The following is a 69,016-nucleotide window of genomic DNA, read 5'->3' on the forward strand; positions in this document are numbered from 1 at the left end:
AAGGCTCTTCCCCACTTTCCCTTCTATTAGTTTCAGTGTATCTGGTTTTATGTGGATGTCCTTGATCCACTTGGGCTTGAGCTTTGTACAAGAAGATAAGAATGGATCAATTTGCATTCTTCTTCATGCTGACCGCCAGTTGAACGAGAACCATTTGTTGAAAACATTTTTTTCCACTGCATGTTTTTAGCTCCTTTGTCAAAGATCAAATGACCATAGGTGTATGCGTTCATTTCTGGGTCTTCAATTCTGTTCCATTGATCTACCTGCCTGTCTCTGTACCAATACCATGCAGTTTTTATCACTATTGCTCTGTAATATAGCTTGAGATCAGGGATGGTGATTCTTTCAGAAGTTCTTTTATTGTTGAAAATAGGTTTTGCTATCCTGGATTTTTTGTTATTCTAAATGAATTTGCAAATTACTCTTTCTAACTATGAAGAATTGAGTTGGAATTTTGATGGGGATTGCATTGTAACAGTTAATTACTTTGATCATTGCTAAAAGGACATTTTGTGTAGGGTCAAGGTATTTTTATATGAGTTAATGTGACATTGTAAGTGGGAATCTGTAACAATGGCATCTGCATAAATCTGTGACCATCTAGAGCCCTGTGATGTGTCAGGACACTCTTCCTCACACTGTTGTCACTCATGCACTATTCAGATTTGTTAGAGTAGATGTGAGTTTAGGACTACTGAATTTGTCCAGTACAGTAGTTTTTATCACTAAAAAGTTGGACTTGTAGTCCTATAGTAATTTGATCATTAGATAAAATTTTTACACCATACATCTGTGCATTAATCTTTAGGGGACTAAATGTTTAAGAAATCTGAGTGCATAGTTACTAAGTTTTTATGAACTGTTGTGTCCTGCTAGTGAATATTGCCCTGTGACCCCAGTATATCTCTCCTGTACTGACCAAACCTAAATAAAAACACTTATTATGAGAAGAAAAGAAATGATCAGTCCTTAGTCATCAAGGAAATGCAAATCAAAATGATCCTGAGATTCCATCTTACACCTGTCAGAATGGCTAAGATCAAAAACTCAAGCAACAGCATATGCTAGCAAGGATATGGAGCAAAAGGAACACTCCTCCATTGCTGGTGTGAGTGCAAACTTATACAACCACAGTAAAAATCAATTTGACAGAAAACTGGAAATAGTTCTAACCCAAGACCCAGCTATACCACTCCTGGGCACAGACCAAACTGATGCTCCACTGTACCACAGGGACCTTTGTTCACCTATATTTATAGCAGCCTCATTTATGATAGTCAAAAACTGGAAATATATCACTCAATGAAAAAAAATAGATAAAGAAAATATTTTATCTGCACAATAGAGTATTACTCAGCTATTAAGAACAATGACATCATGAAATTTACAGGCAAACAGATGAAACTAGAAATTCTCATCCTGAGTGAGGTAACCCAGACCCAGAAATACCACATGGTGTGTACTCACTTATAAGTAAACACTTTACTTTTGATTAAAAAGCCAGAACTACACACTGGAAAAAAGACAGCGTCACCTAGAAACAGTGATGGTCAAACTGGGTAGCAGTATGTAGAGGATTCTTAATACAGCCATATTTATCACCATGCACAAAACTCAACTGCAAGTGGATTAAAGATGTCAATGTAATATAAGATGCCCTGAATCTGATACAAGAAAATGTATAGAATAGTCTTGAATTCACGGGCACAGGAAAAGACTTTCTGTTTAGGACACCAATGCTACAAACATTAAAACCAATAGTTAATAAATGGGACCTCGTGAAAGGGAAATCCTTCTGTGTGGCAAAAAAAACACCACCATTCAAAGTGGCAGCATACAGAATGTGAAAATGAAATACTCATGATAGAGAGGGTTAATACCTAAAAGATACAAAGAACTAAAGAGTGAACACAAGAAAACAAATGACCCAATTTATAATATGGTATAGAACTAAAGAGAGTTCTCAAACAATGAAACACAAATAGCTGAAAAACACTTACAGAACTGTTTGGAATCTGATGTCATTAAGGAAATGCAAACCGAAACTATTTTGACATTTTATCTTATGCCAAGCAGAATAGACAAAATCAATAAAACAAATGATAGTTCATGGCAGTGATGACATGTGTAAAGAGGCACATTTACTTTTGGTGGAAGTGCAAGACTGTACAGCCACTATGGAAACTAATGTCAGTTCCTTGGGAATCTGGGACTAAATCTACCTCAATATCCAAGGGGTACTTCACCCTTATACAAAATACTTGCTCAAACATATTCATATAATAGCCATAAACTGGAAATAGTCTAGATGTCTGTCAACAAATAGATAATAAATATGTGGTACATTTACAAAATTTGAATAAGATATGGTTAAAAAAACAAAATCATGAAATTCACAGGTAAATTTATGGAGCTAGAAAAAAAATCATCCTGAGTGAGGTGACCCAGACCCAAAAAAGACAGTCTATAAACTTTCTTATATGTAGATGTTAACTTTTAAGCCTTTGATAAACATAATATATAATTCATATAACCAAAAAGGTTAGGTATAAAGTAAAATAGTAAGAAGAAGGAATTTCTAAAGAAAAAATAGAATATATAATTATGGAGAGATTGGGGAGAAACTGGAACAAGAGGATTAAATGAGAAAGGGGAAGGTAGAGTTAAGTGGGGAATCTTAAAGGGACAACGTTCACCAAGTACCCTTTTAGGCGTCATATGAAAATCTAATACTATAGACACCTTTGAAATATATACATATATGAATAAATATAATTATATACATATGTGAAAAATCTAAATGGAGTTATCAAATAATGGGGGAGATAATGCCCTAACTAGATATCTACCTACACCAAGTGAAATACCCAGTGCCAAGAATAGGTTATATCTAATTGAGTCATTAGCTAAAGGAGCTTCAAGAAAGCACCCAAACATCTCAGATTTTTGGATATTTTCTACAAACTGATGGTAAGACCTTATTGCTGAAGACAACACCATATATCTTAACGAAAACAATTAAGTAGAGTTTGTGCCTAACTAGAACCGTCACCCCTACTGAATAGTATTCATGATACTAGGGGGTACTCTGCACATTACCAAAGAAGAAAAAGGAAACACCCAACACAGCTTCAATATATAAAGATAAGCTGCCTGCATGATATGCTGATAGACTGATGGCACAAGTGTTGGGAGAATAAACCAACCATTCTCTGACTGGATTTAAGAACTACTTCATGAGATACAATCCATGCCTGACATTGTTCTTGCGGCTAAGAAACTTAAAATAACATAGGACATGGGCATAAGGTAAACCAAATATTATTGTTCTGCTAATGGAACATAGCAATCAAATGACTCCTGAAGACATTCTTTTATACTCATTGATCAGTGGCTTGCTCAACCATCATCAAAAAGTTTCCTATTGCAGTCGATGGAACTTAGAGATTCCCAACTGGACAATATGCAAACAATGGAAGACTTTGGAACACTTAGTTTTAAATGGGATGTTTTTAATCAAACCCCATACCTCAGGGCTCAGAGAGCTATACTGAAGAGGAGTTGAAAAGATTGTAAGAGCCAGAGGGGATAATTGCCACCAAAGAATTAGTATCTTCTATAGAAAACAAGAATGACATTCTTAAGAACTCACCGAGACTTTGGCAACAGTCACAGGTCTGTACAGGTTAAAGCCAAATGGGGCCCCATTGCTAAAGAGGGAAGTGGACACATGTTCCCAACACTAACAAAAAATCTATCTCTGATTGACATCTGCTTACAAGTGAAAATTTACTTTTCTCCAATGGAGTATCACTTGTTATATTAATCATCCTTAAGGCAGGCCCCATATCCTAAAACAGATGACCAACAGAAAATAAAATTGATATTTTTGTTGATCTTTATGTCTCATATTTCTTTGCTTATCATTTTTAGTGGACTTTTGCATGTATATTTTGGTTTCTAATTTTGGGTTTTATGTTCTGGGGTGTGTGTGTGTGTGTGTGTGTGTGTGTGTATGTGTTTCTTTTTTCCATTTTTGTCATGCTTGTATGCTTGGCTCTTTGTTTGCATGGTTGCTTCTTTTCTAAAAACAGAAAAAAAAACATGGATCTTGGCTGGTGAGAGGTTGGATGAAGCTGAAGGAGTTGGGCAAGGTGAAACCATAATCAGAATATATTGAATGAATAAAAATGTCCTATAAGACATAAAATAAGTTTATAAATGAAAGTATATTATTAATTTAGAATCTAAGACTTCCTTGACTGAGGAGAAAAAGCAAGTATGAATTAATAGTAAATGGTCTTGAGCTCTTACATGCATAAGGGAAATATTCTGAAACTGATTGATGATAATGGTTATACAATTTTGTAAGTTTACTAAAAATACCAGTGACTATATTCTTGAAATGGTTTACATGTTTTCTTTGTAACCAATAAATTAAAAAATATTTCAATAAAATTATTAGAAGATAAGAGAAACTTTGGCACTTACAAAAACAAACTTAATTACAATCTAGCCTTTCTCAGAACATCTGCCAATATCAGTTTTATTTAATGAAAAATAATATATAAACAAGCCCACAACATATGGAAGAGTATGAAATCAAGGTATGTGACTTATAGCAAATAAATGATCAAAAATCTTAAAAGCCTTTGCCTGTTTCTGTTCACTTACTAGGCCAAGATTACCAAAAAACCTGGGGGAAATTAATGTGGATTCAACAAGTAATAAATAAACCATTGTGTATGACCTCAAGAAAAGTTAATAGTAGACTACAGATGAACAGAGAACTGTGGGAACAGGATTCTTTAACTGAGGAAAACAGAAGAAAAAGGAATAAGTAACACTAAGGAAGTTTGTCAAAACTAGAAAGAATCATATTACTTTGTTTTCTAATATTACTATATATATATATATATATATATGATATATGATATATATATACCCTAAAATCATATATAAATGAGAAATAATACACAGACTCAGCAGATTATATGTACATATTTATTCATTTGTATGTGTGTAACAATAATATAAAAATAAAGACCATAAATTTGAGAGGATGGACATGTGAAGGGTTGGGCTTTTTATTTAAAAATAAAAATTTTAAATAAATAAAATAATTAATTAAAATATGAATATTTTTATATTTTTCAGCAGTTTATCTTTACTACCAAATTGTCTACCCATCCTATTTTTAAAATTAATAAATATCTTCACATTAAAAGAAGAATCACACTGATCACAGAACAGTTTGAAACTGGTACAATTATTATTAGAACCAAAATCATCTTTGTTATAAACACATGTAAAAGTAATTATTGGCACAGTTATGTAAGGATTAAAAAGTTAATAAAATGCTTGATTCTTATTTATTATATAGAAATACCTTCTTTTTCTTCATGGAAAATATTACTCATTATTTTGTAGAGACAAAATAGATTCACCTAACAGGAGGTGACTACCTGAATGTACTCAAAGGATCTCTAACACAAAACCTTTAACGGGGATTGGCTGTTATAAACTTCCAGTACTGACTTGGAAATTTTATATCTCAACCAAACCATCTACATTGATTTTCTAAAAGCTAAGCGCTGACAAAATACTTTCCTGATGGCGGTCTTCATATCTCTGTTCCTCAATGTATAGATAACTGGATTTAGGAAGGGAGTCAAAACTGCATCAAATATAGCTAGAAATTTATCTACATGTGTTGAAGGAGCAGGCCACACATAGAAAAAAATCAATGGGCCAAAAAACAAAACTACAACTATAATGTGAGCCAACAGAGTAGAAAGGGCCTTGGATGAACATCCTGAGGACTGCTTCTGGACAGTGGTGAGGAGAAAGACATAGGAGATGATGAGTAAACAGAATGCAATCAAGGAAATGAACCCACTGTTGGCAGTAATCATGAATTCCAGTTTATAAGTATCTGTGCATGCAAGCCTGATGAGTCGTGGTATGTCACAATAAAAGCTGTCTAGTACGTTAGGGCCACAGAATGGCAAGTTTATAACAAAAGCCAACTGGGCTGATGAATGGATGAGGCCAATCATCCAAGCAGCAACTAATATTTGCAGGCACATTCGTGGGCTCATGATGGTCAGATAGCGTAAAGGTTTGCATATGGCCACATACCTGTCAAAGGCCATGGCTATGAGCAACACCATCTCAGTGCCTCCAACTGCATGACTAAAGAAGATCTGACTAATACAGCCTCCAAAAGAGATGACTTTCTGCTTTCTGAAAAGATCGCAAATCATTTTGGGTGCGGCAATGGAACAAAATATAAGATCAACAACAGAGAGATTGGCCAGTAGAAAGTACATGGGTGAATGCAAGTAGGAGTCAGAGGTAACTGTAACAACTATGATAAAGTTTCCTGTCAAACTGGACAAATAGAACAGACAAGAAAAGAAAAAAAGAAAGACCTGGATCTCCCAGGAATTTGAGAGCCCCAACAGCACAAATTCAGACACTGCAGAATGGTTTGCTCTAATCATTGGCCCAAATAAGCCGTTTGCTTTAATGTTACCTAAAGGAAAAAACGAGAATATTCACATTAATAGCGTATTCATACTCACTATGAAAAGGTAAATTGACTGTAGAAGGCAAATATTACCTGAGCATTTTACAAAATTTGAATGGTATTCTGTTGGCCACAAGTATTTTTGTTACAAATGACAAAGCATTGCTGGAAGGAAGAGTTGCTGCAGATCTTTAACACAAGTAATTGTAAGAAATCCAGTCAACTGGCATACATATTACACCTGGTCAAACACAGAAGCAAGAGCACTTGATGCTGATGTGCCAACTTAGTGCATTTGATGTGAACCACCCTTTCACAAAAGTCAGAACAACAGGTTTTATGAACCACATATGCAGGATAGATAATGGCTATTTCACAGAAGATGCTCTGACTTTGTTGCCCAAGCAAGAAATTATCTTTCTCTGTATTGTAATTTCAAAAATATCATTTATTCTTTCATATTTGAATCAAATAGCACTTGACCTGTTACATCCTCCTCATGACCCCCACATACATTCCCCCATTTTGTATCTGGTACACTTTCATGCTGGTTGATTTAAAAAGAAAGATTTTTTTTTAATGATTTAGTTGAAATGAGTTAGTTGAAAGATTTCATATCTATGACTTTATTCCATTCATTGTGTACGAAGAAACATTTTTACATGCTACTAAGTAGAGACAAAACGCCAAATATATTTTTAAAGTATTTAATCTCCTAGATATATATTTTCACAGATATAAATATATAATTAAAAGTAGACGTTTAAAAGACCAGATTTCAAATGCTGGTTTTATTCTGTAGGAAATTTAAGCAAAAAGCAACAGAGCAGTATTGGGAATGTGATTCTAAAATGGGACACATGAGACAATTCTTGCTCATCATTCAAGTGAAAAGGAACATGAGAAAACAAATGAATGGTGAAAAAAATCACTAAGTTATTTGGGGAGATATTAGATGGAGACACAACCGCAAGAGCAAGAACTCTAAGGTATGAACTTATTTGCAATGTCCAAAGAACCTTAAAGAGGTTAAAGAGGGTAAGTGTGCAGGAAATGAGGGTCTTATAGATGAGGTCTAAGAGGCAACAGAAACAAAAATCATTTAAGCCCTCTATAGGCTATTATAAAGGCACTCTATCAGAATACTGCAAAATCCCATGGCTAAACAGGACCACACAGGCTTTTCTATAACAAAGGACAAATTTATCAACCAAAAAAAAAAAATGAAAACTGTAAAACAAAAGCGAAATAACAGAAAAATAAGGTTGTCTTTCTAAGCATAAAAAGTCTCACATAAAAATAACTTTTTATCCATCCAAAACAATATAGTAATGGCTCCAAGGTTCAGACAGCAAAAAAACAAGTGTGTCTCTTATGGATATGTATAAATTCTCTTTTCTGGATACTTTCTGGAAATAGCAGCAGCTGATTGGGCAACTGAATTTTTCATGTTAGAAAAAAATATGGGAGCTTAAGATATCCATATTATGAATATAGATAGAATAAAACTAAAAAGAGAATTAAAGAACTCTCCTCCCATGCCCCCCAAAAATGGTGTTTACAATTAAGACAGCTAATCTAAAATGGAAGGAAGTGAGGGGAAAAAAATTTAACTGAGGTTATGGAGTGCTCACAGAAAAAGAGTCCAATCGTGACTGCCCTCCAAAAGACCCAACAAGCAGCTGAAAGAGTCGGATGCAGATATTTGCACCCAACCAATGGACAGAAGCTGCTGACTCCTGTGGTTGAATTAGGGAAAAGCTGGAAGAAGCTGAGGAGGAGGACAACCCTATAGGCAGACCAGCAGTCTCAATTAACCTGGATCCCCGAGATCTCTCAGAAATCAGACCACCAACCAGGCAGCACACACCAGCTGATATGAGTTCCCCAACACATATACAGCAGAGGACTGCCAGGTCTGGGTTCGGTCAGAGAAGATGCACCTCTCATGAGACTGGAGGAGGCCCCAGGAAGTTTAGAGGTCTGGTGGAGTGGGATGGTGGTGTGTGGACATCCCCGTGGAGACAGGGGGTGAAGAGGAGGTATGGGATGTGGAACAGTCTGAGGGTGGACTGGGAGGGGAATAAAATCTGGAGTTTAAAAAAAAAAAAGGAAATAAGTAAGTAAGTAAGTAAGTAAGTAACCAAAAGCCATTGAGATGCACAGAGCTTGTGCCTTCTGAGGCTTGAAGACAAGGGTTGCTCCCTGGAGGTCTCAGAAACTCTTTTGTTCTGCAAAACTTGAGCTTATTCTAAAAGAACCTTTGAATTATTTTTGCCCTACAGGACATCCATCAACTATAATCTTGCCTTCTCTTCTTTATTTTCTTACTTAAAGGCCATAAAAATTAGAAACCACATCTCTCTAAAATTCTATTTCTGAAAATCATTCTATATTGTAAATTTACAAGAACTTTGTCTCCTAAAACAGATCCTTTCCCATTTAAAGTTCATAGTTAAAGAAAAAGAGTTATTAGTTGCCTCAGTTATAAAATTAGAGAAGTCAAATTTCTGGTCCTGTGCACACCAAGAAAATACTTAACTTTTTATAAAAAAAAAAATACCCTATGTAAGATGAAATATTAATCTTTTAAGGCCATTTGTGTGCCCCATCGTTTCAATAATGCATATTTCTCTGCTCTTAGATGAACTTATCATGTCAAATGTTTACCCTGTGTACATGTCCATTTTTCCACAAACAAAAACACACAAACAATATCAGAAATTCTGCTACTCAGTTCTTTATCATTATTTTTTTCATTTTTAGGTTATCTGTACCAAGAGGTAAGCATTCCAGTTGTTACCCATTCACTCACATTTTTCATAATGTCAATTCCTATCCTCCTGGAATCTGGTTTTTTTCCCTAGATATTATTTAAATGCATTTATGTGTAATAACCCAAGTTAGGAAGAAAGCCAAAAATAACTAAAAACTCAATAAATATAATTCATAGAAAATGCTTGATTTTCCCATTTAATAATATTTTATCCATTTTGTATGTGTTTAAATTATAGGTTCTGAAATTAGACATGCAGAAAATGTTTCAAAACAATCTGTGGTTATTCTAACTCTCTCTTTTTATAGTTATTCTCTCTATTTTTGTGTCTATCATTATGGGTTTTATTTTCAAAACAAAAAGGCCACAGGGAACATTAATATATTAACTATTTCTAGGTAACTTGTCTGTGAGCATAGAAACAAATCAAAACAAATAGTCCTGACTTCCAACTTCTATAGGTTATTTACCTACTTTGATTCTCAAAATAGTTAATGACAAAACCCTTTACTACATCATGTTGAAGCTTCAAAAATCCTCATCTATGCTTCAGACTTCAGATTCTCCTTAAACTAATGGTGCAGGGTTTTGTTTTGTTTTTTTAAAACAAGGTAAAATCAATGTCTGCTGCCATCTGCTTTTCTCCACAATTACATTGTGCTATTTTCTTCTGACTGTGATCTCTTCCATCTTCTCCATATTATAATCCAGCGAATGTTTTTAAAAAGAAAGAAGAACTTACTTTATATCTACAGAGGAGATTCTGCCACTAGGATGCTTTTCTGGAAATGAATTGAGAGAGTTGTCCAGTGTGTTCTATTGTCATGTTCCTTCCATCTTTCACATACCTATTTCCAAACGGTAGCATTTTCCAGTCAGAGAATTCCCCAATAACTGAGTTTAGGCATACACAATTGCTATTATAGAAAAAACTGATCAAATAAACGAGGACATTGATTAGTGTGGAGATTAATGACCAGGTGCTTCTAGGAAGTCTAGATTTGCCAACTTTGTTCATATGACCCAGGGAATTAATTGCCACTGAAATCCAATTGGATTGGTGAAAGTAACCAATGACAATCTCCTAATTAGTCATTAGGGAGGAAGTAAAACTTAAATAGCAAGTTTTTAGATCAACACCATTTTTGATAGTATCTATCAATTTGAACTTGATCTCTGGTGATGTAAAATGAAGCAGAGTATCAGAGGAAGGTAAAAACAGTCAAAATCATGTAAATCTCACTACATAGAACAGATAATGTGAATCTCACTATATAGACCAGATAATCCAGAACAGTCCAATTTTTTAAATTTCTTTTACACTACAAAGTGGTCAACTATTCTATAATCTCAAAAATCACACCAGAATTTACTTTCCTAATGTCCACTAGATTGTAAGTTCTTTGAAAGTAAATACCTGCACATGGCGCTTATTGACCCTTCTTGTTCTCTGAGTCTAAGGACCTTCAAGCCCCACAGCACATACATGTAAGCACAGCATTTTAATATGTTCCAGATAACAGTGTTCCTAAAGGCGTGAACAATGTGTAAGAGAGGAACAGAGAAGAAGGACTGTGTAGGTCTGCTGATGAAGTGCTAGGCAGACTTCCTGGAGGAACCAATACTTTAATAAAGACTCAAAACTGAGCCAGGGATGGAGGGGAGTGAGGATAAATTCTATGAAGAACTAACAGCACACTTCATGGACAAAGGATGTTGTGTTCAGCATTGTATGTGTGTATGTTGATGTGTGTTTAGTTTTTATTATTGTATTTTTAAATTATTCATACAAGTATACATATATTCATATGTTCCACATATTCACCTCTCTACTCCCACTCTCTTATCCTTACTCTTCTTCCTCTCAGGTTATTTCCCTTTGTTCCCCCTAGACAGTTTGGTATTATACACACATGCATGATTTGCAGAATTCATATAAAATCTAGGAAACACAAATGTTAGAAATTGGGAATTTGTCTTAATGGATTGATTCACTTAATATGATTATTTCCAGTTACATTCATTTTCCTGCCAGTGACATAACTTTGTTCCTTTTATATGGCTGAAATTTTCTCATTGTGTGCATATACCACCTTTTCCTTATCCATTTCTCTTTTGTCTGATACCTAGGTTTGTTTTATGACCTAGCTATTGTGAACAGTGCTGCAAAAAACACCGATGTGGAAGTATCTCTGTGATGTATTATCTCCAAGTCTTCCAGGGGAATGCACAAGAGCGAGTCTGTTTGTCTCAGTCTTAAAGGATATTTGTATTTTTTTTTTTCAAAAAAAGAAAAAAAAAAAAACTTCTATAGGGTCTGGGCTAGTTTGTGTCTTCCACCAGCAGTGCATAAATGTACAGGATCGGGAATTAATACTTATTTTCTTTTTTCTAATTTTTATTAGTTTTTTTGAGAACTGTGTAAAGTGTATTCTAATTATACTCATTCCCTCCCCTGCTCCTCCCAGATCCACCTCCAGCTTCCTACCTAGCTAACCTTGTGTACTCGTATCTTTTTGTAATTTATCAAGTATAATTGATGCTGCCCGTACAGCTGCATGTACCGCCTTCCACTGCAATGTCGTCAATCCTCCAAGGTCACACTCTTAAAAATAAAAACCTAGCTCTGCCCCTTCCAGCAGTGATCAATTGGCAACAGCTCTTAATTAGAGGTATGACTTCATGCCCACCTCCCCGTCTCCATGCTGGACTTTTCTCTGCCTTTAGATTGCTTGTTTGCTTGCTTCTTTTCTTTCTTTTCTTTTCTTTTTTTTTTTACACTCCAGATTTTATTCCCCACCCCCATCCACCCTCCAAATGGTCCCCATCCCATACCTCCTCCCCACCCCGTCTCCACGAAGATGTCCCCATACTCCACCCCCAACTTTCCACCCCTGACCCCACCTGACCTCTAAACTCCCTGGGGACTCCAGTCTCTTAAGGGTTAGGTGCATCATCTCTGATTGAACACAAACCCACCAGTCCTCTGCTGTATGTGTGTTGGGGGGCTTCATATCAGCTGGTGTATGCTGCCTTTTTGGTGGCCCAGTGTTTGAGAGATCTTGGGGATCCAGATTAATTGAGACTGCTGATCCTCCTACAGGGTATCCCTCCTCCTCAGCTTCTTTCAGCCTTTCCCTAATTTAACCACAGGAGTCAGCAGCTTCTGTCCATTGGTTGGGTGCAAATATCTGCATCTGACTCTTTTAGCTGCTTGTTGGGTCTTCTAGAGGGCAGCCATGATAGGTCCCTTTTTTGAGAGCTCTCCATATTCTCAGTAATAGTGTCAGGCCTTGGGACCTCCCCTTGAGCTGGATCCTACTTTGGTCCTGTCATTGTACCTTCTTTTCTTCAGGCTCCTCTCCATTTTCATCCCTGTAGTTCCTTCAAACAGGAACAATTATGGGTCAGAGTTTTGACTGTGAGATGGCAACCCCCTTTCTCACTTGATGCCCTGTCTTCCTGCTGGAGGTGGACACTATAAATTCTCTCTTCCTGCTGTCCAGCATTTTATCTAAGTTCCCTCCCTCTGAGTCCTGAGAGTCTCTCACCTCCCAGGTCTATGGTGCATTCTGGAGGGTCCCCCCAATGTCCTACCTCAAGAGATTGCTGGTTTCCATTCTTTCTGCTGCCCTCAGGGCTTCATTCTTTTTCCCTCACCCAATACCAGATCAGGTTCCCCTTCCCCCCACCCCCAACATTCTGCCCACTTTTTCTCCTAGGTCCCTCCCTCCCTCCCCACTTGTGATTGCTTTCTTCTCCCTCCCAAGAGGAACTGAGGAGTCCTCACTTGGGCCCTTCAGCTTGCTGACCTTTTTTAGTTCCGTGGACTGTATCTTGAGTATTTTGTACTTTTCTTTCTTTATTTTTTATTTTTGGCTAGTATCTACCTATTAGTGAGTACATATCATGCATGTCCTTTTGGGTCTGAGTTACCTCACTCAGGATGATATTTTCTACTTCCATCCATTTGCCTGCAAAACTCAGGATGTCTTTGTTCTTAATAGCCGAGCAGTATTCCATTGTGTAACTGAACCACATTTTCTGTATCCATTCTTCTGTCATGGGACATCTGGGTTGTTTCCAACTTCTGGCTATCACTATATGTGATGGCTGCTATGAACATTGTGGAACACGTGCTCCTATGGTATGGTGGGGCATTTTGGGGGGTATATTCCCAAGAGTGGTATTGCTGGGTCTTCAGGTAGATCTACTTCTAATTTCCTCCAGATTGATCTCCAGAATGGTTTTACCAGTTTGCAATCCCACCAGCAATGGAGGAGTGTTATCACCTGAGGTTTTGATCTTAGCTATTCTGATTGGTGTAAGGTGAAATCTCAGAGTCCTTTTGATTTGCATTTCTCTGATCACTAAGGACTTTGAACATTTCTTTAAGTGCTTCTCAGCCATTTGAGATTCTTCTGTTGTGAATTCTCTGTTTAGTTCTATGCCCCATTTTTATTGTTTTATTGCGGGGATGTGGTTACCTTGTTGAGTTCTTTATTTTGGATATTAGCCCTCTATCTGATGTGGGGTTAGTGAATTTTTTTTTAATCTGTAGGTTGTCAATTTGTCTTATTGACTATGTCCTTTGCCTTACAGATGTTTTCCAGTTTTATGAGGTCCCGTTAGCCCCCCTTGGCCTCCATTCCAATCTCCCCTTCTCCTTTGTGAAGGGGGATTGCCCTTAGCCCCACCTCCAACCCACCCCTGCACACCAAGTCAATTCAAGACTAGGCAGACTAGGCACATTCTCTCCCACTGAGGCCAGACAAAGCAGACCATTTCAGGGATTTGCAGGCAGGCAGGCAGGCAGGCAGGCAGGCAGGCAGGCAGGCAGGCAACAGACACAGGGACAGCCCCTGCTCCAGCTGTTGGGAGACCTGCATGAAGATTTAGCTGCTCACATGGTACATGTACTACATATATGCAGGGGCCCTAGGTGCAGCCCGAGCTCATTTTTGATTTTGTAGTTCAATCTCTAGGAGCTCCCAAGGGTCCAAGCTAGGTGACTCTGTTGGTCTTTCTGTGGAGACCCTGTCCTCTTTGGGTCCCTCAATCTTTCCTTCAACTCTTCTGTAAGACTCCCGAACTCTATCTAATGTTTAGCTGTAGGTCTCTGAATCTCTTTCCATTGGCTGCTGGGTGGAGCCTCTCAGAGGACAGCCTCCTGTCTGCAAGTACAATAGAGTATCATTAATAGTGTCAGGGATAGACTCAAGCCAGACACAGTGAGCAGCGAGCAGCGAGCAGTGAGCACGTGTTCCCCGCCACCCGACGCCATAGGACAGGATTCCTCAGCCCCAACCCAGATCTCTGGAAACATGGCTACAGAACATGTGAATGGAAATGCTACCGAAGAGCCCATGGATACTACTTCAGCCGTTATCCATTCAGAAAATTTTCAGACATTGCTTAATGCTGGTTTGCCACAGAAATTTGCTGAAAAACTAGATGAAATTTACTTTGCAGGGCTAAGTTGCACATAGTGATTTAGATAAAAGAGCTATCGAATCTTTAAAAGAGTTCAATGAAGACGGCAGTGTCAGTGCTTCAACAGTGTAAAGACCATGATCTCTCTCATGTTCAGGACAAAAGTGCCATTTTGTGTGGAGTCATAAAGACTCACAGGCAGAGAGAGAAACAAGGGACCAAAGTTGCTACTTTACTTTAGTAAAAGACCAGATGAGGCAAAGATTAAAGCACTTTTGGAAAGAACAGGCTACACACTTGATGTGTCTGCAGGTCAGAGGAAGTATGCAGGACCACCTCCAGATTCTGTTTATTCACGTCAGCAGTCTTCTGTTGGCACTGAGATGTTTGTGGGGAAGATCCCCAGAGATCTGTTTGAGGATGAGCTTGTTCCATTATTTGAGAAAGCTGGACCTATATAGAATCTTCATTTAATGATGGATCCGCTTACTGGTCTCAACAGAGGTAATGCGTTTGTCACTTTATGTTATGTATAATAATCATGTTATGTATAATAATCATGAAATTCATTCCGAGAAGCACATTGGTGTCTGCATCTCAGTTGCCAACAATAGGCTTTTTGGGGGCTCTATTCCTAAGAGTAAAACCAAGGAACAAATTCTTGAAGAATTTAGTAAAGTGACAGAGGGTCTCACAGATGTCATTTTATACCACCAACCTGATGACAAGAAGAAAAAAAACAGAGGCTTTTGCTTTCTTGAATATGAAGACCACAAAACAGCTGCCCAGGCAAGGCATAGGCTAATGAATGGTAAAGTCAAAGTCTGGGAAAATGTTGGAACTGTTGAATGGGCTGATCCTATTGAAGATCCTGACCCTGGAGTTATGACAAAGGTAAAAGGGCTATTTATACGCAACCTTGCCAACATTGTAACAGAAAATTTAGAAAACTTGTTTAGTCAGTTTGGGAAACTGAAATGAGTGAAAAAGCTAAAAGATTATGCTTTCCTTCGTTTTGATGAGAGAGATGGTGCTGTCAAGGCTATGGAGAAAATGAATGGTAAAGACTTGGAGGGAGAAAATATTAAAAATTGTTTTGGCTAAGCCACCAGATCAGAAGAGGAAATAAAGAAAAGCTCAGAGGCAAACAGCCAAGAATCAAATGTATGAAGGTTACTACTACTATGGTCAACCTCATATGCCACCCCACACACACACAAGAGGTCGAGGGTGTGGAGGTAGAGGTGGCTATGGATATCCTCCAGATTATTATGAATAGGAAGATTTTTATGATTATTATGATTATGATTACCATAACTATCGTGGTGAATATGAAGATCCATACTATGGTTATGAAGATTTTCAAGTTGGGAGCTAGAGGAAGGGGTGGTAGAGGAGCAAGGGGTGCTGCTCCATCCAGAGGTCCCATGGCTGCTCCTTCCTGTGGAGCTGGTTATTCACAGAGAGGAGGCCCTGGATCAGCAAGAGGCAGCCCAACAAGGAGGTGCCCAACAACAACAAAGAGGCAGGGAAAAGGGGTGGAGACCGGTCTGACCTGTTACGATGAAGACTGACTTGCTATGTGGGATTACACCAGAAGCTTGCAGTGGAGTAATGTAAACTGGAGGCAAGAGTAACTTATTTTTGTAATAAAGTTTTTATTTTTTTATGTGTCATTAAAAGAAATTAGTGTAAGGTATTGGTTCTTGCCCATGGGGTGGGTCTCAATTTAGGGCAGACATTGGTTGGCCATACCCTCCATCTATACTCTGTCTTTGTACCTGTACTTCTTGTAGGCAGAATACATTTTAGTTCATTTAGTTTTACGTGTGAATTACTGTCCTTATCCTTCCACTGGGAGTTTTGCCTGGCTAGAGGAAGTGGCCACTTCTGGATCCATACCACCTGCTGCTAAGATTCTCAGCTAGAGTAGCCCCCATAGACACCCTAGCACTTCCTCCCATTCCAGTTTTCTGGCATGTCCTAGACTGCTCCACCCATCCTGACCACTTCTTTTTCTTCTTTCTCTCCTGTTCTCCTTATATCTGATCATGCTGCCTGCCCCTCTCCCCTCCCTATCCACTTTCCCTCCTAGTTACTTCCTTTCATCAACCTCCTATATATTTTTTGTTTCTCTTTCTGAGAAAGATTCAACCATCCTTCCTTGGGTCTTTCTTGTTATTTGGCTTCTTAGGGTCTGTTGATTATAGTGTGGTTATCCTGTTCTTTATAGCTAATATCTACTTCTAAGTGAGTACATGCCATGCATGTGCTTTTGGGTCTGAGTTACCTCACTCAGGATGATATTTTCTAGTTCCATCCATTTGCCTGTAAAATTCATGGTGTCCTTGTTTTAAATGGCTCAGTAGTATTTCATTGTGTAAATGAACCACATTTTCTTTAGCCACTCTTCAGGTGAGGGACATCTGGGTTGCTTCCAGTTCCAGGGTATTATGAATAAGGCTGCTGTGAACATAGTAGAGAAAGTATCCTTCTGGGATGGTGGACCATCTTCTGTGTACATGCCCAGGAGTAGTATAGCTGGGTCTTGATGTTGAATTACTCCCAATTTTCTGAGAAACTGCCCAAGTAATTTTCAATGTGCTTGTACAAGCTTGCACTCCCACCAGAAGTGAGGAAGCTCCACAACCTCACCAGCATGTGCTGTCCCTTGAGTTTCTGATCTTAGCCATTCTCGTAAATGTAAAGTAGAATCTCAAAGTCAATTTCATTTGCACTTCCCTGATGACTAAGGATAATGAACATTTTTTAGGTGCTTCTCGGCCTTTTGGGATTCTTTGATTGACAATTCTCTATTTATTTATGTACCCTACTTTTTTAACCATCTCAAATAAATAAATCATGTCAGAAAAAAATATGTTCTATTGTACAAAGATTTATATCAGCAAAGTTTATTCTATCCACATAGCATTCGGGTTTTTTTTTTTTTACTTTTTTAATTAATTATTTTATTTATTACATCCTAAATGCTGCCCTCTCCCAGTTCTTCACCCTACCCCCCTTCTCCTTTGCCTCTAAGAAGATGCCTCCCCAACCCCTTTCCCTGGAGCATCAAGTCTCTATAGAATTAGGCTCATCGTCTCCCACCTAGGCCAGAAGGGGCAGTCCTCTGTTACATATGTGCCTGGGATGGGGGGAGGGTAAGGGGAGGGTGTCTTGGATCAGCCTGTGTATGTTCTTTGGTTGGTGACTTAGTCTCTGGGAGCCAGTGGCCCAGGTTAGTTGACACTGTTGTTCTTTCTATAGGGTTGCTGTTCAGCTCCTTCAATCCTTCCCCTAACTCTTCCATAAAGGTCCTGACCTTAGTCCAGTGCTTGTCTGAGTACTTGCAACTGTATCAGTTAGCTGCTAATAGAGAATCTGAGGACAGCCATGCTAGGCTTCTGTCTACAAGCACAACATAGCATCAGTAATAGTGTCAGGGTTTAGCATCAGTAATAGTGTCAGTGTCACCCATGGGATAGGGCCCAAGTTGGGCCAGTCACTGGTTGGTCTTTCCTTCAGTCTCTGTTCCATTTTTGTCCCTGAATTTCTTTTAGATAGGAACAATTCTGGGTCAAAATTTTTGAAGGTGAATTGGTATCTGCATACCTCCACTGGGAGCCCTGATTAACTACTGGAGGTTGTCTCTTCAGGTTCCATCTCCCCACTGTTGAGCATTTTGGCTAAGGTCACCCCCACTGAGTTCTGGAACCATCTCTCATCCCAGGTCTCTGGGACTTTCTAGAGGTTGTCCTCCACCTCACACTCCTAGCAGCTGCATATTTCCATTCATTCTTTTGGCCCTCTGAACTTCTTTCTTGTCTTCACCCCCCATACCTGATTCTGCTTCCTTTTTCCTCTCCCCAACCTCTCCTCTTCTGCCCAGGTCCTTCCTTTCCTCTACCTCCAATGATTATCTTGTTTCACCTTCTAAGTGGGATTGAAGAATTCTCACTTGGTCCTTCCTTCTTGTTTAGCTTCTTAGGGTCCATGGGTTGTATCATAGGTATTCTGTACTTTGTGGCTAATATCCACTTATCAGTGAATACATGCCATGCATGTCATTTCGGTTTATCTATGGGTTACCTCAGGATATTTTCTAGTTTCATCCATTTGCCTGCAAAATTTATGACGTCATTGTTTTTAATAGTTGAATAGTATCCCATTGTGTAAATAATGCATATTTTCTTCATCCATTCTTCAGGTGAGAACATCTGGGTTGCTTCCAGTTTCTGGCTATTACAAATAAGGCTGCTATGAATTTAGTGGAGCATGTGTTCTTGTGATATGGTGAAACATCTTTTGGGTATATATGTTCAGGAGAGATATCACTGGGTCTTCAAGTAGAACCATTTCCAATTTTGTGAAAAACTGCAAGATTGATTTCCATAAGTTAGTATGATTTTGTCAAAAGGCAAATAATATGCATTGTGTCTCATTAGTTTTGAATTTTTGTATAGATAAACCAGTCAATACTTTATTTTCTGTCCTTGCACCTACAATAAATTGTCCATTCCCAATTTATGATCTTTAGTTACCAGATAGTGGCCTTGTTCCTAGCCTAGAAAGAATGTTTTCTTTGGTCTTATTTTGTTTCCAAGTCTGCTTTCTTACCCTAGGGCAATTAGCCCATGACACATGATGATTATAGAACTCTGTTTGCAACTATTAGAGTGCTGAAAATTAATTATATAAGTTTAGGAAATCTATAAAACCATTATCAGGAATTATGAAATAATCAATTTGTCTACCAGCATTATTACAATTGTATATCTTTATGTTGATCTGCAGAAAATTTGCCTAATAATGGGCTAATGCCCAGGAATCATTAGAATATATAATAGTAACAGGAAAAGGCATATCAACAAAAAGAAGCAATCTTGGCACGAAGTCTCTTGGGACCTTGCCTCAGAGCTCACACATCTCAGACTATAAAAAATGGCAGGCCATCTCCAGAAAAGTCATTCACATGCCTTCAGCCTTTCCAAGATGGCTTATGACAAGTATTAACTTGATTGTGCCATGTTCTGTGACAAAAGTACATGGTGTCTTTATCAATAAGGTCTACCATCAAGTTCTGCAGGTCAACAAAGAGAAGTTAGCAATAGTGTGTGTTGTTCTTGGGTTTCTAAAACCCCTTTAGCCAACTTCTTGAAGTCAGGAATTTTGAATATGGAACTAAATTTTTTGTTTAATGATCTATGGATTCCTAAAATGCACTACCCCTCCCCATGTAGATAAGTCAAACTAAACTATCTTTGTTGTTTTAATATGCATATGTATTTCTAAATGTAACATGTTGAGTCCATATAATGTTACTTGTATGTATGATTTAGGGATAACCATTTGGCACTGGACAACAAATTGTATTTTTTCAAGTTTAAAATATTAGGTTACAATATAGATTTTTTTGAACTCTATAGCTGTTAATTATCCTTCTTCCCACCCCCTCCTACCTCCTATCCTCACCACTTTGCATGGAATATAATATATCCATTGTTATAAAAGACGAGATATGGGCTAGAGAGATGGCTCAGTGGGTAATGAGCACAGACTGTTCTTTCAGAGGTTCTGAGTTCAATCCCCAGCAACCACACGGTACCACGTAAAAAGCAAGACACAATTCTTAAAATAAGAAAATGTAGAGCAATTGAGAAAGACATATAGTATCAACCTCTGACCTCCACATAAAGACAAACACATGCTCATGCACTGCATACTCCCATATATTACAACAGAAAGAAAGAGAGAGAGAGAGAGAGAGAGAGAGAGAGAGAGAGGAGGAATTTTGTTTACATTGCAACAGATGTCAATAATTTCTTTTTTAAGTAATTATTCACCAGTTTTATTCTATTTTCTAATACATGTACTAATTATAACAGTTTGAAATTGCCCTTTATAACTTGAGATTAGCTTTCCTGGGTAGAAAATCTTTAGCTTACATTTTTTCCCTGTATCTCTTAGTAAAATGAAAGATTATTATGTGATGCCTCTGATGGCATTTTTAAAGCCTATGTTCATAGCAGCTTTATTCATAATAGTCAGAAACTGGAAACAATCTAAATGTCCCACAAATGAAAAATGGGTAAAGAAAATGTGGTACATCAAGACAATAGAGTAAGATTCAGCTATTAAAAACAAAGTCACCATGAATTTTGCAGGCAAATAAATGAAACTTGAGAATATCATCCTGAGTGAGGTAACCCAGTTCCAAAAGGACATGCATGGTATGTACTTACTTATATGTAGATATTAGCCATGAAGTACAGGATGCCCATGCTATACTCCACAGACCCAAAGAAGCTAAATAAGGATGAAGGTACAAGGGAGGATGCTTGAATCTTACATAGAAAAGGGAATAAAATAGTCATAAGAGGCAGATGGAGGGATGGAACTGAGAGGGAGAAGAAATAGGGAGGAGAATGGGGAGATCCAGTATCTAGTGTAGGGAGGGACAGGAGAGATGGCTAGATAGCCATGAGAATAAATACAAATCTGTAATTGATAGGGGTGGGAAAGTGGGGGCATCTCCAGGACAAGACCTGGGCTAATAGATGTCAATGGTTTCTAATCAAAAGAAGTATCTGACAAGCTTCCTGGCTTACAAAATGAATTTTTCTGAATTCTGCCTACCAGCTTTACTCCTCTGAGTGTAGCTGCTGCCTTATCATGCTCTGTTGGTCATCCCAATGTGAACTCAAGCTCAGATTTCTCTCGTCCAGGGTATCTTAACATTTCTTCTAAAGATGACACTTGGCAAAATTAAAAGTAGAATTGTAACTGCTCAGAATTGGACACTAACAATGGAGGTGTATCCCTGGTTGATGGAGAAATTTGTAATAAGTATGAAGCATTCTAAATACAGACTCCCAACCCTGGTGTCTTCTTTGGGTCAATATAGTGGGAATAAACTGCCCAATGACCAGCCTCACTCCTTTTCCTGAATAGTACACAAGAGAAACTATGATAGGGGCAGAGATAGCTCAGTGGTTAAAAACACTGAAGGCTCTTCCAGAGGACATGAGTCTTGTTCACAGCACCCATATGGTGAATCATAATGACCTGTTACTCCAGTCCTTTCCAGTCCTTGTTTGCCCTGGATGCACATTGTTCATAAACATATGTGTTGGCATCCTTACACATTAAAATAAAAGTAAATATAATCTTTAAAAACATGAAAATATAGGGTGTATAGAACTGGCTGGATTTTTTTTTAAAAAAAAAGAATGTTATTATTTTTTATTGTATGTGTGAGTGCAGCCATGCACAGGTACCTGTGAGTAAAGATTTCCATCTATGAGTCCAGAATAGGGCATCTGATCCCTTGAAGCTGGAGTTAAAGACAGTTTTAAGCCATCCTGATATGGGTGCTGTCAACTGAGATCAGGTTCTCTGTAAGAGCAGTATACAGTATGAACTACTGAGCCATCTCTCCAGCATGTGTGGTTAATGTTTGACAGATTTATTCTAGTTTTATTCAATTGTTCTTGAACAATATCAATGTGCTTTACTGATGAGTAACAACCAATTTAATTTTTTTCACTTTTGTAGACTATTTCCTTAGAAGTAACTTGACTCTTCTGTTATCAAGAAGTAAATAGATTAGTAGATAATTTTATATCCATTTACAAATAGGCAGTATTTACTGGATGTAGTGGGTTATTTAAAACAAAAGAAACATTTGGGGATATGATGAGGGTCATGAAAGGAGATAAAGGGGTGATGGCCGTATATATGATAATATACCATCTTAGACGTGTAAATGTTTTAACAATAAAGAAAAATAAGTAAATAAATCTCAATTTTAGAAGTTTTATGTGGTTTAAAGAGGGGTGTTCAGTGTATGAAGTATGTTTAAACATTATGTCAAACATCAGAAACTATGAAAGACTAAGTTCATAATATGTTTTATTATATATTGTCAGTATAATATTTAAATATGGGGTGCAATTATGAGAGTTGAAAACTCTATTTCTAGTTTTAAAATAAATTATTTTACTGTTGTTTTTAATATTTCTAATTACATTGAGTATGCATGGGTCCATTCTCATCTTAAAAGCAAAATTGCCTTAAATCAAATTAAAGACCATTGATGTTTTAGCCTTTATTGAATCCCCACCTACTCCTCTTGGGAAAACCCCCATGTAATGTGTATTCTTTAATATATTTCTTGTGTTTTGCATTTACATATATATGCCTTTGAAAATGAATGTGAGTCTACTTTCACAGATGTCACACATAATGAATCAAGGTCTAGAAAACAAGATACATCAAATTCAGTTTATGGAAGAGAATTTATAAAAGGAAAAATATTCAATTTAGGCAGCTTTAGATAAAACAATAGGAGGTGATAAATGAATCAGAACTGACTGGAATACTGCATTCTTATCATATTAAGGGCAGCAGATCTAAGAGAAAAATAGAGGTTTGTCCAACCACAGGTAAAATCTGTAACTACAGACCAGAGTAAGCCACAGAAGGCTGCTAGCAGAAGAGTGGCACAGCTGCTTCTGTAGCTACTACATTAGAGGGGCACCTTGCCATTTAAAGTTGCCATAGAACTAGGTGCATCTTCTCCAACTGAGACTAGACAAGGCAACCCAGTTATAGGAAACTGATTCAAAGGCAGACAGCAGAGTCAAAGACAGGCCTTGCTCCTGCTCTTAGGTGTCCCAAGTGAAGACCAGGATGCAAAACTATAATATATGTGCAGAAGTTGTAAGTCAGTCCCATGCATTCTCTTAGGTTGGGTATTCATTCTCAGTGAACTCCTACGGATCCAGATTAGTTGGTTCTATAGGTTTTCATGTTGTGTCCCTGATGCTTGACCTTTTTAAATATTTTGACACCCCTCTTCCACAGAATTCCTCAAGCTATGTCTAATGTTTGGTTGTGGGTTTCATCATCTGTTTCTATCAATTAAAAAAAACTTATAAAATCATAAACACAACAAAAAAGAAGAAGAAATAAATAAAATCAGACCCAAATGGGGGACACTTGAATCCCACTGAGAAGAGGAAATAGAGTAGACATCAGTGGATGATGGAGGGATGGGACTGAGTTTGGGAAGGGATGGGGATGGGAACAGGAGGGATCGGGTATGGGAGAATGGAGGAAGGGAGTACTGGGAGAGACAACTAAATTGGGGGTTGGTATACCATTTCAGAGGTGAGCTAGTAACCTAGGATCATGGAATTCTCAGAAATCTATGAGAGTCGCCCTAGCTGAGACTCCTAGCAAAGGAGGGGATTTGGAACCTGAGTCAGCCATCTCCAGTAATGAGGCACGACTTCCAATGGAGGGATTAGGACACCAACATAGCCACAAAAACTCAGACTTACAGTATGTCCTGCCTGCAAGATGTGCAGGATTAAAAGGTGGAGCAGAATTTGAAGGAAGGGCTAATGGATGACTGGCGCAACTTGAGACCCATGCTACAAGAGAAAGCCCAACCATGACACTATTAATGGTCTTCCACAAAGGATATTCTAAGGATAAATGAAGGGGTGGGCAGAAGGAGCAGTGGGTGTGGTAAGAGGAGGGGAAGTGGAAATCTGAATATGAAGTGAATAAATAATATAATCAATAAAAATATACAAAAAAATAAAATTTGAATGTATTTGAATACAATCATGCTAATCAAGCAGAAAGATGTTGTTTTCTTAGTTTCTTGTTAGTATTCCAAAATTGCTTTCAAATCTTCTTTAAAAATTTGCGTACATTATACTCCTATGTATATTCTCTTGATTTTGTCTCCCTTCAACAACTAAAAACCTCCAAACATGTATTTTGTACAAACTACAAGAGACAGAAAAATGGTTCAGTTCAGTAAGCCTTTATAAGAGCCAAACTCCATCCAGAAGTTCCTGCATGTAAGACAATTTATTGTTTGATAGGTTGTGCAATCCTAAGTTTATCTTATTATCCCTAAACAAAAATACATATTAGCAAGATTAAAAATATTCAGCATGATTTATACTGATATACATACATATATGTGATATATGTATAGACATATATGAAAATTGTATAAACATATATCACATATATGTATGTAAGATTACACATTTGTGTGCTCACGTGTACTAATGTAACAGTAATAATTAAGGAAATGAATAACAAAAGGAATGAAAGAAGCCAGAAATGACTTGGTGTTGGGAAACAGAGAGTAAAAAATGTTTGAATACAATATTCACGTATAAAATTCTCAAACTAAAAAAAAAAAATGGAAAAGGAAAAAGAAAGTTTCCTTTTCTAGAGGGCTTAATGCATCAGTAACTTCAAATAAATATTATTCCTTGGGAATTAAGGTTAGAGATTATTATAATCTTTACTTTATAAATACATGTAGTTCTCTGATTTCAGGAGAGATTATTCCTACCTGAATAGATGAAAAATATCTCTATAATTTATATGTGAAATATATATATATACAAATATAAACATTCAAAGATATCTCTGAGGTTGATGAACAATAAGCTTTTACATTCACTGAAGACAGTCCATAGTGAATATATTTAGGAAGTTTTTCTATAACTAACTAGCTGTCTGCACACTCTCTTCATTGCTACCTTCATTTCTTGGTTTCTAAATGTGTAGATTACAGGATTCAAAAATGGAGTGATAACTGCATCAAATATGGCCAGAAACTTATCCAGGTGTGTGGAAGGAGATGGCCAGGTATAGAAAAATATTAAAGGACCAAAGAATAAGAACACCACAGAGATGTGAGCTGAAAGAGTGGACAGGGCTTTAGAGGAACCACTTGAAGAATGTTTTTGCACAGTCATTATGATGACAATATATGAGATGATCAATATGAAGAAGGAGCCCACAGAGATGAACCCACTGTTGGCTGTAACCATGAATTCTAGCTGGTAAGTATCTATGCAGGCTAGTTTAATAAACCGAGGAAGGTCACAGTAGAAGCTGTCCAACACATTTGGTCCACAGAATGGTAAGTTTATTACAAAAGCCAGTTGAATCAGAGAATGCATAAGGCCAACCACCCAGGCAGCCACTGAGAACAAGATGCACATCCTTGGGCTCATAATGGTCAGGTAATGGAGAGGCTTACATATGGCCACATATCTGTCAAAGGCCATGGCTATGAGCAATACCATCTCCACACCACCAATGACATGAATGAAAAATATTTGAGTAACACAACCTGTAAAGGAGATGACTTTATGTTTTCTGAATAAGTCATAAATCATCTTAGGTGAAGTAACAGAAGAAACACCTAAGTCAATGAAAGAGAGGTTAGCCAAAAGAAAGTACATGGGAGAGTGTAAGTGAGGGTCAGATGCCACGGTGAACACGATGAGGCAGTTTCCCATCATGCTTGCCATGTAAAACATGGTGGAGAACACAAAAAGCATTAGTTGAATACTCCAGGAGTTGGTGAGTCCCAGGAACACAAACTCTGTCACCACAGACTGATTCACTACTTCCATTAGTTCTGTTGGCAGTTCTGCCTGAAGGGGAAACAAGAGAAACTATAAATTATAGTTATATTATTGTAAAGTCCTGCATATGTGTGTGTGTGTGTGTGTGTGTGTGTGTGTGTGTGTGCTGAGCATCACTACTAATCAGACGATCATAATTTCAGACTGCAGTGAAATATCACCTCACATTTTCCATAAATAACAAGGGAAGAGGAAGAATTGAGAGAGGAAAGAAAAGGAAAAGAAAGAGGAGAAGAGAGCAGAGGGAAGGGGAGGGAAGGAAAGGAAAGTGAGTTAATTGTATTTTAATTTCAAAATTTTGAAAAAAACTAAAGATAACAAATTTGGTTGGATTTTAAAGGAGAATACCTTTGTAAACTGTAAACTCTTGATGTGAATATAAGTTAGCATTTTCAGGAAGCCAAAAGTTTCTTGGGTGTGCTTCTAAGTGTAAAATTACAGACAGGGTGGGTTGCCGAATGAATTAAAACTAAAGATAAACAAGGCCGAAGGTTTGATCCTCAACACCACAATTAATAAAAAGGTTGTACAGCCTTAAGTAGAGAAATAAAATGTAGAAATAAAGACAAAAACGGAAGAAGTACCAGGATAGAGAGATGGATTGATTAGAAAGAGTACTTGCTGCACAATCATGAGAACCTATGCTCAGATCCCAACATCAAAAAGGAAGCTAATGGTGGCTGTGTGTGTCTGTATCCAGTGTTGTAAGAGGTAGAAATGGAAGAATCACTTGAGCTTGTGGGCTGCCAGTCTAGATAAAGGCTCAGTATAAGACACTGTCTCAAAGAAATAACGTGAAGGATGAGAGAGTACGAGCCTAGACATTGTCTACTGGCCTCCAGAATATACATGTCTGTTCTACTGCACACACACACACACACTATTCTTTGCCCTCTTCAAAGAAAAGAAATGCTATTTTTCTTTTAACAAGAGAAAATCTAGAAGTCTTTGTCCTAAATGAAATTAAAGAGACAGAAAGTCAAATAATGAAATATCTCACAGTGGGACTCTAAAGATTCTACATTCATAGAATTAGAGAGTACGACAGTTTAGCATGAGCAAATGGGATAGGGTAGAAAGGTTAAATTGAACATTTTGTCAAAAGGGAAACACACACAATGAGGCAGTATGTGTAGCTTTGGGAAATTCAATGTACAATGTGGTCACTATGTTTTAAAAAGTAGTGCCCACGTGAAAATTAGTAAGGGTAGACTTCAACATTCATACTCTGAATAAGTTTGGGTGGGAAGGATGCTAATTAGCTCGATTTAATCATCATACAACATTCACACGTCAATATTTAGACGTTTTTATATTTTATTTATGCACATGTATAAATCGCCTCATTGTATACCATAAATATATACAGCATCTTTTTGTTAATTCTCCTTCATAAAACCAGAGGAGGAAAAGGTTCTTATTAAACTCATGTATTTTGAAATTGTGATCAAGGAGAAGTTGCTGCCAGTCATGTAGTGGTGTAACAATATTGTTGAATTCAGTATTCCCCTACTTTCAAACCAGAACCAGTTCAGAGATGTTCCTGGTAACATGGAAGATTAGCCAACACTAACAGCAATTCATCCAAATTCTTTACAATTTCACTTGAAGAATAATGTATTATCAGTTCAATTAGAAATTAAATCTACTCACTCTTCTTCAGCTATCCATGTTGATATCCATGGCGGTGACTATAGAATTTATTCAGGCATGTAGTCTCTTACTTTTAACTTCTCATTTCTGAAAAATGTTTAACCCCAAGGTTTATGAAATGTTTTATTACCATAAAGTCTTACTTTTAGATAGAATTATTAATACATTATCCTTTCATTGAGTTTACTGTACATGAGACTAACTCCCCAAACAGGTACATTTATGCATATTTGCATTCTGTGCAACAATCAGTTACAAGTTTGCATCATTTCCAGACACTTCTTTAACAATTGACATCATAACAAAATCAAGTGTCCAAACTTGAGTGTCAGTCTTGAAGTGCTGGGCATGATACAAATCACTGCACTAAAATCACTCTAAATTTACCTGAATCTTCTGCAAGATGACATCATTTAGTAGTAACTAAATATGGTTATATCTCTGCAAAAATGTTTCTCTCATTATATTGTAAGGTTTTGTTTTATTTAAAGAATTATCATAGAACAATGGACAGAACAGGGCTTTCAATTCAAGAACCAAGATTAATACCATTCTTTGGCTACTGACATTTTAATATCAAGCTAAATAATTAAATATCTAAGGCTTGGTATAATTTATTTCTTTGTTTGTTTGTTGTTTCTTTACTGAACAAACTAAAATATTGGTTAATATTTAACTTTAAGACTAAAACAAATAGTAGGAACATACATTCAATAAATAAGTATTCCAAATGTGATTTTGCAATAAATGTTATCATTTTGCGTTCTTTCACTAGTCCATAAAAATGTTAAACATATGAAATAAAGTAATCTGAAAACTGAATGTTAGTTAACAGAAAACACCAAAACCTAAGATCCAAAATGTTTAATTATATATTTTAATATCCATATTTACTTTCTTATTAATACATGAAATTTCAAATATAAACTTAATGCATTTGTTATCGAAGCACAGTAGATTTAATTGATGTAAATATGTCATAATCTCAATAATTTAAAGTCTGTCTACTGAAATATTGAAAAAAGCTACACAACTGATTACCTTTGAGCTAGGACCACACTATACATAGGGGAATAAAAATAATACTAGAAAAGGCCACAGAATATTGTCAGCTTTCTGTGAAATTTTTGTATCAGTCAATTGTTCTATGCTCAGAAGTGACAAAATTAGAATCTAATCTTCTCCTAAATGGCATCATTTTCTCCTCTCTTTCCTCCCTCCAAACCCTCATATATACCTCTCCTTGATCTTTTTCCAATCTAATTCATTGCCTATGTATACATTGATTATTGTCACAATTTTTCTCTTGTGCAGTTCACTTCCTTTTCCTGACTATTCTCCACTTTGTTCTAGACTTCCTTGAGGACATTAGAATGTGGCTCGTGTCCACAGCAATTCCAGTCACAAACTAGCATCTTAGAATAATCCAGTTAAACATTGTTAAGTTTATTTCCATTCATATATTTTACCTGAATGAGAACAACAGCATCTTGGCAGAGTCAGGTTTCTCTGTGTTCTCTCACATAATACCACATGCAATCTTCCATTAGGAATATATGAAGCTAATTATATACACCTCGAGAGGCCACTGACCAAGAGACACAGCAAACTCATGAGAGCTTTGAATGAGTTCATGCTTACACGATTTTCCTTTCTCTAGAGAACTATTTGTTTTGGTCAGTGTGACCAACAAACTCTGAAATTCAGATACAATGGAGAAAGAGGGAAATAAGAATCTCATTGGTCTCATTAAGCTATTTGTATACAATACATTGAAAATTATTCATTGCAATTATTCTTTACTACAGGATTCATATTTTCTCTAAGTTAATTCTAACCAATGGATTAGAAATATTCAGGGTCAGTGTGGTCACTCAGTAGATAAAGGCACTTGCTATCAAGCATGAAGACTTGATTTTGATTCCTAGAAGCTATATGTAGAAGGAGAAAAATGACTCTAGAGAGTTGGCCCCTTTCCTCCACACAAGCCCTCCTCTATAAAAATAAATAGTAATTGTAAAAATGTTTACCCTCATAATTTTATTGTTTTGTGTTGAATAAAATTTTATTGTGTATATTTACCACACTTTCAATATCTATTCATCTATTGATCTGTGGCTCACTCCATTTTCTAGCTATTGTTAATAAAAAAGCAACAAACGTGAATTTATATCTTTGTAGTTTGGTCTGTGGTCATTTAAATAAGAATTTCCCACATATGCTTAAATGTTTAAATATTTGCTCCCCATTTGGTGACATCGTTTGACTCAGTTTAGAAAGTAGAGGGATGGTATCAGAGAACTAATGAAGTTAGACTACAGAGAACCAAAGTATCCTAGTAAAAATTGTGGTACAGAGCTAAACAAAGAATTCTCAAATGAGAAATCTCAAATGGCAATGAATCACCTAAAGATATGTTCAACATCCTTAGTCATCAGGAGAATGCAAATCAAAATGACCCTGAGATTTTGCCTCACATGAGTCAGAATAGAATGGCTAAGATCAAACACTCAGGTGACAACAGATGCTAGTGAAGATATGGAGAAAGATAATCACTTCTCCATTGTTGGTGAGATTGCAAGCTGGTACAACAACTCTGGAAATCAGTCTGGCATTTCCTCAGAAACTTGGACATAGTACTTACCACCTGAGGACCCAGCTTGGGAATACACCTAGAAGATGCTCCAACCTGTAATAAGAACACATGCTCCTTGGCCTCTGTCAGATTCCTTCTAAGCAGCCCATTTCCTTGTCATTGGCCAATGTCAGATTTCTGACAGGCAGCCCCAAAAGCTCTCCACATCTCCCCCTTTTTATTGAATAAACCAAACTGAACCTGTCTTAGGTTGTTCTGACAAGAAAGCCTTCCTTACCTGTCATGGAATATGCATTATCAAAAACAATGTACTTATGTCTTAGGTTGGTAAGGCTCTATGCAGGATCTTACTTGTCCTTGGCTTGCCAGCGTCTTAAATTAATAACTCTGTCTGGGGGTCCATTTTCAGTTTCAAGTCATGTACTTTGGCTGCCAAGCTATTGATGTAGTTAGAGACAAGTTTTAACACAATAGGCAGGAATAAACGTATTACCAGGACAAGAAGGGCTAGCATGATCAAGCTATGTATGCCATTCCTGAGGTTTGACCAAATTCAAAATACTGAACTTAGGCCATGGATAATTTTATTGGCATTATCCACAGCATCAAAGCTCAACAGAGCAGCATTCTCTAAATTCATAATCTCACTATATAAAGTTAAAACACCCAGAGATGTATTAGAATTATGCCAAATACCCTAGAGTTGTCTTTAAACTTTTTTTTCTAATTATAATGACAATCATTGTAAATTTTAGAAGTAACACTACCCCAATGATATTTGTCATGACACTTGAGATGGCTCCTAACTCTTGAACCCTGAACCTCCTTCAGATAATTTTAATAGGATATAGAGTATCAATCCATTATTCCATATATATATATATATATATATATATATATATATATAGAGAGAGAGAGAGAGAGAGAGAGAGAGAGAGAGAGCTCCACTATGTTCATAGCAGCCTTATGTTTAATAGCCAGAAGCTGGATATAACCTATGTGTCCCTCAACAGAGGAAAGGATAGAGAAAATCTGGTACATTTATACAATGGAATACTACTCAGCTATTAAAAACAATGACCTCATGAAATTCTTAGGCAAATGGATGGAACTAGAAAGTATCATCCTGAGTAAGATAACCCAGTCACAAAAGAACACACATGGTATGTACTCACTGATAAGTGGATATTAGAAAAAAGGTAGGAATACACACAATACAACTCACAGACCATATGAAGCTCAAGAAGGAAGACCCAAGTTTGGATGCTTCAGTCCTACTTAGATGGAGGAACAAAATAGAGAAAAGGAGGAATCTGGGAAGGAGAGGGAGTGGGAAGGAAAAAGGGGGCATGATCAGGTGTGGAAGGAAATGGGGAAGAAGTACAGAGGGTCAGGAAATTTAATGGAGGTTTGTATCAGTGAGGGATGGGGAACTTACTACAAAGTCCCAGATGCCAGGAAAGCAAGAGGTTCACAGGACCTAACAGGGATGACATTAGCAGAAATACTCAACAAAGGGAAGATAGAACCTGTAGAGACCACCTCCAGTAGATAGGTACAGCCCCCAGTTGAGGTATGGGGTCACCCACCCATCTCAAAAATATTAACACAGAATTGTTCTGTCTAAAGGAAATTTGAGGACAAAGAATGGACCAGAAACTGAAGGAAGGACCATCCAGAGACTGCCCAACCTACAGATCCATCACATCTGCAGGCATCAAACCCAGACACTATTGCTGATGCCAAGAAGCACTTGCTGACAAGAGCCTGATGTGGCTGTCTCATAAGAGGCTCTGCCAGAGCCTGACCAATACAGATGTGGGTGCTTGCAGCCAACCATCAGACTGAGCATGGGGACCCCAATGGAGGAGTTTGGGGAAGGACTTAAGGAGCTGAAGAAGTGTGCAACTCCATAGGAAGAACAACAATATGAACCAACCAGAGCCCCAGAGCTCCCATGGACTAAGCCACCAGCCAAAGAGTACACATAGAGAGTCCCATGGCTCCAGCTGCTTATGTAGCTGAGGATTGCCTTATCTGGCATCAATGGGAAGGGAGGCTCTTGGTTCTGTGGAGACTCGATGCCCCAAGTAGGGGAATGCTAAAATGGTAAGGCAGGAGTGGGTGGGTGGGTAAACTCTCTCATAAGAGCAGAGGGATGGATGGGATAGAGGATTTGCGGAGGGGAAACTGGGAAGTGGGATAATATTTGAAATGTAAATAAATAAAATAACTAATAAAAATTTTAAAAAATAAGTAAATAAAGATTGCAACTTCATAAGTCTTATGTGGTTTAAGGAGAAGTGTTCACTGTGTATGAAGTATGTTTTAACATTATGTCAAACATCAGAAACTGTGAAAGACTAAATTCACAATATACAAGCTTTATGGAATATTGTAAGTATAATATTTAAATATAGCATGCAATTATGAGAGTTGGCAACTCTGCACTTTATTTCCAGTTTTTAAAAAAAAACTGATTTTTCAGTTATTTTTATATTTCTAATTACATTGAGTGTGCATAGGTCCATGCACACCTAAAAAGCATGATTGCCATTATTTCAAATCAATGTTGATTTTTTTAAGCCTTTATCAAGTTCCCACCCACTCCTCTTGGGATAACACTTATGAAATGTGTGTTCTTTCAGATCTTTCTTGTGTTTTGCATTTACATATATATGCCTTTGTAAATGAATGTGACTCTACACATGAATGTAGTTCATTCGTGTGACAGGTAATGAATCAAGGTCCAGGAAACAAGAGATAAATTTATAAAAGGATGAATATTCAGTTTAGTCAGCATTAGAAGAACCAATAAGAGGTGATTAAAAGAATTAAGGCTGACTAGAATAGTGAGTTCTTATCATACTAAGGGCAGCAGGTCTAAGAGAAAAATAGAGGCTTGCTCAATCACAGTTAATATCTGCAAGTACAGACCAGAGTAAGCCACAGAAGGCTGCTAGCAGAAGCGTGGCACAGCTGCTTCTGTAGCTACCACATTGGAAAGGTACCTGTTATCCTAAATGTAGTGCCCCCCAAAGTCATTGTAACTCCACCTACCAAGCTATTCCAAGCATTCAAGTCACTGGTTTATAAGGAATGAAGCACGTGAGTAGACTAGTTAGTTCCAAGTGTTGTGAGTTCATTATTACATTTCATCTGTTATTAAAGAATCATGTGTAGATGCAATGTTGTTTGCATAACACAGGAATCAATAAAGTTTTACTTTAATGCACAAATAATGGAACTGGCATCAATCACTCACATATTTCTTAATAGAAACAACCTAGTGATATAAAGTAATTGGTTCTGTATAGAACAAAGCTTTATACAGTAAGAAAGTCATTCAGGAGCACAGATAAGTATGATCCCAGTGAACCTCATCCTGAATCCCAAGCTAGTGAAGCACTGTGGAAATAAAAATGTCATATAAAAAAGGTCAAAGGCAAACTTACAGTACTAGTAGCAGCACTTGAAGCACCTTAGCACATACTGTGTCTGTCTCAGTATACCGAATTTTATTATGTGGATGATGGCTGACTTTCATCACAGTGGTGATGTACTTTCACATGACTGGGACCCCATAAGAAGACCAACTGTCTCAACTAATCTGGACCCCAGAGATCTCTCAGACACTGAGCCACCACTCAGGCACATTCACTAGCTGGTACGAGGCTCCCAACACATACACAGCAGAGGACTGCCTGTTCTGGCCTCAGTGAAAGAAGAAGCACCTAAGCCTTGAGAAACTTGAGACACCAGGAAGAGGGAAGGCCTGCCAGGGAGGGATGAGGACGCCTTCTTGGAGATGGAGAAGGAGGAATGGGATGAGGAACTATCACAGGGCAGACCAGGAGGAAAATGACAACTGAACAGTAACAATGAATAAAAAAAAAATTTTTAAAGGAATGTTTTTATTCCCATATCACCAGGGTAAGCCAGAGTGCTGGTAACAGCACTTGAAGAACCTTAATACCTACTATGTATGTACAAACATACAGTGTGAACACAAGTGTTGCTTCAATTTCTCCTTCCAAGTATCACAAATTTTTTTGAGTTTCACTTTAATGTAAAATATACAAAAAGAAGAGAAGACATCCTGAACACAGTATTTCCTCCCTCCTCTTCTTCCAGTCCCTCCCTCTGACCTATCCTCACTCCTCATCCCCATTCACCCATCCTTTCTTTGTCCTCAGAAAAGAGGAGGTCTTCTATGGATAACAACCAGCCTTGACATATCAAGTTGCTGTAGAACTAGGTGCATGTTCTCCAACTGAGGCTAGACAAAGCAGCCTAGTTATGGGTAACTGATCCAAAGACAGACAGCAGAGTCAGAGACAGGCCTTGCTCTTGCTGTTAGGGGTTCCACATGAGATGCAAAACTATTACATATAAGCAGACAGTGTCAGTAAGTCCCATGCATGTTCTCAAGTTGGTTATTCATTCTCTGTGAACCCCTATGGATCCAGATTAATTGGTTCTATAGGTTTTCATATTGCGTACTTGATGCTTGACCTCCTTAAATCCTTTGACACACCTCTTTCATGGAATTCCCCAAGCTATGCCTAATGTTTGGTTGTGGGTTTCAGCATGTTTCTATCAATTAAAAAAAATATTTATAAAATGATAAACACAACAAGAAAAGAATAAATAAATAAAATGAGGGCCCAAATGGGGGACACTTGGATCCCACTGAGAAAGGGAAATAGAGTAGACATCAGTGGATGATGGAGGAATGGGACTGAGTTTGGGAAGGGATGGGGATGGGAACAGGAGGGATCGAGTATGGGGAGGATAGAGGAAGAGAGTACTGGGAGAGACAACTAAATTGGGGATTGGGATAGAATTTCAGAGGTGAGCTAGAAACCCAGGATCATAGAATTCTCAGGATTCTATGAGAGTCATCCTAGCAATAGGGCATATGGAGTCTGAGTCAGCCAACTCCAGTAATGAGGCAAGACTTCCAATGGAGGGATTAGCATACAAACCCAGCCACAAAACCCTAGACCTACAATTTGTCCTGCCTACTAAATGTGCAGGAGTAAAAGGTGGAAGTAAATTTGAGGGAAGGGCCAATGAATGGCTGGTCCAACTTGAGACCCATGCCATGAGAGAAAGCCCAACCCTGACACTATTAATGATATTCTGCTATACTTGCAGACAAGAGCCTAGCAAAACTTTTATCAGAGAGGCTTCGCAAAGTAATGAATGGAAATTGATGCAGAGACCCACAACAAAACATTAAATGGAGCTTGGAGAATCCTGTGGAAGAAAGGGAAGAAGGATTGAAGGACCCAGAGGGATCAAAGATATCATAATAAACCCTATAAAATTAACTAATGTGGTCCTACTGGGGATCTTAGAGATGGAACTGCCAACTAGACAGCCTGCATGGGCTGACCTAGGCCCTCTGCATTTAACAGTTGTCCAGGTAGAACTTCATGTGGGACTGTAAAGGGAGATCAGGGCCTGTCTCTAACTATACTGCCTACCTTTGGATACCTTTCCCCTAGTTGGGCTGTCTGTCTAGTCTCATTGAAAGATGCACCTAGTCTTACTACAACTTGACATGCCAAGTTTGGTTTTTATCCACCAGAGGCCTCCCTTTTCTGAGGAGAAATAGAGGGGGAGCTGGGTGGTGGGGGAAGGTACCAAAGAAGAGGGTGGGTGCAGGGAGATAAGGGGAAGCTGTAATTCAGATGTGAAATAAAGAAATAAATAACTCAATAAAAAATACAAGAAAGAAATAAAATTTGAATGTATTTGAATAGAATCTTGCTAATCAAGCAGAAAATCATATTTTCTTAGTTCCTTGTGAGTTCCAAAATTGCTTTCAAATCTTCTACAAAAAATATGCATCCATTATACTTCTGTTTCTATTCTCTTGATTTGGACCCCCTCCTACAATCAAAAAACTCAAAATGTGTAATTTGTACAAACTACAAGAGACAGACAAATGCTTCAGTTCACTAAGCCTTTATAAGTGCACCAAAATCCATCTGGAAATTTCTGCATATGAGAAAATTTATAATTTTATAGGTTATCCACTGATAAGGATACCCATTATTCCTAAACAAATATACATATTAGCAACATTAAATGTTTTATGTTTATGATTTATACTGATATTGATACATATACATCACATGTATGTGTATAAGATTATATGTATGTATACGCATATGCGTGCATGTAACAATAATAATTAAAGAAATTATGACTAACAAAAGGAATTAAAGAGGCCAGGGATGACTTAGAGTGGGGAGAAAGAACATAGAAATTATTTGAACACAATATTTATGTATGAAATTCTCAAATTATATAAAATGAAAGAGAAAGTTTCCTTCTCTATATGACTTAATGCATCAGTAACTTCAAATAAATATTATTCCTTGGGAATTAAGGTTAGAGATTATTATAATCTTTACTTTATAAATACATGTAGTTCTCTGATTTCAGGAGAGATTATTCCTACCTGAATAGATGAAAAATATCTCTATAATTTATATGTGAAATATATATATATGCAAATATAAACATTCAAAGATATCTCTGAGGTTGATGAACAATAAGCTTTTACATTTACTGAAGACAGTTCATAGTGCATATATTTAGGAAGTTTTTCTATAACTAACTAGCTGTCTGCATACTCTCTTCATTGCTACCTTCATTTCTTGGTTTCTAAATGTGTAGATTACAGGATTCAGAAATGGAGTGATAACTGCATCAAATATGGCCAGAAACTTATCCAGGTGTGTGGAGGGAGATGGCCAGGTATAGAAAAACATTAAAGGACCAAAGAATAAGAACACCACAGAGATGTGAGCTGAAAGAGTGGACAGGGCTTTAGAGGAACCACTTGAAGAATGTTTTTGCACAGTCATTATGATGACAATATATGAGATGATCAATATGAAGAAGGAGCCCACAGAGATGAACCCACTGTTGACTGTGACCATGAATTCCAGCTGGTAAGTGTCTATGCAGGCTAGTTTGATAAACCGAGGAAGGTCACAGTAAAAGCTGTCCAACACATTTGGTCCACAGAATGGTAAGTTTATTACAAAAGCCAGTTGAATCAGAGAATGCATAAGGCCAACCACCCAGGCAGCCATTGAGAACAAGATACACATCCTTGGGCTCATAATGGTCAGGTAATGGAGAGGCTTACATATGGCCACATATCTGTCAAAGGCCATGGCTATGAGCAACACCATCTCCACACCACCAATGACATGAATGAAAAATATTTGAGTAACACAACCTGTAAAGGAGATGACTTTATGTTTTCTGAATAAGTCATAAATCATCTTGGGAGAAGAAACAGAAGAAACACCTAAGTCAATGAAAGAGAGGTTGGCCAAAAGAAAGTACATGGGAGAGTGCAAGTGAGGGTCAGATGCCACAGTGAACACGATGAGGCAGTTTCCCATCATGCTTGCCATGTAAAACATGGTGGAGAACACAAAAAGCATTAGTTGAATACTCCAGGAGTTGGTGAGTCCCAGGAACACAAACTCTGTCACCACAGACTGATTCACTCCTCCCATTGGTTGCATTGGCATTGCTTCCTGAAGGAGGAAAGAGGATAAACAATAAATTATAATCATATTAATGTAAAGTCCTGCATGTGTGTGTGTGTGTGTGTGTGTGTGTGTGTGTGTGTGTGTGTGTGTGTGCTGAACATCACTGGTCATCAGAGGATCATATCTATGACTGCAGTGAAATATCACCTCACATTTTCCATAAGTAACAAGGGAAGGTGAAGGGGAATAAGAGAAGAGGACCTCAGATGAAATGCCCAACAGTAGGGAGAGGGAAGTTATAGAGGCCAACTCAAGGAGGAAGACAGGGCATCAAATGAGGGAGGAGGCTGCCATCTCTGACCCATAATTGCTCCTGTTTGAATGAACTACAGAGAATGAAAATAGAGAGGAGCCTGAGAAAAATATGGCCTAGCCACAGGCCCAAAGTGGTATCCAGCTCAAGGGGAGGTCCCAAGGCCTGACACTATTACTGAGGTTATGGAGAGCTCTCAAAAAGAGACCTATCATGACTGCCCTCCGAAAAAACCCAACAAGCAGCTGAAAAAGTCAGATGCAGATGGTTGCACCCAACATATGGACAGAAGCTGATAACCCCTGTGGTTGAATTGGGGAGAGGCTGAAAGAAGCTGAGGAGGAGGACGAGCCTGTAGGAAGACGGTCAGTCTCAATTAATCTGGACCCTGAGATCTCTCAAACACTGATCCTCCAAATGGGCAGCAAACACCATCTGATATGAGGCACCCAACATGTATACAGCAGAGGACTGCTGGGTCTATGTTAAATTAGAGATGATGCACCTAACCTTCAAAAGGCTGGAGGCCCCAGAGAGTTTAAAGATCAGGTGGGGTGGGAGTGGGGGGTGGGGACAGCCACTTGGAGACAGAGAGGTGGGAACATTCAGAAGGTGGAAAGAGGGTGGGCAATAAAATCTGGAATAAAAATAAATATATAAATTAATTGATAAATATATAAATAGGAAAGGAAAAGAAGAGAAGTTAAGGGAAAGAGAGGGGATGGGAAGGGAGGGGAGGACAGAGGAGGGGAGGGAAGGCAGGAAAGGAAGGAAGGAAGGAAGGAAGGAAGGAAGGAAGGAAGGAAGGAAGGAAGGAAGGAAGGAAGGAAAAGGAAAGGGAAGGAAAGAAGTTAAGGAAAAGAGAGAAAAATGAGTTCATTATATTTTAATTTCAAAAATTTGAAAAACATTTAAGATAACAAATTTGGTTGAATTTTAAAGAAGAATACCATTGTACTTTCTTGATGTGAATATAAATTAGTAGTTTTAGTAAGCCAAAAATGTCTTAGGGGTACATCAAAATGAAAAAACAAACAAACAAACAAACGAAACTGGGTTGGTTCCAATGAATTAAAAGTAAAGATGGAGAAGGCCCTATGTGTGATCCTCAACACCAAAATTGATAAAGAAGTTGTAGAGGTTTAAGAAGAGAAATAAAAGGTAGAGATAAAGAGGAAAAAACATACATAAGAAGTACCAGGCTAGAGAGATAGAGATTGCTTGATTAGCACAAGTATAAGCTGGGTGATTAAGAGAACCTACGCTCAGATCCTAACATCTAAAAAAGAAGCTTATTGTGGCTGTATGTGTCTGTACTCACAGTGTTGTTAGAGGTGGAAATAGATACAGATTCAGTATAAGATCCTATCTCAAAGGAGTAGAGTGGAGAATGAGAAAGTAGGAGCAAAGACACTGTCTTCTAGCCTCCAAGAAACACGTGTCTGAGATATTGCACACACACACACACACATTCACACACACACACAGGAACATACACAAACATCAAGTGTACATAGACTATATCCATAAGCCACACTTACATATTCACACAAAACAAATAACAAAAGTAATTACTTAAATTTAAATCTTTAATTACCATGTGATATAGCAAGTCTAATCTGAAAAATAAATATCCAGAAAAAATTATATTCACAAATAAAGACCAATATGAGTAATAGTTGTCAAATGATACATTAGTAGATAACATACACACACACACACACACACACACACACACACATGTTTGGACACAGACTATTATCTGCCCTCTTCAAAAAAAAATAAATCCTATTTTTCTTTTAACATGAGCAAGCCTAGAAGTCTTTGTGCTAAATGAAATTAAAGAGACACAGAAAGTCAAATAATGAAATATCTCAGAGTGGGACTCTAAAGATTCTACATTTATAGAATTAGAGAGTACGACAGTTTAGCATGAGCAAATGGGATAGGGTAGAAAGGTTAAGTTGAACATTTTGTCAAAAGGGAAATATACACAATGAGACAGTATGTGTACTTTTGGGAAATTCAATGTACAATGTGATCACTATGTTTTAAAAAGTAGTTCCCGCGTGAAAATTAGTAAGGGTAGACTTCAACATTCATACTCTGAATAAGTTTGGGTGGGAAGGATGCTAATTAGCTCGATTTAATCATCATACAACATTCACACATCAATATTTAGACGTTTTTATATTTTATTTATGCACATGTATAAATCACCTCATTGTATACCATAAATATATACAGCATCTTTTTGTTAATTCTCCTTCATAAAACCAGAGGAGGAAAAGGTTCTTATTAAACTCATGTATTTTGAAATTGTGATCAAGGAGAAGTGCTGCCAGTCATGTAGTGGTGTAACAATATTGTTGAATTCAGTATTCCCCTACTTTCAAACCAGAACCAGTTCGGAGATGTGCCTGATAACATGGAAGATTAGCCAACACTAACAGCAATTCATCCAAATTCTTTACAATTTCACTTGAAGAATAATGTATTATCAGTTCAATTAGAAATTAAATCTACTCACTCTTCTTCAGCTATCCATGTTGATATCCATGGCGGTGACTATAGAATTTATTCAGGCATGTAGTCTCTTACTTTTAACTTCTCATTTCTGAAAAATGTTTAACCCCAAGGTTTATGAAATGTTTTTATTACCATAAAGTCTTACTTTTAGATAGAATTATTAATACATTATCCTTTCATTGAGTTTACTGTACATGAGACTAACTCCCCAAACAGGTACATTTATGCATATTTGCATTCTGTGCAACAATCAGTTACAAGTTTGCATCATTTCCAGACACTTCTTTAACAATTGACATCATAACAAAATCAAGTGTCCAAACTTGAGTGTCAGTCTTGAAGTGCTGGGCATGATATAAATCACTGCCCTAAAATTACTCTAAATTTACCTGAATCTTCTGCAAGATGACATCATTTAGTAGTAACTAAATATGGTTATATCTCTGCAAAAATGTTTCTCTCATTATATTGTAAGGTTTTGTTTTATTTAAAGAATTATCATAGAACAATGGACAGAACAGGGCTTTCAATTCAAGAACCAAGATTAATACCATTCTTTGGCTACTGACATTTTAATATCAAGCTAAATAATTAAATATCTAAGGCTTGGTATAATTTATTTCTTTGTTTGTTTGTCTGTTGTTTCTTTACTGAACAAACTAAAATATTGGTTAATATTTAACTTTAAGACTAAAACAAATAGTAGGAACATACATTCAATAAATAAGTATTCCAAATGTGATTTTGCAATAAATGTTATCATTTTGCGTTCTTTCACTAGTCCATAAAAATGTTAAACATATGAAATAAAGTAATCTGAAAAGTGAATGTCAGTTAACAGAAAACACCAAAACCTAAGATCCAAAATGTTTAATTATATATTTTAATATCCATATTTACTTTCTTATTAATACAAGAAATTTCAAATATAAACTTAATGCATTTGTTATCGAAGCACAGTAGATTTAATTGATGTAAATATGTCATAATCTCAATAATTTAAAGTCTGTCTACTGAAATATTGAAAAAAGCTAAACAACTGATTACCTTTGAGCTAGGACCACACTATACATAGGGGAATAAAAATAATACTAGAAAAGACCACAGAATATTGTCAGCTTTCTGTGAAATTTCTGCATCAGTCAATTGTTCTATGCTCAGAAGTGACAAAATTAGAATCTAATCTTCTCCTAAATGGCATCATTTTCTCCTCTCTTTCCTCCCTCCAAACCCTCATATATACCTCTCCTTGATCTTTTTCCAATCTAATTCATTGCCTATGTATACATTGATTATTGTCACAATTTTTCTCTTGTGCAGTTCACTTCCTTTTCCTGACTATTCTCCACTTTGTTCTAGACTTCCTTGAGGACATTAGAATGTGGCTCGTGTCCACAGCAATTCCAGTCACAAACTAGCATCTTAGAATAATCCAGTTAAACATTGTTAAGTTTATTTCCATTCATATATTTTACCTGAATGAGAACAACAGCATCTTGGCAGAGTCAGGTTTCTCTGTGTTCTCTCACATAATACCACATGCAATCTTCCATTAGGAATATATGAAGCTAATTATATACACCTCGAGAGGCCACTGACCAAGAGACACAGCAAACTCATGAGAGCTTTGAATGAGTTCATGCTTACACGATTTTCCTTTCTCTAGAGAACTATTTGTTTTGGTCAGTGTGACCAACAAACTCTGAAATTCAGATACAATGGAGAAAGAGGGAAATAAGAATCTCATTGGTCTCATTAAGCTATTTGTATACAATACATTGAAAATTATTCATTGCGATTATTCCTTACTACAGGATTCATATTTTCTCTAAGTTAACTCTAACCAATGGATTAGAAATATTCAGGGTCAATGTGGTCACTCAGTAGATAAAGGCACTTGCTATCAAGCATGAGGACTTGATTTTGATTCCTAGAATCTATATGTAGAAGGAAAGAAATGACTCTAGAGAGTTGACTCCTTTCCTCCACACAAGCCCTCCTCTATAAAAATAAATAGTAATTGTAAAAATGTTTACCCTCATAATTTTATTGTTTTGTGTTGAATAAAATTTTATTGTGTATATATACTACATTTTCATTATCCATTCATATATTTATCTGTGTTACATTCCATTTTCTAGCTCTTGTGATTAGAACAGCAATAAATATGAATATACATATATCTTTGTAGTAGAATATAGTCTCTGGTCATTTGAATAAGAATATCCCACATATGCTTAAATATTTGAATATTTGTTCCCCATTTGGTTGCATTGTTCGGGTAGATTTAGAAGGTATGCCCTTTCTGGTAGAAATATCTTACTGGAGTGGGCTCTGAGGGGTCAAAGTCTTTCACCATTCCTAGTACTTTCTTTGTTTTGTACTTACACTAAAAGATGTAATTAAGTTCTTGGCACTAGTCACCATGCACTCTATTCTGCCATCATGGATGCTTATTTCTCTGTAATTCTAACTCCAAATAACCACTGTCTTCTAGAAGTTGAGTTGATTGTGGTGTTTCATCTAATGTAAGTGGAAAAGTAACTAAAACAGAATCCTTTGGGTACACAGTCATAAGTGGTAAAGCTAGTAATATGGTAGTTCTAGTTTTAATATTTTATTTTCTTAATTTATTTTTTAGACTTTACATACAATATATTTTGTCACATTTTACCCTCCCCAACTTTAACTCCTCCCTATTCCCCCACCCAACTTCATATACATACCATTCTCTTTAGAAAACCAACCATTGTAAGAGCAAAAGGCTTTAATAAACACCAAAAACTACAACAACAACATAAAAACATGGAGCCTGTTTTGTTTGGCCAACTATTTCTGAGCATGCAGCCTTCTCTGAGGTCATATATCCAGTGTCACTCCACTGGGGGAAACTGATTTTCCATTTCTCAACAGCTATCAATTGCAAATAGCTTCTTGAGTATGGAAACTTGTGCCCATTTCCTCTTCTTTCTGATGGGATGTTTTCTGGTTTGAACTTGTGCAGATATTGTACATGCTATTGTAGTTTCCGTGAGTTCCTGCTGTATCTGGGTACAAGCTGTTTCCTTAGAGTCATCACCAACCTCTGACTCTTAATCTTTCTGTCTCCTCTTCCACTTAAATCTCTGAGCCTTGAAGGGAGACGTGTAGTAAAGTCATCTCATTTAGGGCTGAATCCAAAGTCCAAAGTCTCTCTGTGCATGTTGTCCCATGTTCTGGGTGTCTGGGTTAATTGCACTCTACTCCAAAAAGAAGTTTCAGTGATAAGAGTTGAATGATGCACTGATCAACATATGGACATTACCATATGTTGTTAAGATACGTTTAGTTAGCAGAATAATTGTAGATTTTTCTATGGGGTCTATAGTCTATGTAGTCTCAGGTTCTTAACATAATTAACAGTGTCATTCCATACCATGGAATGAGTCTTAAATCTAATCAAATAGTGGTTTTTCACTCAAATGTCATTTGTGTTACTATTGCACCAGCAGATTTATTTTTCAGGTAGATCGCTAACATAACTGACAGGATTTGTGGCTAGGAGAAATTGAATATTACTTTTCTCTTCCAGTAGTATGCATAGTCCCTTCCAGTGCTATGAACTCTAGTCAGTATTTTTTACATGCCTCCATACTGATTTCCATAGTGGATGCATCTATAGCCCCAACAATAGTGAATAAGTATGCCACTTTCCTCATATTCTCATCAATAGCTAGTGTCATTTGTTTTCTTGATGATAAAGACTCTGACTGGAGTGAGATGGTATCTCAAAGTAGTTCTAATTTGTACTTCCTTAATAACTACTGATTGTTATGACTAGTGTTGAACATTTTAAACATTTCTTTTCTTTTTCTTTACTCTTCTCTCATACAATACATCACAACCACAACCTCCCCTGCATCCCCTCTTCTCTACACCCCCCACCTCCATTCTTCCCAAGATCCAGTTCTCTGTTTCCCTTTAGAAAAGGGTAGGCCTCTTATGATATCAACTATACAGGATATAACAAAATGCAGTAAGATTAGGCACAAACAGTCATATCAAGGCTGGAAGAGGCAACCCAGCAGAAGGAAAAGGGACCCACATGCAGACAAAATAATAAGAGATACCACCACTCCCAATATTAGAAGTCTCATAAAACCCCAAGCTAAATAACCACAGCCTGTAGACAGAGGACATAACACAGACTCATGCAGGTTCTGTGATTGCCACTTCAGTCTCTGAGAGTCCCTATGGATTCTAATTAGTTGATTCTGTGGACTGTGTTCTCTTTGTATCCTTGACCCCACTGCCATATACAATCCTTCCTTTCCATCTTCTACAGGATTCCAGAAGCTCTGGGTTTTACATATTTTTGGGCTGTGAGTCTCTGCATCCGTTTGCATCAGCTGCTGGAAGGAGCTTCTCTGATGATTACTGGGATAGGTGCCAATCTATGAGTATAGCAGAATATCATTAAAATCATTTATTAACTTTTTTCTTTTTGTCAATCATATGTAGTTCTACCCTAAGTCTCTGGGCTATCCACCTTTCATGGTTCCTGGCCATCCAGGCAATTCAAGGCATGAGCTCCCACTTATGGTTTAGGCCTTAAGTTGGACCAGTCACTGGTTGATCACTTCCACAAGCTCTGAGTCAGCATTGCCCCAGAGCATCTTGCAGGCAGGAGAGATTGTGGGTTTAATGTTTTGTGGCTGGGTTGGTGTCCAAATCCCACTACTCGGAGACTAGCCTTGCTACAAAAGATGGATTGTTCAGGATCCAGACCCTACCAAATATTTGCTAACATTTGTAACTTATGAGAACTTGCTCTTTAGCTCTATAACCCATTTTTATTAGGTTGGTTTCTTCATAGAAATCTGAAGTCTTTTTATAATCTAAATAGTATTATTCTGTCAGATATATAAATGGAAAATATTTTCTCCCATGTAGTAGACTACCTCAATTGACAATTTACTCTGCTCTACAGCTTCTTAATTTCATAAAGACACATTTGCCAATTATTGGCTTTATTCTCAAAAAACCAGAGTCCTATTTGGGAAATACTTCTCCAGGCTATATTTTATACTACCATGGTGGTTTGAATGAGAAACACTCTCCCTTGAGTTATAGGACTCATGAGATACTGACCTTTGCTGAAGAAGTACATTTTCAGAGGTGGTTTTTTTAGAGTTTATAGCCTCACCTCACTTCCAGCTCATTTTCTACTCTGTATATATGACTAGCAATGTGATTAGCCAGTTTCCTGACCCAACATCTGTTCCAATACTTTCCTTACTGTTGTGGACATCACCTCTCAAACCATACGCCAAAATAAACTCTGGTTTTGCTCACTGAATTTTATCATAACAAAAGTAACTAATACAACTATCTACTTTTTCCTCTGATAGCCTCAGAGTTTTATTTCCATTTTAGCACCTTCTGTTGTCTTACTGATCTAGCAATAATCCAATTGCTAAACTGAATAATGGCACAAAGAGTATGATTCTTCCAGTTTTAAATAGAATGTTTCAAAATTTCTCCATTTAGTGTAATGTTGGTTATAGATTTACAGCACACAGCATTTACTGTTGAATACGTGCTTCTGACATTAGCATATTTGCAATTTTTATCATGAAGTGATGAATTTTGTTACAGGCTGTCTCTGCCTTTACAGAGATGATTATGAAATCCTAACTTGAGACTATTTATGTACGAAAGAACATTTGTTGATTAATGTATGATGAACCATCCTTCTCCCTATAAATGTAGTCAAGCGGGTCCTAACAAATAATTTTCAATATTTCTTGAAATCTGGCAAGTATTTTGAGGCACTTGCACTTGAGTGTGCACATGTAATATACAAATACACATAGTTTTAAAAATAAATTATTTAAAAAGAAGAGTAAAAATTGTTCCTTTAACTAAAGACTTTAAAACATTCCCTCTTTCTGTCTAAGAGCTTCCTTCAGAGAGATATTATTCTGTAGAAATTTAGAGTTGCTGTATTTTTGCTATATAAATAAATGCAACTCCTGCTATTCCTTAATGGGTACAAGATAAATGGCATATATAATCATGAATAAACATATCAAAATAGGCAAGAAAATATTTTTCTCACAAATTTGTTAACAATGAGCATCCATATTTAGTTAAGACTGATCAGAGTGCAAGTGTTTAATAATTTGTCTGTAACCCACTATCTGGTTAAGGACTCTCGTCATTGCCATTTTCATTTCTTGATTCCTCAGTGTATAGATCACTGGGTTCAGAAATGGAGTGACAATTGCATCAAATATAGACAGAAATTTATCCAGGTGTGTAAAAGAAGAAGGCCATGTATAGATGAACATCACAGGACCAAAGAATAAGATGACCACCATAACATGAGCTGAAAGTGTAGACAGAGCCTTGGAGGAACCACTTGAATAGTGTTTCTGAACTGTATATATAATGACAATATAGGAAATTGTCAGTATGAAGAAAGAGCCCACAGACATGAATCCACTGTTGACTGAGACTAGTAACTTCAGTCTGTATGTGTCTATACAGGCAAGTTTGATGAACCGGGGAAAGTCACAGTAAAAGCTGTCCAACACATTTGGTCCACAGAATGGTAAGTTTACTACAAAAGCCAGTTGAATCAGAGAATGCATAAGTCCAACCACCCAGGATGCCACTGAGAACAAGATGCACATCCTTGGGTTCATAATGGTCAGGTAATGGAGAGGCTTACATATGGCCACATATCTGTCAAAGGCCATGGCTATGAGCAACACCATTTCCACACCACCAATGAAGTGAATGAAAAAGATTTGAGTGACACAACCTCTGAAAGAGATGACTTTATGCTTTCTAAAGAGATCATAAATCATCTTGGGAGAAATAACAGAAGATACACCTAAGTCAATGAAGGAGAGGTTGGCCAAAAGAAAGTACATGGGAGAGTGTAAGTGAGGGTCAGATGCCACAGTGAAGACAATGAGAGAGTTTCCTGTCATGCTTGCTACATAAAATATGGAGGAGAATATAAAAAGAAATAGTTGAATGTCCCCAGAGTTGGTGAGTCCCAGGAACACAAACTCTGACACCATAGACTGATTCACACCTTCCATTGGCTTTGTGGGTAGTGATACCTGAAGGAGAAAATGAGAGAAACTGTACATTATAATTGTATAAGAAGAATAGGAGGATCTTCAAGTTGTGAAATTTAACTATAGAATTGCAACTAAACTAAAAGCAGAGATGTGAGCAAGTTCTAAACACAACCAATAATAAAAAATAAATTAGTTTAAAGTATTACATAACACCTATAAGAAAATCTTTCATCAGCCGGGCGATGGTAGCACACGCCTTTAATCTCAGCACTTGGGAGGCAGAGGCAAGCAGATTTCTGAGTTCAAGGCCGGCCTGGTCTACAGAGTGAGTTCCAGGACAGCCAGAGCTACACAGAGAAACCCTGTCTCGAAAAACCACAAAAAAAAAAAAAAAAAAAAAAAAGAAAAGAAAATCTTTCATCAAAAATTCAAAAGATAATAAGGCTTAATGGATGTTTTTAAAGGATATTCAGACCCAGAAAGGTGGCTCATCAGTTGAGAGCACTTGGAACTCTTGCAAAAACTCTAATTTTGTTCCTGACATCCATGTCAAGCAGCTTACAGCAGTTCTAGCTGTAAAAAATTCAGGTTCCAGAGAACCTGAAACCTCTTTGTTTCCATGAAATTTCCACAGACATAGAGCATAGACTTGGGCACAAAGACACATACACATAATTTTTAAATGAATCACTATAAATAGAACATTTTTACAAATTGTTGATGACAATGTAAATTAACACATCCATTTTAAGAAGTATGGAAACATTCAAATACTAAAGTCAAGACTAGATTTGAAACACAGCATTAATATGTTTATCTAATATGTTTAAGACCATGGATTTTCCTCAGCAGAGCAAAAAAGAAAACTAAGCAGATTATAAGGTAGGGAAAAAAACAAGAGAAAATATTTAAAGGATTAAAAATAGAACTATAGTATAATATAAAAATTCTCATTTTAAAGGAGTAAATACAGAAGAAACATTATCATGTCAAAATATGTTTTCTATTTTCATTGCAGCAGTTTTTATAAAAATTGTGACAAACTTTATTCATTGAACATTGATAGACATGTGGATTATAAACACACATACACACACAATAATGTAAGAGTATTTCTTCATAATTCTATGAAAATATTTATAATATTATATTGTAGGGTTCTTTTTATTTAGAGAAGAAACAGCACAATAGATAGCATCTGGGGTTTGCATTCAGGACCCATGATAAAGCTCATGGTTCAGCGATAAATTGTCTACTATCTACTACTATCTACTACTACTATCTACTAGCTACTGTAACCCCTGACCTTGTGTTTTATTTCTCTGTTAAACAAATTAAAATGGTTACTTCAGTTAAGTTAGAAACATAAAACATATAATACAGTACTGAAATCAGTAAATATTTGTCAGGATAAGGGTGGGATGGCTGTAGACACAATCATGTCCTTAATAGATAGGTGCTCCATTTGTCCATGCTCAATAAACATTAACAATATCAATGCCTTTGTTCTTTCTCTTGCCCATAGTAGTGACCAACCCATGAGATAAATTACTCAAATTAAAGAATAGAAATAAGCAGAGAACATCACGCTGCCATGTCCAAAATATATTTCAAAATGGAATGACTATCCCCCATTCAGTAACACATTACATTATTCACATCATTTTTATTGACCAAAAAACATTTTAAACGTAAAATTAGTACATTTGCTCTCGTGGAATACCATGTCTACTTTTAGTACTCAATACAAATTTAATTTATTGATGAATTCCTCAGACAGCATCCCCTATACAGTTAAATTTACACCTGTCTTCTCGTTAGTGCATCCCAAAATTTAGAATCAGAAAACCCAGAAAATAGGGGGAAATAAATATTTGTTGAAAATGAAAAGTTGTGTATTCATGTTCTTAAACCACTTAAAATATATAGGGTTGTATAACATTAAATATTGAGTAGAGTTATGAAGTGATAGAAAAAATAAATTGTAATCTTTCCTTTGAATATTCAAACTCTGCTCTAAGCTTATGCTAAGCTTGCTTCCTCTTGTTCTTTGTCTTCCATACTATTTTTTTAAAGTTCCCCTCCAGACCTGCTGTACCTGACTTCCATGTTAGCTGCTAGCTTAGTTAACTCCCCCCCCTCTCTTGCTCATGCACACACACACACACACATACAAACCTCATTTCTCTTCTGGAGTGCTGCTGAGATTTAAAATTTGCCTTTGCTGAGATGTTTTTTCTTCTAAACACTAATAAAATTATTATCAAGCTTCAAAAAAGTGATAATAAAAATAAGAACAAAATGTATATCTAGAACAAGATCATGTGAAATGCACACATAACAACTATGAAATCTGAAAAGCCAGTATATAACTGGTAAAAGAAAATGAGAAAGCTTACTGTGAATTAGGCATAAATATTTAAATTGTGATTTTATCTCCCCCAACTAAATCTGTCTTTATTTTCACTTTGAAGATTATCTCGCAGTTTTCCTTAAACCTAACCAAATTTCTTAAATTTGGTTTAGACCACCCTATACCTATTTAATAGATAGGGAGATATAAATAGTTCTATATCCTTTTCAAATAAATATTTATGTGACTGTCACCTCAAGCCTAAAAAAAAAAAAAAAAAAAAAAAAAAAAAAAAAAAACCTTCCTGATCAGATCCAATGAATCCTGGTCAGAATCCAATTAATGCAGAAACTCCAACTATAAACCACAGATAAAAACAAGAAAAGAAATTACACATTTTGTTATTTTTAAGTACCATCTTGTTTTGAAATTTAAAACTGACATTCAATCCATCAGAACATCTGTTTTCAGCACTGACTTTTGATCATAGGTTAAATTTTACTTCTGATCAGGTATTTATAACATTCTTCCATGGAATGGAAAACACGAATATTTTTGATCAATTTAGTTCTGTTTTACATAATATTCACCAAATATTTCACAGGAGAATAGTTGATTCTCACCTATGTTTAAAAGCCAGTGAAGAGATAAATACAAATTTTCCCTTTTATTTATATGTATTACTGTTATTTTCCTTAGTTATCTGTTCATAGGATATTAGTTCACTCATTCAATCAATGATCAGTGAGCATAGAATGGTTAATTATGACATAAACAGAAGAAAATAACAAAATTTTTTTACTACTCAAGGCTATTTACAATGTGCTAGCTCAAAGGCTGTCAGGAACTTAGCCTTTTCAATACTTCATTTGTTGTTTAATGACTACTTTCCTAGGCTATTTAGTTTTTTTTTTCCTAACTGCTCTCTGCTTTGCTCCATGTGCCCATAAACACATTCCTTTGGAATGTAAATCATGCCCACTGCAATTCCAAGCACAAACTAATATCTGACCATAAGCAAGCCAAGCATTGTTAAGTTTACTTCTACCTGTTTATTTACCTGAATGAGAACAAAAGCATCTTGACATATAGTTCGAGGTCCCTGTGTCCTCTCACATAAACTGCCACCTGAAATCTTCCATTAAGGAGAAAGAAGCTAATTATATACACCTCAAGAGGTTGCTGACCAAGAAGAGCTTGAAAAACATGGTAATTTAAAAAAATCACATGGATTTTCTTCTCTGGAGACTTCATTTGGTGTGGCCTATGTAACAAAAAATATTATAACTCACAGTAATATAAGGACAAAAATAAAAATGATATTAATTTTGTATCATTAGCGTACATGTATATACTTCTTAATAATCATTTGTTACTCTTATTCCTTAATATTAGGTAAGTGTATCATCATTTAATTGAAACAAACCAATGTGCTAATTGTAGTGTCCTTTGGGAAGTAAAATGTCTATGAAACTTTTTATTTTCTGTGAAACGTAGGCTGTATAATTACAGATATGTGCCCAGATTTAGATATATAGTAGTTGATTGATATGGTAAATAAACTTCAAAAGTGAATAAAATAACCAAAATATTTGTCAATTGATAATAAAATAAGCAATGCTACACACATCCAATCAAATTCCTAGAAACTGCTGAAAAAAAGGCTGAGACTGTTTAATGACAGTAACAACACAGTTTATCCAAAGAGTAGATAGCAAAAGAGCATATAATATGTTGTTGTACATATAAGAAACATGAATGTAGAAGAATATAGATTTATTTTTAAATAATTACCACAGCACACTAAGGAGTTTAGAGACACTGAAGTATAGTGTGGCTTAATTTTATATAACTTGTAAGGAAATGGCTGCTATAAGGAATGGCATACTCATCTCAAGGACTTCAACAGGTGATTAATAAACCCAGAAATAGCACAGAAACAGAAAGCAAGTATGACTGGAAGGGAGAATTATTTGTACCCTTTGTTGTCTTATGTCCTATAAAAGTAACTTTTATTCACCAGATGTAATTGTCTCAGAGGCTTACTGATGAATAATCTCACTGTTTTAGTTCTTTCAGAACTCTGACAGACTCGTTCAACTTGGTTTTTCCAGTTCAAAAGTCATCTCCAAGCTGAGTGCTTTAAAATGGCTTCTCTTGGCTTCTCACTAAATTGCTGAGTGTGGGAAAAAAACTGAAGTGCACCGATTGCATTAACTGAATGGAACTGCATGAAACTGCACATACTCAATAGAATTCAACTGCATTCAACTGAACTACAATGAACCACACTGAACTGAATTCAACTGAACTCCACTGCAATGCCGAACTCAACTGAACGCACTCACTGAACTGTGCTCCCCTGACTCCCTCTGGCTAAGCCCTTGTTTCCTGGCTATTCTCCTATGAGATGGACTATCTTAGCTCTGCCAGCTCTTGCTCTGATTAGTCATTTTGTCTGCCCATCAATTAGATGTCATTGACTTACCAGTTGTCTACTAGTATGTGTATACCAGCCAGAGATATTAAAGGTATGTGGCATGTCTGCATATAGAAACTATTGAGTTTACTCCTGATAATTTATAATTAACCTTATTATTTATGAAACTACAACAAACAATCAGAAATAGGAACTATCCATTATATATCACCTATATTCAACCTCATACAGGTTTTTCAGGCACACCAGCACAAGGAAATGAAGAAATTCAATTATTAATAGGAAACATGGTAGAAGCCTCAAACGTTTATGGAAACACCATGTTAACAATAAAGGTTTAAAGAAAAAAATTCTATTGCCTGGCAACATGGCAAGAAAATTATAAGAAAATGTTCTATTTGTTCTTTGTATAACCAAATTCCATTGCCCACTGGAAGTAAGCCTGGGGATACCAAAAAAATAAAATAAACTCTGAAAGACTGATGCGTTTTACTTTGTAGAACTTGAAAAACTAATGTTTGTACACATTGATATATATTTGAGGTTTCTATGGGCAACTGCTTTGAGTTCCAAGAAGGTTGATTCCATAATTTTACTTTTACTGGAAGTAATGGCTATTATGGGGATACCTGCACAAAATAAAACTGACAATGCCTTCCACATTGTCAAAATGAGGCAATTTATATTGCATACTACAATATAAAGCATATTACATGTATACCATACAATCCTACAGGACAAGCATTTGTAGAAAGGTCTAATCACACTTTAAAAGAAATAATTATAAAACGAAAAGGAAGAGTAAAGATTCTCAAGATAGACAAAATAATGCTTTGTTAACTTTAAATTTTCTGAATGGTAATAAACACAGAATAACAGCAGCTAGGAGACACTGGGTTATAGAAAAATATGGAATTAAGTCAGCCTACATACTACCAGGATGTGGTAACATCAGCATGGAAACCTGCAATAGTATTGCTTTCAGGTCACAGTTTGGTTTATGTTTCTACAGGAAATGAAAACCTATGGACACCTTATAAAGATTAGAACTGAGCAGGAAAGGTCTCCTGAAAACCTTAACCACTGATCTAAAAAGTGTTTAGTTTATTATAAATGTCTCTGTTTATAATTTGTACAAAATGCTTGGTACAAAAAGCACAGCACAATTAATGGCTTAAAACAGAAAGGGGAAATGGAAGGAGAATTTTTGCTTTCTTTAAAAGCACAGATATGTTACTTGAATATGTTTTTCTTTTAATCTGAGGTGTGAGATTTGGGGCTGCTTCACATTGTCCACAGCAGCTGACTATTATTTGTCTTGTGCTCTGGCTGGTACGTGATGTTTGTCAGCTGAAAATAGTTTACATTTGGAATTCTAGGGACACTTTAGAGGGAATATAAATGTCAGAGCCGTGAGAGGTGATGGCTGCTACTCCCCCAGTTGCTGCTACTGCTGCTTGCTGCTTGCTTGCTGCTTGCTGCTGGCTGCTGGCTGCTGGCTGCTGGCTGCTGGCTGCTGGCTGCTTGCTGCTTGCTGCTTGCTGCTTGCTGCTGCTTGCTGCTTGCTGCTTGCTGCTGCTTGCTGCTTGCTGCTTGCTGCTTGCTGCTTGCTGCTTGCTGCTTGCTGCTTGCTGCTTGCTGCTTGCTGCTTGCTGCTGCTTGCTGCTTGCTGCTTGCTGCTTGCTGCTTGCTGCTTGCTGCTTGCTGCTTGCTGCTTGCTGCTTGCTGCTTGCTGCTTGCTGCTACTTGCTGCTGCTTGCTGCTGCTTGCTGCTTGCTAGTTGAAAATATCAGGACAGTGAAGTTTGACTTGCCCCAAGGAATGCAATGCCTCTAATTAGCAAGAAGTATTCTTATGATATTGATGCCTCCTTTCCAACTTGTCATTCTCTCCTACCTAGTGTTGTGGGGTTGGAATGATGAAGAAGGGTAGTAGAGAAAAGAACACAATAAAATAGCTGAAAGTCAGACTACAGGCTAGAGTACACTTGGGACCAGGTCTCTCCTTTTACCGTATGCAACCCAGAGATTTAATTCAATTATGACCTTAGGTCTTTCAGTTTGGCATCAAATGCCTGAACTTGATGAGACATTTCCCTAGCATTTGAATCGTTTTTTTTTAAATCTGTGAAATATATATCACTTTTCTTGGACTATTTTTCAACAAGAGATATGGAATATGTTTATAGTCTGTAAGCAGTTAGAAGGAGGCAAATAAAATAATCTTTTAAGTTCAAGTATCCCTCTACTAAAGAAATACTTGGTACACAAGATTAAAAATTGTTGGGGAGGTACCTGAGCTATAGAGAATTTGACTATTTCGTATAAGGTCTGGTTTGCACTGCAAAATCAAAAAGTAATGAAAAAATTAAAAAATAAAATATACTAATAGTGAAATCAGAGCAGAAGCTTTCCTAGTTCCAAAGCACTTGAAGAAATTGTCTTAATCACAACCATTTGAAACACCACAAATGTTCTTAGAGATGAGTTTTTTAACTCACAGAGGTAATCACCTAGAGCTGAAAAAAATTTAGACGCTAGATTTGAGGAAATACTCAACTCAGAATTGAAGGTTTGATTAAGCACAGAGGATCAAGATGATGAGATGGAAAACATGAAAAGAGAATTGGGAGAATACGTTCAACTGACACTATCAATAATGCCAGTAGTATTTCCAGAAAGAGGAAAACTATCTACTGACTTATTTTCAGTGGAACATATGAGCAGAGAGTGGGGAAAATAATCCAATTATCTAAGTGTACTTGGTGCTGAGGACCAAAAAGGAGAAAATAGTGTTGTGAGGAAAATAGTTTATGTATTTTTTTAAAAGTATATCTCAAGGAACAAGGTAGTAACCAAGAAAAGGAAGAAAAGTATAGTAATAATTCCATGTTCATAGGACTGTCATGTAATAAATACTATATAAAACCAGAAAAAATCAAATTAAAAATCTTCTTTTATTAATGATGTAACTGTAAATCTCAGCAACCCAAGACACATCAGTAAAACACTCCAGAATATAGCTGGAAGTGTACAGCAGGCAAACCAAAATGACTTTATTTTAATGTATCTCAGTCTGCAGCAAATTTTTTCATGCTGAATTTAGGAAGCATGATTCTGTATTTTCTGATTTGCCACTCCTTAAATTCTTAGACTGCTTTCTATACCTCAACTAAAGCCAAGGTTATATAAACAAATGGCCACAGAAATCTAGACATGGGAAAACTGAGTCTATTTTCTGTAAGTAAAATGGTTAGGTGATCCTTATATGGTTTATTTTTATTTCTTATTTATGTGTGTATGCACAAACTTGGGGGGGCAATTGTGTGTGTGTGTGTGTGTATGTGTGTGTGTTATCAAGATGATTATCTACCTCTACTGTTCTTACTTTTGAGAAAAAGATGAATGATGAAGTACCTTTCTTTGATGGGACATTTGTCTTGTTTTGCTTTGCTTTGCTTTGATTTGATTTGATTTGATTTGTCTGTCAGTTCTTTCAATTGAACCCTGGCTTTAAAGATTATGAAATCAATGAGGAGACACTAATTCAGCATTAGATAGTTCTCATTATTACTATATGCTGTGTGGTATTTTTGCACAATGCTTACTAACTGAAAGCAATCGCAGTTCCTGGGGGAAAAAACGAGGTCTGCCTGCCTCTGCCTCGCAAGTGCTGGAAATAAGGATGAATTCCATCATGCCTGGACTCTCCTTTTATTCCAATAGCCTAGATCTCAAACTCACAGCAATTCTCATGCTTCAGTCTCCCAAATTTGAAGATTTCATATGTGTGCCACCATGCTTTGTGTATCTTACTTTTTAATATACTTTTCTGGTTATAAATTAAATAATTATACTAAAGAGAATTTGAAAATTGATCATATCTCAATAGTATTTTATCAAAACTAGTAGCAAAGAGGTATACATTTATGTCAGCACGGGGAAGAATAAGATTATAAATATGTCTATCATATAAATACATTTTGTGACTCTAGCAAGACCTCAAGCTATGGCTTTTTTTCTCTCTTATGGTATTAGTAAAGTATATCCAGTTTCTGAAGTAGTTCTGACTATACAATGGTGTTTTCCTCCTGGCAGAAACTACCACCAGGAAACTTTGGTTCAATTTCATATAACTTTGGTTGTCATAGAAGAAGGTCTGATAGATGGCATTTGGTGCATAGTACATAGATGCTTCTAAAACCCTTTCAGTACACACATAGACCCCCACCAACAAAGATTCCTCCAGACCAGTGCTCAATGTGTTAAGGGATTTATTAACACTTGGAAAATATGAATCAACTACAATTTTATGAGTAGATTCTCTTACAATTCTGAAAACAGATTTTGCCAAAGAGCAAATAATAATTTAAAGTTTTTATTGCCAAAATAACAGTTAAGTTTAACCAGTTTCATATTCTGCAAAAATATTGTTAGGCTATGCTTTCAAGTGAACTTGTGTCTTATGATTAAATCCTTACATATAAATCTCTTCTAATGGAGTGGGAAACCCAGTTTTTAAATACCTTGCTTGCTCAAGCTACACTAATGAAATCGTTTTCTTCACACACACTGGAAACCTTAATTCAGAACTAAAACAAAATTTGGTAAAACAGATGATTTTGAGCTTTTAATCTTTTTGTGTCAGGAGTTCCTTTTCAATATTAACTAAGAAGATGCCAAAAGCTCTAAATAATGTCCCCTTCTTGACATTTTCTTTCAGGTGACAATTCTTCCTGGTGTCAGCTGCAAATTATTATACTTTCATCAGTGAGAACATATACTTCTCCTAGAAGTTGAGCTCATTGTTCATCACTATGTTTGGTATTGCTGGGGATGGCAGTACACAGTTATAATCCCAATACCTGGGAGGGTAAGGCAAGAGGATGATTCTCAATTACACAGTGAGCTCAAGATTCTGTCTCACAAAAATAAGAATTAATATGTTTTAAGCATAGTGACAAAATGTCTGATTTGCCCTAGAATATCAATCTCTTCTTCCATGCCATATCTAGTAGTCAGACTTCTACTTTCAGCTCAAAGTATAACTTTGTACATACAGCAAATGTGGAACCTGTTTTTTGGTTTTTGCTTTTGTTTTTTTTTTGTTTGTTTGTTTTTTGGGGGTTTGTTTGTTTTTTGTCTAGCCTATTGATGTAACATGTCCTGAAGCTCCACTCAGTTTGCTGCAAATGATAGGATGACATTCCTTTTTATGGCTGAATAATGCATTACATATAGATATAGAGCTAGAGATAGAGACAGAGATAGAGACAGACACACATATATATAGTGTTTTCATTATCCATTCACCTATTGGTAGGGAATTAGATTATACTTATAGCTTACTTATTGTGACCAGTAACACAAAATCATAAGTGTGCAAGTATCTTTATTATAGACTAACTAAAGTTCCTTGTTCTGTTTTTGCATTAAAAAATATTTGCTAGTATGAGTGTGTAGGGGGGCTGGTGAACCGCAGCCCATGTGTCAGTCAGAGACAATTTTTGGAATTTGGTTCTCACCTTCCCTTCAACATGTCTTTTATTTCTGCATACCTCATGCTTGATGACCTGTGAGCTTCCAGGTTATGTCCCTGTCTCTGCCTTCCACATCTCCATGGGCACAAGTGATAAGAAGTTATAGTAACTTCATCACCCCATGAAGGAAGTATCACTTAATAAACTTCTTTCAGATCTTTATAGCCATGTTAGATAATTATCCATACACATTTTAAACAAAAAGGAATTTTCATACATTCTTGAATGACATCAATTTTTCTATTTACCTTTTTGAGAAAGAGCCATAATGATTTATATGACTTATACAGAATAAACACCAGACCAATCACATTTCCCTGAGGAAGGGAGAATCAATCTATATGACTTGTAAAATTAATATGAACAAAAAAACACATTGCAGTAATTAAAGAAAATATACATAGGAAGCTGGCTTTTTAGATGAGATGCTAAAACTGACCATTAACTGACAGTCATCAAAAGAGTATGGTATATATTGAGACTGGAGATATGGCTCAGAGGTTAAGAGTACTTGCTGTTCTTCCGAATGGCCTAAGTTTGGTTCCCAGTATCCACGTCAGTCAGTTCACAACAGTCTGTGCGCATCTTGCCTCCGTGGGCATCTGTACAAATACAGCATGTGTACACACATATGCACACATAAAGTAAATATGAAAAAAATATTATATAGACAACCCAATACAGAAATTAGATAGTGAATGAAACAAATTTCAGAAATTGATCCCAATATACAAAGTAATTTAGCATACAAAGTGTTTTGTTTCAATTCAAAGGAAAGAAACAGAACAAATTGCTATTCATCTGAGGAAAACCAGATAGAGCTCTTCCTTATATCATGAAAACATCAAGGTGACTGTGTGTTGGTGATTAAAGGGGCAAAAAAGCATCTAAATAAACATACAAAGGACTTCAAACTTGTAGTAGATTCTGATCTAAAGTCCCTGAGAATGCCATTCTAGACAAGAGAATACTGTTTAATATGGAGCTTTCCTCTTTCCCTTAATTAAAGCAATGGTTTAAAATTCACCTTTCCAGAGAAAGGATGGTAGTGGGAGATGTTAGGAAAGGAATTAGAAATGGCCACATCATGCAACATGAAAATGACTCTTTACAGGGAGTAGGGATACAAGGGAGATACACAGCTTTAGGACTTCAGGAAAACACGAGTGAAATATGAGAAAAAATTCAAATACACAGCCAATCTGAAAATGAAAGGGCACTGACGTAGTGTTCAGAATCAAGGTTCCTTGAGCCTGACTTGAGCTGTTGACTATAACTTTTTCCACCCAGCCTCTGGGAAAGTTCCATCACTGTTTTAAAATGTATTCTTTATTCCTAACATTTATAATTTAAGGAGATTGGAACAAATGGTGTTGTTCAATCACACTAGCTTTCAATTCTATTATTCAACACAGAGGTCCAACAATTTTCTAGACTGCAAACCAGAGAGACATATGATAAAGAGGTGAGACACACAGAGACTGGATCAATGGAAAGCAAATGGAATTTTTTAAAAATATCTTAAGATCAAGGGAGATAGTAAGCAGATTATAAATCATATGGCTATATAATCTCTTATTCTATCTACTACTGAAAACTGATAAAAATATTATTCTTTGATTTGTAGTTGGAAATTTCTCTAGATCATGGACTTTAAGGATGGTAAACCATAAAGGACACTAAATTATTATTCATACTATAATGAGTGTCAATCATTAACACCATTTGTAATAATGCAGCTGATTAATATTTAGCAGATTTGGGGGCATGTAGCATTGCATAAATCTTGGGACTGTCTCTGATATTTCATGGGGCCGTCTGTGAAATGTCCATAATGGAGTATTTATAGTTCCATCATCAGAGTCAAAGCACTTATGACATTTTCCTGTAGTGCTTAAGATAACCCCACAATCTCCCCATTGCCACTTTCATGTCTTTGTTCCTGAATGTATAGATGACCGGATTCAGAAAGGGAGTGATAAATGCATCAAAGATAGCAAGATATTTATCAAGGTGTGATGTTGGTGAAGGCCACGTATAGAAAAACATCAGTGGCCCAAAGAACAAGATGACTACAGTAATGTGGGCTGAAAGAGTGGAAAGGGCCTTAGATAATCCACCAGAAGAATGTTTCCAAACAGTGAATAGAATAAAAATATAGGAAATGACCAGTAGAAAAAAGGAGCCCACAGAAATGAGCCCACTGTTGACAGTGACCATGAGCTCAAACTTTTGAGTGTTTGTGCAGGCAAGTCTGAGGAGTCGAGGCAGGTCACAGTAAAAACTGTCCAATGTATTAGAACCACAGAAAGGCAAGTCTATAACAAACACTAATTGTACCACTGAATGAATGAGACCAATGACCCAGGAAGTGACTAAAAAGAACAGACACACTCGTGGGCTCATGATGATCAGGTAATGCAGAGGCTTACATATGGCAACATATCTGTCAAAAGCCATGGCTATGAGCAGTACCATCTCAGTGCCCCCAACTGCATGACTAAAGAAAATCTGAGTTATACATCCCCAGAAGGAGATAGTTTTGTGTTTCTTGAAAATGTCACAAATCATCTTAGGAGCTGTAATTGAGCAGAATATCATATCGATGACTGAGAGATTAGCTAAGAGGAAATAGAGGGGGGAGTTTAGATGAGGATCCAAGGTTACAGTGAGCACAATGACAAGGTTGCCAATCATACTTGCCAAGTAGAACAGCAAGGTGAAGAGAAAAAGTAAAAGCTGAACCTCCCATATATTAGTGATCCCGAGAAACACAAACTCTGATACTACAGAGCGATTCACTCCATGCATTGTTTCCAATGTCAGAATCACCATTTGTATTTGCTGTGGGAAGAATAAAAATGAGAACAATTCACTTAGGCAAAAGTTTGTGTTTAAGAAAAAAAAAGCCTGCAACTGTGGAAGTAATTATTACATTAATATTACCTATAACAAAATAATCTTTATCACATGTATACTAGCTTCCACTTATATGAGCCAGTTGATTTCCACACAGCATCATAGATTTTAAAGCTAGCTACTACTACTAAATTAATTTTATCCCTAGACTGGTGTCTTCTATGCTGTTGCTTAGTATTAAATGGATATTTTCTATTTCTTCTTCTCCAGGATATGCTACCTCAATGACAAAAAAATTCATTTTTAAATCACTTTGAACACAATTTTTTTATGGATTACTATGACTTCAGCCAGTCATATCAGGCACTTAACAATACTCATACACAATTAACAGTTTTCAAAATTCCTACACTGTTATTTTTATTACTGAATTAAACTTTAACCATTTCTCTTCTTTCTTCAACTTCCAAAATTTCTCTCATTGTATTGTGCATTACACAAAGTCTAATTCTCAAACTCCAGGTAAACATGCCCTTATTTGCAAAATCCCATTCAGATAGAATCTTCACACATTCAATAATTTTGTCCTGGCTAGTTTTTAATGTCAACTTGACACAAGATAGAGTCACCTGAGAGGAGGGAATATCAATAGAAAAGTGCCTCCATAAGGTCAGAGAGTAGGCAAACCTGTAGGGCCTTTTCTTAATTAGTGACTGATGTGGGAGGGCCCAGTCCATTGTGTGTGGTGCCATCCCTGGGCAGGTGGTCCAGGGTTCTATCAGAAAGCAGGCTGAAAAAATCATGAGGAGCAAGCCAGTAAGGTTCCAAGGCCCCTGCATCAGCTTCTGCCTCCGGGTTCCTGACTTGTTTGAGTTCCTGTCCTGATTTCCTTTGATGAGGAATAAAGATATGGAAGTATAAGCAAAATAAAACTTCTCCTCCCCAACTTGCTTTTGATCATGGTGTTTTTAAATAGCAATAGCAACTCTAACTATGACAGCTCTGCTGGTATTTAGTTCACTTTGTTATTCATAAATGTGTAATTGTCTATCTCTTGAACTGAAATGTAGCTTCTTGCTGGAGGTGTTGCTCAGTAGTAGAGTCCTTTCTTAGCATTTATGAGGCCTAGTTTTTAATCCTAGGACTGCAAAATAAAACATAAAATAAAATATAGCTTTCTTTGATATAGGGATCCTGTTTCATTCACATGTGTCATTTCTACCACCATCATGTCACCAACAGGGATTCACAAAGGCAGATGACAAAGGCATCATGCCTGCTGAATGAAGAAAAACAATCCTGGACAGAGGGCTGGCACTAGAGTTGAGAGTATTTTGTAAGTCAGTTGGCTTCAAACCAATAGTATGTAAATGATATGTTACTTAGGTGCTATCACAAGAACCCAAGGGCATTCCTGTACTTGTTAAACCACACAGAGAAATACTTGTATGGGAAACTTCTCTCATAAAACTAATTATGGGGCCTCAATTATTCATTTACAAAGTCAAAAAGAGAAAAAGCTAGCTAATATGTTTTAAGATGGAAGAAGTCATTTCATTATATAATCATTACACATTTTCAACAATATATTTCCGGTGATATGAGATAAAAATGCTCTCTGGTATGGATCTGCATACCCACTTGACTCCCAGAGATAAGAATTACATCACATATAATCTGTATTTTTTTTAAAATGCACTTGGATTAGGTAAATGAATGGCAAATAAAATATTGGGAAGAAAGAGTCAAATTGTGTGTGTGTGTGTGTGTGTGTGTGTGTGTGTGTGTGTGTGTGTGTGTGTACTTGGGGACAGGGTGACTACTGAGTTATAAAGAGCATAAAGGCAACTAAGAACAGTGGTCAGCACCCAGCACAGAGAAGAAGGAAGACAATAAAGTTCCTTACAGATAAAGAATAGCATCTGCAGGTGGCTACAGAGGCAATTGAGAGGAAGCAATTATCACCAAGATGAAACTTTACACTAAGACTAAAATGTCCAGACTCTCACTAACTGTTCACTATAAACAGTTTTCAGCTCCCTTTGTATGTATGTATGTATGTATGTATGTATGTATGTATGTATGTATGTACATACATTTCTGGGTGTCAGGTCCTTGTGCATACTTTTAAAACAAGTGCTTTACAATTGAACTATTTCCTCAGCCCCATAATTTTTTAATTTGTTTCTGATCTTTGTTGTAAGAAATTATCACAAATTTTGTGGCTTAAAACAGCTAGCTTGCCCTCAGCCCACTGTCCCAACCCTATTCCACTCACCTGTCCCCTCATCGTCACCTACCTTGGCACAGTTGTATTTTTAAAAGCAGGAAAGCTGATGTGGGTATTAGGAGATAAAATTGAAGTATCACCAGAGATTTATTTTTCCAAAGTTCCCGTGATAGAATCTGTTTCCTTGTCATTTCCAGCTTCTAAAGGCTGCTTGCATTTCTTGGTTCAGGGCCCCTTTTGGAATATTTAAAGTGCACATTTCCAACATCTACTTCTAATCTGATCACTTCCTCTTTCATTCTGACTCTCTTGTTTTCTCTTATAATGGTCACTGGAATTACATTGGACAGATCAATGATAATTTTAAATCTCAACATTCTTGAACCAATTATACCTACAAGGCCGCCTTTACCATAAGATAATGATCACAGGTCTGAATTTAGGACATAGGCATCTTTGAAGGACATTATCTGTACGCCACACCATCTTAATGGGATAATGAAAATCTTACAATGAAGCCAACAAAGAGTCAGCCTTGAAAACATACACAAACAAGTAACATTGAATGGTCTAAATAGGTTGTCTATATGTATTTAGGAATGTATATATTATCCTGAGATATTATTCATGCAAGAATAAGGATTTGTGTTTGAAAAATATAGTTTCTTTAAAGCCGAGTCATTATCCAAGGAGGATTAGTTTGGATCTGTGGCTGCAAGAGAGAGGATAAGAGAAGCAAATGTGGGTAGGAGAGAGACTACAGGAATGGCCGCTAGGTAGGAAAAGGGGAGAAATAGAACTGAATACACGTTTCCCCATTTTCAGAATCCCCCAAAACAAAGAAGACAAAATAGCAGTGACCATTTGTGCATTCAGTAACTTACTTAGTTTTTGCCTTCAGATTTTTAGATTTCTTGCGAACCAGGCAGCTGTTTCTGTGAGTTAATCACTTAAAGACTTCTAGGAGACAGTGAGTATTTCACCACGTTCACACCCTCCTGGAGGGAGTCTGTCCTTTTCTGGAACTACTGCCAGTCAGGGATACTCTGCTTTGAGGTGACTAGTTCTGTCTTCATTTACATGGAGTTGAATAACACTTTACAGTAGACTAATAGTAACTGGACATGCAGAAACATTTGAAAAAAAAGTGATTTTCACATCAAGTGAAGAAATTATTGAACCAAGGAATTAAAACATGTTCTGAGACTGTTCGCTTTATTATCTGAGTCATATCATGTTTTCCTCAGTTTACAAGGTTTGAAATTAGGTTATTTCCTGTTTTGTTTTTATTATTTTTGTTACTATAGTAAGACCAAAGTTCTTCTTTGCAAAAAGGAAATTTGTCATCCTCTTACCAGAGCCAATGTATGCTCAGTTCTCTTGCTGTAGACAGGAAGAACTTGCCTGTGAGAGTATGTTCAATTTTGCTATGGTCTTTCAACTTGCCCATAGGTCTTTCAGTAGTCAATATTCATGAAGTTAGTAAAAAACCAATAAAATCACTTGTCTGTCCCTTTATGGTTTTAAAATAATTTTTATGAATAAAAAATTTCCTACATGTATACAATATTTTTCATCATATCCACCTGACCACTGCCAGGTATTCGCGTTCCAGTGAATGCTCACACACTATGTGAATTCAGGCCCCAGTGAGTGTTCATCCTCTTTGTCCCTTTGGCTTTTCCTCATAGGATCCATTTCTGGCCCTTTTTTTGTTGTTGTTGCTGCTGCCCAATGACCCCAGTTTGTCAAACCTCTCTTTGAGTTGACCTAGAAAAATTATGATAAATATTTTAAAAATAAAAAGGTCTAGAAGATTAATCAGTTAATAATTAAACATTACATATTTACATTTTAGCCTTTTCTCTTTCTTCCACCATGTAATTGTAGCCGATCTTAAATGGTTTTAGCTTGGGGTAAATCTGTACCTTAGGTTTTTTTAAATATATGTTCAATTTCTATATTACCACATTGCTTACATGACACTGTTTTGTTTTGTTTTTAAACCTGCACTTATCAGTAATGAATTTTCTCTTTATATCTTACCTCTTCTCTTTAAAAACATCTACAATAAATGTGTTTGGAAAAAGATATAATATTTGTCTTCATTTGCAGTCATAATTTCCCTAAAGACATGAATGCAGTCACTAACTCATGTCTTCCTCTAGTCCTGAACTGAGCCAGGATGAGTACCAGACTACAGTGCACCTCAGAGGAATCTTGAATCTCTAATTGACTTCACTGAGGATTACTTCTTGTCTCTATAACCACAACAAACAATCCACACTTACTTTTTCTTTTTGACCACCATTCTTCCTACCACCCATTTTTCCAGTCTAGAAACCAAACCATAATTAATGTGTGCAAAACGCAAACTGTTCTTCATTGCTTCATTCAGCAGGTCTTCATTGCTGCTGAATCTGACTTATCATTAATGTCTTCCTGCTGTGAAATTCATGGCATCTCTCCATTGTGACTACTCACAGGCTATTACTTCAAGCACAGAGAGGTGTACAAATGTTTCTATAAAAGGAAAACATAGCTCATTAACTGTGGGGAGGATAGTGACCAAACCAAGCTGTAATGATGTTGTCCTGAAAAACTAAAGTCAATTAACTAGTGAAAATGTCTTCTAAAATATATCCATTGTGGTAAGGCAACAAGAGGAATATTGTAATGGGTAATGGGTCACAGAAGGGCAAGATGACACTGGGATCTGCATGAAAAAATCAACTTCTACAATTTGTCAATTCAAACCCTCTCATGATAAATACAAATATTTCAACATAACTTTTAATGTTCAGTTTCCAAGGAATTCATAGAAATGATATCAACAACCTTAAAAACAGAATTTTCTCTATATATGTGTGAACTATACAAATAAAATCACTACCGGAATATTTTAAACTTATCTTATAATGACTTTTATAAATCATGAATTTAATACATTGCAGTAAGTCTATAAGTACAGACTTTGTCTAACTCAACTTGTGTCTTCCAAACCAACTTTGTTCTGCTATCAAGGGTATCCAGCTCAAATTTTCTGCATTTAATAAATGGATTTAGTTGTTCAAATGCCTTCAGAGTCTCTTGCTGTACCTGCTATTTGGAAACATATTAATATGACCATACAGAACAAACTCATTCTAATACTTTAAAAAACAATGATGCCTACAAACCACATCAACCACGAACAATGCATGATAGCCCTAAGAGTGCAGCAGTGGCACACATACCTTGGTGTTAATCAAAAGATCTATAATTGGACTTAAGACCTCCTCAACAAGAGGGAAATAATTCCTGATATTGGAAACCTAGCTAACTACTGAGAGCTAGTGAAGTCATGGAAGAGAATCTACAGCCAATACTTTATTAAACTAGCAAAAATCCCCAACAATAATCTATAAATGCTTATCTTATATATAAATGTCACCAAGGAACTTCTCTTTACAGCAGATGGAGACCACTATAGAAAACCACACCCAATCAAAATAAAGAATTGTGGAGCCCAGACCCAGAGGCTATATCTATGAAACATTCACATACCTAAGGCTCAAGGAAGATTGTAGGAGAATGAGTGGAAAGACTGCAAGAGTGTCTTCTGTGAAACTGTATCTCTGGTAATGTCAGAATATATACCCATAAACTCTCAGCAACGTGGTTTTCCAAACATGAGCTTAACAAGCACAGCACTAACTGACGTGCCAAAGTGGACAATGCCCATGTGACCTCAACCCTACACAAAGAACTACAAGCAACTAAGAAACTCTGAAAGCACATGAAATGGAAGAACACATCAGTTGGTTAGGGAGGGCTATGATGGAGATGTGTAGTGAATAAATTAATTAATTAATAAAAATACACTATTTGTGTGTTATAATGATATGTAGAATATTATTTTGAACAGATAAATGTACGAAATGATGTTCTGCATCTGATTTTAATTATTACACACACACACACATCCACTTACCCTATGTTACTAAGTACCAATCTAGAATATTGTGTTTACATGTTCTGGTATGGTATATGTTACTTACTGCCCATCAGATTGCCCAGATTACCTCCAAGTTGTTTTATTGTTGTAGTTGAGAATACTTACATGCATATAATGTTTCTTGATCAAATCCATACCTCTTTCCTGCCACAGCCATATCTAATGAGAACAGCAAAAGGCATAAAACCAGCACAGCTGCTTGACAAAGACCCAGCAAGGCTGAGTAGAGTGATGCAGTTGCTGTCTTCTACTTTTGATCTGGATCTCCACGTGCTGTATGATTTGGTGGGCTTTTAATATTTGTACAACTTGGGGATGATTGATGAGAAATTTCTTATGAATCATTTATGCCTTCTCCTGGGAGTACTGCTTCTGTGGTCCTCCAAGGAAGTCCTGAGCATACTGCCTCTCCCATTTTTAGGGAGATAACCTTATCTGGCCCTACTTGAAGGTCTTCCTTCACCCTGGACATTGTGACTCAAATAAAGACAACAGAGATCTTTTTATGAGGCTCTGATTCCAATATACTCTTGGAACATCTGCCCCTGTACTTACTCAGGAACAAGATAATCAGAACAAAATAAACTAAAAGGCAAACAAGATTCAGTAGACTAGAGGAGTTGGCAGCAGATCTGATTAAAAGCCTCTTCTTGCTATACACTTAGGCAATTGTGTGACATATAAGATTGGAGGTTGCATATGGTATGGTGCTCTCAGAAAAGATGCAGCAACAAAGCTAAATTGACTCTGAAGTTATTTCTGCCCTGCATAGGAGCTTATATTGATGGACCAAAAATGATGTGGATAATTGATAAAAGAATGATGTATTTAGACCTCCCTTCCGTAGAAAAGTTACCTCCAATAGGGCCACTGCGGTATTATATGACCAAGGAACAAAACAATTACCAACATTAGACATAAAAATAAACTCTACAAAGATTTTTAAAAATTGACTTACAGCAGAAATTGAATAATAACTGCAGCAGCTTTGACCCAAAGATTTTTCTTGGCAGTGTGACCACTAAGAATTAATACTACACTGCTTGAGACATGGCAATCTGCCTGCGCCAGCTTCAAGACTTTTACTGTCTCATGCCTTGAAACTGAAAGAACTTTCAGCCTTAGAATGGGATTTTTCTCCCCTTTGGCAAAATATGCCTCTAGATTCTTAAAAGTTGGGTTGTGGGACTAATGAAGGAAAATTATCATAAAAGATAACTCTGTTTTGTCACTGTTTATCAATGATAGCTAAATTTATCACCAAAAGGAAGTTAAAACACATGTCCAGGCACAAAAATGGAATGACCTATGTTTTGGAACAATATAAATTTATCCCTGCCACTGAGTTCTGTATAAAGAAGCACTCTGATAGACAGTCAAACAGGCCACAAGATTCCCCTTGACCCCCAAGCCTGACTCCCTCCTTAACTCCTCTTTGGGGCCCAACCACCACCGGATCTGGTGCCCAGAACTTTCCCTCCCCTCCAATCTCTTGTCCCTTTTTTCCTTTAGGGCCACCATAAACATGGAAATAATAATGCAAACATCAGGAAACTTCCTGCAACTCCAATGCACAAATTTAGGGTAGCTCAGTTCTTAACATTAGGTTCTCTCTCAAGATAGTGCCTGGCCACTGCCTTACAAGTCGCAGAGCATGACAAAGTCAGATTTCTCTCTACTCTGACCCATC

General features: G+C 36.7%; 5 protein-coding genes and 1 pseudogene across 8 annotated transcripts; 1 reads left to right on the top strand and 5 right to left on the bottom strand.

Annotated features, from left to right (window-relative positions):
• Positions 1-5,057: 5,057 nt before the first annotated feature.
• Positions 5,058-10,280, bottom strand: LOC117703808 (olfactory receptor 4F15-like). The gene is made up of 3 exons (XM_034495649.2): positions 10,054-10,280; positions 6,629-6,776; positions 5,058-6,541 (listed from the first exon to the last, which is right to left on the bottom strand). The coding sequence occupies exon 3, from the start codon at positions 6,507-6,509 to the stop codon at positions 5,571-5,573; it is 939 nt and encodes a 312-aa protein (XP_034351540.1). The 5' UTR covers positions 6,510-6,541; positions 6,629-6,776; positions 10,054-10,280; the 3' UTR covers positions 5,058-5,570.
• A 4,355-nt stretch (positions 10,281-14,635) lies between these two features.
• Positions 14,636-16,318, top strand: LOC117703205 (heterogeneous nuclear ribonucleoprotein Q-like; annotated as a pseudogene).
• An 8,248-nt stretch (positions 16,319-24,566) lies between these two features.
• On the bottom strand, positions 24,567-29,445 carry LOC117703835 (olfactory receptor 4F3/4F16/4F29-like). Its single transcript, XM_034495681.2, has 3 exons — positions 29,338-29,445; positions 27,869-27,955; positions 24,567-26,224 (listed from the first exon to the last, which is right to left on the bottom strand). The coding sequence occupies exon 3, from the start codon at positions 26,201-26,203 to the stop codon at positions 25,265-25,267; it is 939 nt and encodes a 312-aa protein (XP_034351572.1). The 5' UTR covers positions 26,204-26,224; positions 27,869-27,955; positions 29,338-29,445; the 3' UTR covers positions 24,567-25,264.
• A 6,753-nt stretch (positions 29,446-36,198) lies between these two features.
• LOC117703814 (olfactory receptor 4F3/4F16/4F29-like) lies at positions 36,199-42,415 on the bottom strand. Its single transcript, XM_034495656.2, has 3 exons — positions 42,308-42,415; positions 40,834-40,920; positions 36,199-38,035 (listed from the first exon to the last, which is right to left on the bottom strand). The coding sequence occupies exon 3, from the start codon at positions 38,027-38,029 to the stop codon at positions 37,076-37,078; it is 954 nt and encodes a 317-aa protein (XP_034351547.2). The 5' UTR covers positions 38,030-38,035; positions 40,834-40,920; positions 42,308-42,415; the 3' UTR covers positions 36,199-37,075.
• Positions 42,416-45,279: 2,864 nt separating this feature from the next.
• Positions 45,280-51,427, bottom strand: LOC117703805 (olfactory receptor 4F3/4F16/4F29-like). The gene is made up of 2 exons (XM_076929436.1): positions 51,322-51,427; positions 45,280-47,947 (listed from the first exon to the last, which is right to left on the bottom strand). The coding sequence occupies exon 2, from the start codon at positions 47,924-47,926 to the stop codon at positions 46,964-46,966; it is 963 nt and encodes a 320-aa protein (XP_076785551.1). The 5' UTR covers positions 47,927-47,947; positions 51,322-51,427; the 3' UTR covers positions 45,280-46,963.
• Positions 51,428-56,956: 5,529 nt separating this feature from the next.
• On the bottom strand, positions 56,957-66,926 carry LOC117703860 (olfactory receptor 4F15). 4 transcript variants are annotated; one of them, XM_076929439.1, is made up of 5 exons: positions 66,876-66,926; positions 65,621-65,852; positions 64,214-65,099; positions 63,400-63,563; positions 56,957-61,084 (listed from the first exon to the last, which is right to left on the bottom strand). In XM_076929439.1, the coding sequence occupies exon 5, from the start codon at positions 61,073-61,075 to the stop codon at positions 60,113-60,115; it is 963 nt and encodes a 320-aa protein (XP_076785554.1). In that variant the 5' UTR covers positions 61,076-61,084; positions 63,400-63,563; positions 64,214-65,099; positions 65,621-65,852; positions 66,876-66,926; the 3' UTR covers positions 56,957-60,112. The 4 variants fall into 4 exon arrangements, with proteins under 4 accessions (XP_076785554.1, XP_076785552.1, XP_076785555.1 ...); XM_076929437.1 differs by having other exon boundaries at positions 63,400-63,660; XM_076929440.1 differs by lacking the exon at positions 63,400-63,563.
• Positions 66,927-69,016: the final 2,090 nt, after the last annotated feature.

The sequence above is a fragment of the Arvicanthis niloticus genome, chromosome 2, assembly GCF_011762505.2.
Source record: "Arvicanthis niloticus isolate mArvNil1 chromosome 2, mArvNil1.pat.X, whole genome shotgun sequence".
Taxonomy (NCBI): domain Eukaryota; kingdom Metazoa; phylum Chordata; class Mammalia; order Rodentia; family Muridae; genus Arvicanthis; species Arvicanthis niloticus.

Bases quoted from the DNA above. Each gene is read 5' to 3' on its own strand.
- LOC117703808 (XM_034495649.2), bottom strand. From the start codon at position 6,509: ATGATTAGAGCAAACCATTCTGCAGTGTCTGAATTTGTGCTGTTGGGG.
- LOC117703835 (XM_034495681.2), bottom strand. From the start codon at position 26,203: ATGGAAGTAGTGAATCAGTCTGTGGTGACAGAGTTTGTGTTCCTGGGA.
- LOC117703814 (XM_034495656.2), bottom strand. From the start codon at position 38,029: ATGCCAATGCAACCAATGGGAGGAGTGAATCAGTCTGTGGTGACAGAG.
- LOC117703805 (XM_076929436.1), bottom strand. From the start codon at position 47,926: ATGGAAGGTGTGAATCAGTCTATGGTGTCAGAGTTTGTGTTCCTGGGA.
- LOC117703860 (XM_076929440.1), bottom strand. From the start codon at position 61,075: ATGGTGATTCTGACATTGGAAACAATGCATGGAGTGAATCGCTCTGTA.